Genomic DNA, 72,089 nt, shown 5'->3' on the forward strand with positions numbered 1-72,089 from the left:
GGTAGAACCACAGTTACCAGGTCCAGGCGCGGCCAAGCTAAAGGCCATGCAGTGAAAACATGTCCCGATGATGCCCAGGTAGGGAAGAGAGTCACCAGGTCCAAATGAGGCCCAGATGGAGCATATTCAATAGGTCCATGTGATGCCCACTTGAGGACCAGAGTCACCAGATCCAGGTGAAGCCAAAGTGGGGACCAGAGTCACTAGGTCCAGATGAGGCCCAAGTGAGGACCAGTGTTATCAGGTACACGTGATGCCCCGGTGGGAATCAGAGGCAACAGGTCCATATGAGGCCGGCTTCGGTACCATGGTCAACAGGTCTACTTGAGGCCCAGGTGTGGAACACAGTAACCAGATCCAGGTGAGTCCCCGGTGGTGACAAGTGTCACCATGTCCAGGTGTGGCCCAGGTGAAGACCAGAGTTAATAGGTCCGGCTGGGTCACTGTTAGTGAACAGTGTAACAATATCCTGATGCTACCCAGGTGGGTACCAGAGACACCAGGTCCTGGTGAGGCCCAGGTGGGACCAGAGACATGAGGTCCAGGTGAGGTCCCGATGGGAACCAGAGTCACCAGGTCAGGAGAGGCTATGCTTTGGATCAGAGTCACCAGTTACAGGTGAGGCCCAGGTGGAAGCAGAGTCACCTGGTACAGAAGAGGCCAAAGTCAGGACCAGAGTTACCAGAATCAGGTCAGTCCCAGTGGGGAACAGAGTAATCATGTCCCGATGATGCCCAGGTAGACCCAGCGTCACCAGGTCCAGATGAGGCGCAGGTGGGGAGCATATTCACTAGGTCTCGGTGACACCCAGTTGAGGACCAGTGTCACCAGGTCTATTTGAGCCCTAGAGGGGTAACAGATTCACCTGGTCTAGGCGACATCCAGATGGGGACCAGAGTCACCATGTCAGGGTGAGTCCCAGGGAGGTTCCAGAGTCATCATGTCCAGGTGAGCCTAAGCTGTGGAACAGAGTCACCAGGTACCAATAATGCCCAGGTGAGGACCAGAGTCACCAGGTCTGGGAGACGCGCAGATAGGATCAGATTCACCAGTTCCAGGTGAGGCCAAGAAAGAGTCCACAGCAATTAGATCCAGGTGGGGAACAAAGTCACCATGCCTGGGTGAGGCCCAGATGGGGACCTGATTCACCAGGTCCAGGTGAGGCCCAGGTGGTGACCGGAGTCCCCGGGTCTGGGAGAGGACCAGGTAAGGACCAGATTCACCAGGTCCAAGAGGCCCACGTGGGGACCTGAGTCACCAGGTATGGGTGAGGCCCAGGTGGCAACCCCACTCACAAGGTCCAGGTGAGGCCAACCTGCAGGCCAGAGTCACCAGATCCGGGTGAGGCCCTAGTGGGGACCGGAGTCAATGGGTAAAGGTGAGTCTACAGGAACACCATTGTCACCAGGTCCAGGTGTGGTTCATGTGGGAACGAGAGTCACCAGGTCCAGGTGAGACCCATGTGGGGACCACAGACACTAGGTCCAGATTGAGGCCTAGGTGGGGGGACCAGATTCATCAGGACCAGTTGAGGCCAAAGTGTGGAGAAAAGCTATCATGTCCAGTTGAGACCTTGGTGGGGAACAGAGTAACCATGTCCCATTGATGCCAGGTGGGAAAAGAGTCACAAGGTCCCCACGAGGCCTAAGTGAGGAGTAGATTCACCAGGTCCTGTTGAGGCCCAGTTGAGGACCAGTGTCCCCAGCTCCGGGTGAGTCCCAGAGGGGGACCAGAGTCACCCGGTTCTGGTGACGTCCAGGTGGGGACCAGAGTCACCACGTCAGGGTGAGGCCCAGAGGGAGACGAGAATCACTAGGTCCAGGTGAGTCCCCGATGTGGAACTGAGAAACCAGGTCCCATGATCCCCATATGAGGACCTGAGTCACCAGGTATGGGTGAGCCCCAGGTGGCCACCCCACTCACTAGGGCCAGGTGAGGCCAACATGCAGGCCATGCAGAGGAACAGTGTCCCGATGATGTCCAGGTAGGGACCAGATTTACCAGGTCCAGGTGAGGCCAGCATGCAGGCCAGAGTCACCAGATCCAGGTGAGGCCCTAGTGGGGACGGGAGTCACAAGATAAATGTGAGTCTACAAGCACACCACAGTCACCAGGTCCAAGTGAGGCCGAACTGAGGACCAGAGTCACCAGATCCAGGTGAGGTCCAGGTGGGGACCAGAGTCACCAGATCCAGGTGAAGTCCAGGTGGGGACCAGAGTCACTAGGCCCAGATAAGGCCCAGGTGAGGACCAGAGTTACCAGGTACACGTGAGGCCCCGGTGGGGATCAGAGGAAACAGGTCCATGTGAGACCGGCTTGGGGACTATGGTCAAGAGGTGTACTTGGGGCCCAGGTGTAGAACACAGTAAGCAGGTCCAGGTGAGTCCCCGGTGGTGACAAGAGTAACCACGTCCAGGTGAGGCCCAGATGCGGACCAGGATCACCAGATACAAGGGAGGCCCTTGAAAGAACCAGAGTCAACTGTTCGAAGTCAGACTTAGGTGGCATCCAGGGTCAGCAGGTCCAAGTCAGGCCAAAGTGGGGTTCACAGTCACTAGGGCACGGTGAGGCCAAGGGGGGGACCAGAGTCACCTGGTCCAGGTGAGGTCCAGTTGTGGAACACAGTCACCGGGTCCCAATTTTGCCCAGTTGAGGACCATGATCAACAGGGCCAGGTGAGGCCCAGATGGGGACCGGAATCCCCAAATACAGGTGAAGCTGAGGTGGGGACCACAGTCACCAGATCCAGGGTAGTCTCAGGTGCAGACCAGAATCACCAGGTCCAGGTGAGGTGCCGGTGGCAACCAAACTCACCGGGTCCCAGTGAGGCCCTGGTGTGGACCACAGTCACGAGGTACATGAGAAGCTAGAAACACATGGGATCCCTGGTTGGCGCAGCGGTTTGGCGCCTGCCTTTGGCCCAGGGCGCGACCCTGGAGACCCGGGATCGAATCCCACGTCGAACTCCCTGTGCATGGAGCCTGCTCCTCCCTCTGCCTGTGTCTCGGCCAATCTCTCTCTGTGACTATCATAAATAAATAAAAATTAAAAAAAAAAGAAGCTAGAAACACTGCGGCCATCAGGTCCACATGATCTCCATGTGGGAACGAGAATCACCAGTTACAGGCGAGGACCAGGTGGGGATACGACTCACCATGGCCAGGTGAGACCCAGGTGGGAACAAGTGTCACCATATCCAGGTGTGGCCGAGGTAAAGACCAGAGTTAATAGGTCCGGCTGTGTCACTGTTAGTGAACAGTGTAACCATATCCTAATGCTACCCAGGTGGATAGCAGAGACACCAGGTCCTTGTGAGGCCCAAATGGGACCAGAGACATGAGATCCAGGTGAGGTCCCATTGGGAACCACAGTCACCAGGTCAGGTGAGGCCATGCTTAGGATCAGAGTCACAAGTTACAGGTGAGGCCCAGGTGGAGCCAGAGTCACCTGGTACAGAAGAGGCCAAAGTCAGGACCAGAGTTACCAGGATCAGGTCACTCCAAGTGGGAATAGAGTAACCATGTCCCGATGATGCGCAGGTAGAACCAGAGTCACCAGGTCCAGATGTGGCGCAAGTGGGGAACATGTTCACTAGGTCCCGTTGAGGCCCAGTTGAGGTCAGAGTTACCAGGTCTAGTTGAGGCCTAGAGGGGTACCAGATTCACCTGGTCTGGTGACATCCAGACCAGAGTCCCCATGTCAGGTTGAGGCCCAGATGGGATCCAGAGTCATCATATCCAGGTGAGGCTCAGGTGTGGAACAGAGTATCCAGGTCATAATGTTCCACAGGTGAGGACCAGAGTCACGAGATCTTGGTGAGGCCCAGTTAGGATCAGAGTCACCAGTTCCAGGTGAGGCCAAAAAGGAGTCCACAGCAATCAGGTCCAGGTGGGGAAGAAAGTCAACAGGACTGGGTGAGGCACAGATGGGGACCAGATTCACCAGGACCAGGTGATTCCCAGGTGGTGACCAGAGTTACCAGTTCCAGGTGACCAACAGGTAAGGACCAGATTCACCAGGTCCAAGTGAGGCCCACGTGGGGACCTGTGTCACTAGGCATGGGTGAGGCCCAGGTGACAAACCCACTCACCAGGTCCAGGTGATGCCAACCTCCAGGCCATGCAGAGGAACCAGGTCCCAATGATGCCCAGGTAGGGACGATAGTTACCAGGTCCAGGTGAGGCCAACCTACAGGCCATGCAGTGGAACCATGTCCCGATGATGCCCAGGTAGGGACCAGAGTTACCAGGTCCAGGTGAGGCCAACCTGCAATCATGCAGTGGAACCATATCCCGATGATGCCCCGGTAGGTACCAGAGTCACCAGGTCCAAATGAGGCCCAGATGCAGCATATTCACTAGGTCCAGGTGAGGCCCAGTTGAGGACCAGAGTCACCAGACCTGGTTGAGGCCCAGAGGGGTACCAAACTCCCCTGGTCCAGGTGACTTCCATATGGTGACCAGAGTCACCAGGTCAGGTTGATGCCCAGAGAGGTTCCAGAGTCATGATGTCCAGGTGAGGCTCAGGTGTGGAAGAGAGTCACAAGGTACCAATGATGCCCAGGTGAGGACCAGAGTCACCAGGTCTAGGTGACGCGCAGATAGAATCAGAGTCACCCGTTTCAGGTGAGGCCAAGAATGAGTCCACAGCAATCTGGTCCAGGTGGGGAACAAAGTCACCAGGACTGGGTATGGCCCAGAAGGGGACCAGATTCACCAGGTCCCGGTGAGGCCCTGGTGGGGACCAGAGTCAAGAGGTACATGAGAAGCTCAAAACACTGTAGCCAACAGTTCCACATGAGTCCATGTGGGAACGAGAATCACCAGTTACACGTGAGGACCAGGTGGGGATCCGACTCACCATGTCCAGGTGAGACCCAGGTGTGAACCAGTGTCACCATGTCCAGGTGTGGCCCAGGTGAAGACCAGAGCTAATAGGTCCGGCTGTGTCACTGTTAGTGAACAGTGTAACCATATCCTGATGCTACCCAGGTGGGTACCAGAGACACCAGGTCCTGGTAAGGCCCAGGTGGGACCGGAGACATGAGGTCCAGGTGAGGTCCCGATGGGAAGCACAGTCACCAGGTCAGATGAGGCCATGCGTAGGATCAGAGTCACCAGTTACAGGTGAGACCCAGGTGGAGCCAGAGTTACCTGGTACAGAAGAGTCCAAAGAGAGGACCAGAGTTACCAGGATCAGGTCATTCCCAGTGTGGAATAGAGTAACCACATCCCGATGATGCCCAGGTAGGGACCAGAGTCACCAGGGCCAGATGAGGCCCAGATGGAGCATATTCACTAGGTCCAGGTGAGGCCCAGTTGAGGACCAGAGTCACCAGATCTGGTTGAGTCCTAGAGGGGTACAAGAATCACCAGGTCCAGGTGACATCCAGATGGGGACCAGGGTCACCAGGTCAGGGTGAGGCCCAGAGAGGTTCCAGTGTCATCATGTTCAGGTGAGGCTCAGGTGTGGATCAGAGTCTCCAGGTACCAATGATGGGTAGTTGAGGACCAGAGTCACCAGGTTTGGGTGACACTCAGATACGATCAGATTCACCCGTTTCAGGTGAGGCCAAGAAAGAGTCCACAGCAATCAGGGCCAGGTGGGGAAAAAAGTCACCAGGACTGGGTGAGGCACAGATGGGGACCAGATTCACCAGGTCCAGGTGAGAACCAGGTGGTGACCAGAGACCCCGGGCCTGGGAAAGGACCAGGTAAGAACAAGATTCACCAGGTCCAAGAGGCCCACGTGGAGACCTGAGTCACCAGGTATGGATGAGGCCCAGGTGTCAACCCCACTCACCAGGTCCAGGCGAGCCCAACCTGCAGGCCAGAGTCACCAGATCCAGGTGAGGCCCTAGTGGGTACCGGAGTCACCACGAAAATGTGAGTCTACAAGTACACCACAGTCACCAGCTCCAGGTTTAGTTTCTGTGGGAACGAGAGTCACCAGGTCCAGGTGAGACCCAGGTGGGGACCACAGTCACCAGGTCCAGATTGAGGCCTAGGTGGGGGAACCAGAGTCATCAGGACCAGTTGAGGCCAAAGTGTGGAGCAAAGTTATCATGTCCAGGTGAGCCCCAGGTGGGGAACAGAGAAATCATGTCCCATTGATGCCAGGTGGGAAAAGAGTCACAAGGTACAGATGAGGCCTAATTGAGGAGTAGATTCACCAGGTCCTCTTGAGGCCCAGTTTAGGACCAGTGTCCCCAGCTCCGGGTGAGTCCCAGAGGGGGACCAGAGTCACCCGGTTCTGGTGATATCCAGGTGGGGACCAGAGTCACCACGTCAGAGAGAAGCCCAGAGGGGGACGAGAATCACTAGGTCCAGGTGAGGCCCCGATGAGGAACTGAGAAACCAGGTTCCATGATGCCCATATGAGGACCTGAGTCACCAGGTCCAGTGAGGCCAAACTGAGGACCAGAGTCACCAGATCCAGGTGAGGTGCATGTTGGAAAGAGAGTCGCCAGGTCCAGGAGAGGTCCAGGTGGGGACCAGAGTCACCAGATCCAGGTCAAGTCCCGGTGGGGACCAGTCACCAGATCGAGGTGAAGCCCAGGTGGGGAGTAGAGTCACAAGTTGCCGATGAGGCCCAGTTGAGGACCAGAGTTACCAGGTACACGTGAGGCCCCGGTGGGGATCAGAGGCAACAGGTCCATGTGAGGCCAGCTTGGGGACCATGGTCAACAGGTCTACTTGAGGCCCAGGTGTGGAACACTGTAACCAGGTCCAGGTGAGCCCCCAGTGGTGACAAGGGTCACCACGTCCAGGTGAGGCCCAGGTGGGGACCTGGATCACCAGGTCCAGGGGAGGCCCTTGAAAGAAACAGAGTCAACAGTTCGAGGTCAGGCGAAGGTGGCAACCAGGGTCAGCAGGTCCAAGTCAGGCCAAAGTGGGGTTCACAGTCACTAGGGCACGGTGAGACCCAGAGGGGGACCAGAGACATCTGTCCAGGTGAGGTCCAGTTGTGGAACACAGTCACCGGGTCCCAAATTTTGCCCAGTTGAGGACCATGGTCGAAAGGGCCAGGTGAGGCCCAGATGGGGACCGGAGTCCCCAATTCCACGTGAAGCCCAGGTGGGGACCACAGTCACCAGATCCAGGGTAGCCTCAGGTGCAGACCAGAATCACCAGGTCCAGGTGAGGTGCAGGTGGCAACTACACTCACCAGGTCCCGGTGAGGCCCTGGTGGGGACCAGAGTCACGAGTTACATGAGAACCTAGAAACACTGCAGCCACCAGGTCCACATGATGTCCATGTGGGAACGAGAATCTCCAGTTACAGGTGAGGACCAGGTCGGGATCCGACTTACAATGTCCAGGTGAGGCCCATGTGAGAACCAGTGTCACCATGTCCAGGTGTGGCCCAGGTGAAGACTAGAGTTAATAGGTCCGGCTGTGTCACTGTTAGTGAACAGTGTAACCATATCCTGATGCTACCCATGTGGGTACCAGAGACACCAGGTCCTGGTAAGGCCCAGGTGGGACCGGAGACATGAGGTCCAGGTGAGGTCCCGATGGGAACCACAGTCACCAGGTCAGGTGAGGCCATGCTTAGGATCAGAGTCACCAGTTACAGGTGAGGCCCAGGTGGAGCCACAGTCACCTGGTACAGAAGAGGCCAAAGTCAAGACCAGAGTTACCAGGATTAGGTCAGTCCCTGTGGGGAATAGTGTAACCATGTCTCGATGATGCCCAGGTAGAACCAGAGTCACCAGGTACAGATGAGGCACAGGTGGGGAGCATGTTCACTAGGTCCCCGTGAGGCCCAGTTGAGGACCAGAGTCACCAGGTCAAGTTGACGCCTAGAGGGATACCAGATTCACCTAGTGTAGGTGACATCCGGATGGGGACCAGAGTCATCATGTCAGGGTGAGGCTCAGGTGTGGAACAGAGTATCCAGGTCATAATGGTCCATAGTTGAGGACCAGAGTCACCAGATATGGGTGACACGCAGGTAGGATCAGAGTCACCAGTTCCAGGTGAGGCCAAGAAGGAGTCCACAGCAATCAAGTCCAGGTGGGTTGATAAAGTCACCAGGACTGGATGAGGACCAGATGGGGACCAGATTAACCAGGTTCATGTGATTCCCAAGTGGTGACCCGAGTTAGGAGTTCCGGGTGAGGACCAGAAAAGACCAGATTCACAAGATCCAAGTGAGACCCACGTGGGGACCTGTGTCACCAGGCTTGGGTGAGGCCAAGGTGACAACGCCACTCACCAGGTCCAGGTGAGGCCGACCTGCAGGCCATGCAGAGGAACCATGTCCCGATGATGCCCAGGTAGGGACCAGAGTCACCAGGTCCAAAGGAGGCCCAGATGGAGCATATTCACTAGCTCCACGTGAGGCCCAGTTGAGGACCAGAGTCAACAGTAGTGGTTGAGGCAGAGAGGGGTAACAGAATGACCTGGTCCAGGTGACATTCAGATGGAGACCACAGTCAGCAGGCAGGGTTAGGCCCAGAGTGGTTCGAGAGTCCAGAGCCTCATGTCCAGGTGAGGCTCAGGTGTGGAACAGAGTCACCAGGTACCAATGATGCCCTGGTGAGGACCAGAGTCACCAGGTCTGGGTGACGCGCAGATAGGATCAGAGTCACCAGTTCCAGGTGAGGCCAAGAAAGAGATCACAGCAATCAGGTCCAGGTGGGGAACAAAGTCACCAGGACTGGGTGAGGCTCAGATGGGGACCAGATTCACCAGGTCTAGGTGAAGCCCAGGTGGTGACCAGTGTCCCCGGGTCTAGGAAAGGACCAAGTAAGGACCAGATTCACCAGGTAGAAGAGGCCCACGTGGGGACCTGAGTCACCAGGTATGGGTGAGGCCCAGGTGGCGACCCCACTCACCAGGTCCAGGTGAGGCAAACCTGCAGGCCAGAGTCACCAGATACAGGTGAGGCCCTAGCGGGGACCAGAGTCACCATGTAAATGTGAGTCTAACAGAACACCACAGTCACCAGGTCCAGGTGTGGTTCATGTGGGAACGAGAGTCACCAGATCCAGGTGAGACCCAGGTGGGGACCACAGTCACCAGTTCCAGATTGAGGCCTAGGTGGGGGGACCAGAGTCATCAGGACCAGTTGAGGCCAAAGTGTGGAGCAAAGTTATCATGTCCAATTGAGGCCCAGGTGGGGAACAGAATAACCATTTCCCATTGATGCCAGGTGGGAAGAGTCACAAGGTCCAGAAGAGGCCTAAGTGAGGAGTAGATTCACCAGGTCCTGTTGAGGCCCAGTTGAGGAACAGTGTCCCCAGGTCCGGTTGAGTCCCAGATGGGGACCAGAGTCATCCGGTTCTGGTGATATCCAGGTGGGGACCAGAGTCACCACGTCAGGGTGAGGCCCAGAGGGGCCGAGAATCACTAGGTCGAAGTGAGGCCCCGATGTGGAACTGAGAACCCAGGTCCCATGATGCCCATATGAGGACCTGAGTCACCAGGTCCAGGAGAGGTCCCTGTGGGAACCAGTCACCTCAACCAGGTGAGGCCCAGGTGGGACCACAGTCACCAGATCCAGGTGAGGCCCAGGTATATAAGAGAGTATCCAGGTCCTAATGATGCCCAGGGATGGACCAGAGTCAACAGGTCCAGGAGAGGCCCAAATATGGATCAGAGTCATTGTGTTCCAGGGGAGGCCAGATGGAGATCACAGGAAACAGGTAAAGGAGAGCCCCATATGGGAACCAGAGCCACAAGATCCAGGTGAGGTCCAGGTGGGACCACAGTCACAGGTCCAGTTGAGGCACAGGTGGCAACAGGATTCACCAAGTCCAGGTAGGCCCAGGTGGCGACCAATCACCAGATCCAGGTGAGGACCAGCTAAAGACCAGACTCACCAGGCCCAAGTGAACCCCAAGGGGTGACCAGAGTCACCAAGTAAGGGTGAGGACCAGAGGGGGAACCAGGGTAACCATTTAGTTTGAGGCCCAGAATGGGACCAGAAATCCCTGGTCAAAGTGAGACCCAGATGTGGAATAGAGTATCCAGGTCCCAATGATGCCTGGGTGAGGACCAGAGTCACTAGCGACATGCAGGCCCAGATTTGGAACAGAATAACTAGGTACTGGTGAGGCATAGAATAAGACCACAGTCAGCAGTAACAGGTGAGCCCCTTGTGGGAGCCAGAGCCACTCTATCCAGCTGAGTCCCAGGTCCATGTGAGGCCCACGTGAGGACTAGATTCATCAGGTCGAATTGAGGCATAGTTGGGGCAAGAGTCACCAGGTGTGGGTGCGGCCTAGGTGGGGCAAGATTCAGCAGTTCTGAGTTTGGTGTAAGTGGGACGAGAGACACCAGGTCCAGGTGAGGCCAAAGTGAGGACCAGAGTCACCAGATCCAGGTGAGGTCCAGGTGGGGACCAGAGTCACCAGATCCAGGTGAAGTCGAGGTGGGGACCAGAGTCACTAGGTCCAGATTAGGCCCAGGTGAGGACCAGAGTTACCAGGTAAACGTGAGGACCCAGTGGGAATCAGAGGCAACAGGTCCATGTGAGGCGTGCTTGGGGACCATGGTCAAGAGGTGTACTTGAGGCCCAGGTGTGGAACACAGTAAGCAGGTCCAGGTGAGTCCCCGGTGGTGACAAGGGTCACCACGTCCAGGTGAGACCCAGGTGGGGACCAGGATCACCAGGTAGAGGGGAGGCCCTTGAAAGTACCAGAATCAAAAGTTTGAGGTCAGGGGCAGGTGGCAACCAGGGTCAGCAGCTCGAAGTCAGGCCAAAGTGGGGTTCACAGTCACTAGGGCACGGTGAGACCCAGAGGGGGACCAGAGTCACCTGGTCCAGGTGATGTCCAGTTGTGGAACACAGTCACTGAGTCCCAATTTTGCCCAGTTGAGGACCATGGTCAACAGGGCCAGGTGAGCCAGATATGGGGACCGGAGACTCAAATCCAAGTGAAGACCAGATCGGGACCACAGTCACCAGATCCAGGGTATTTCAGGTGCAGGCCAGAATCACCAGGTCCAGGTGAGGTGCAGGTGGCAACCACACTCACCAGGTCCCGGTGAGGCCCTGGTGGGGACCAGAGTCACGAGGTACATGAGAAGCTAGAAACACTGCAGCCACCAGGTCCACATCATGTCCATGTGGGAACGAGAATTCCCAGTTACAGGTGAGGACCAGGTGGGGATCCGACTCACCATGTCCAGGTGAGACCCAGGTGGGAACCAGTGTCACCATCTCTAGGTGTGGCCCAGGTGAACCCAGAGTTAATAGGTCCGGCTGGGTCACTGTTAGTGAACAGTGTAACCATATCCTGATGCTACCCAGGTGGGTACCAGAACACCAGGTCCTGTTTAGGCCCAGGTGGGACCAGAGTCACCAGGTCAAGTTGAGGCCTAGAGGGGTACCAGATTCACCTGGTCTAGGTGACATCCAGATGGGGATCAGAGTCACCATCTCAGGCTGAGGCTCAGAGGGTATCCAGAGTCATCATGTCCAGGTGAGGCTCAGGTGTGTAACAAAGTATCCAGGTCATAATGGTCCACAGGTGAGGACCAGAGTCACCAGATCTGGGTGAGACCCAGTTAGGATCCGAGTCACCAGTTCAAGGTGAGGCCAAGAAGAAGTCCACAGCAATCAGGCCCAGGTGGGGAACAAAGTCACCAGGACTGGATGAGGCCCAGATGGGGACCAGATTCACCAGGTCCAGGTTATTCCCAGGTGGTGACCAGAGTTACCAGTTCCGGGTGAGGTCCAGGTAATGACCAGATTCACCAGGTCCAAGTGAGACCCACGTGGGGACCTGTGTCACAAGGCATGGGTGAGGCCCAGGTGTCAACCCCACTCACCAGGTCCAGGTGAGGGCAACCTGCAGGCCATGCAGAGGAACCATGTCCCGATGATGCCCAGGTAGGGACTAGAGTTACCAGGTCCAGGTGAGTCCAACCTGCAGGCCATGCAGTGGAACCATGTCCCGATGATGCCCTGGTAGGGAACAGAGTTACCAGGTCCAGGTGAGGACAACCTGCAGTCATGCAGTGGAGCCTAGTCCCGATGATCCCCAGGAAGAGACAAGAGTCACCAGGTCCAATTGAGCCCCAGATGGAGCATATTCACTAAGTCCAGGTGAATCCCAGTTGAGGACGAGTGCACCAGATCTGGTTGAGGCCTAGAGGGGTAGCAGAATCACCTGGTCCAGGTGAAATCCAGATGGGGACCAGAGTCACCATGTCAGGGTGAGGCCTAGAGAGGCATCAGAGTCATCATGTCAGGTGAGGCTCAGGTGTGGAACACAGTGTCCAGGTCATAATGGTCCACAAGTGAGGACCAGAGTGACCAGATCTGGGTGACGCGCAGATAGGATCAGAGTCACCAGTTCCAGGTGAGGCCAAGAAAGTGTCCACAGCAATCAGGTCCAGGTGTGGAACACAGTAAGCAGGTCCAGGTGAGTCCCCGGTGGTGACCAGAGTCACCACGTCCAGGTGAGACCCAGGTGGACACCAGGATCATCAGGTACAGGGGAGGCCCTTGAAAGAACCAGAGTCAACAGTTCGAGGTCAGGGGCAGGAGGCAACCAGGTTCAGCAGGTCGAAGTCAGGCCAAAGTGGGGTTCACAGTCACTAGGGCACGGTGAGACCCAGAGGGGGACCAGAGTCACCTGGTCCATGTGAGGTCCAGTTGTGGAACACAGTCAATGGGTCACAATTTTGCACAGTTGAGGACCATGGTCAACAGGGCCAGGTGAGGCCCAGATGGGGACCGGAGTCCCGAAATCCAGGTGAAGCCCAGGTGGGGACCACAGTCACCAGATCCAGGGTAGTCTCAGGTGCAGACCAGAATCACCAGGTCCAGGTGTAGTGCAGGTGGCAACCAAACTCACCAAGTCCCGGTGAGGCCCTGGTGGGGACCAGAGTCACAGGTACATGAGAAGCTAGAAACACATGGGATCCCTGGGTGGCGCAGCGGTTTGGCGCCTGCCTTTGGCCCAGGGCACGATCCTGGAGACCCGGGATCGAATCCCACGTCGGGCTCCCGGTGCATGGAGGCTGCTTCTCCCTCTGCCTGTGTCTCTGCCTCTCTCTCTCTCTCTGTGACTATCATAAATAAATAAAAATTAAAAAAAAAGATGCTAGGAATACTGTGGCCAACATGTCCACATGATCTCCATGGGAGAACGAGAATCACCAGTTACAGGTGAGACCAGGTGGGGATCCGACTCACCATGTCCAGGTGAGACCCAGGTGGGAAACAGTGTCACCATGTCCAGGTGTGGCCCAGGTGAAGACCAGAGTTAATAGGTCCGGCTGGGTCACTGTTAGTGAACAGTGTAACCATATCCTGATGCTACCCAGGTGGGTACCAGAGACACCAGGTCCTGGTGAGGCCCAAGTGGGACCAGAGACATGAGGTCCAGGTGAGGTCCCAATGGGAACCACAGTCACCAGGTCAGGTGAGGCCATGCTTAGGATCATAGTCACCATTTACAAGTGAGGCCCAGGTGGAGCCAGAGTCACCTGGTACAGAAGAGGCCAAAGTCAGGACCAGAGTTACCAGGATCAGGTCACTCCAAGTGGGTATAGAGTAACCATGTCCCGATTAGCCCAGGTAGAACAAGAGTCACCAGGTCCAAATGAGGCCCAGTTGGAGCATATTCACTAAGTCCAGGTGAGGCCCAGTTGTGGACCAGAGTCACCAGATCTGGTTGAGGACTAGAGGGGTACCAGAATCACCTGGTCCAAGTGACATCCAGATGGGGACCAGAGTCACCAGGTCAGGGTGAGGCCCAGAGAGGTTTCAGAGTCATCAAGTGCAGGTGAGGTTCAGTTGTGGAACAGACTCACCAGGTACCAATGATGCCCACGTGAGAACCAGAGTACCCAGGTCTGGGTGACGCGCATATAGGATCAGAGTCACCAGTTCTAGGTGAGGAGAAGAAAGAGTCACAGCAATCAGGTCCAGGTGGGGAACAAACTCACCAGGACTGCGTGAGGCCCAGATGGGGACCAGATTCCCCAGGTCCAGGTGAGGCCCAGGTGGGGACAAGAGTCCCCGGGTCTGGGAGAGGACCAGGTAAGGACCAGATTCACCAGGTCCAAGAGGCACACGTTGGGACCTGAGTCACAAGGTATGGGTGAGGCCCAGGTGGCAACCCCACTCACCAGGTCCAGGTGAGGTCAACCTGCAGGCCAGAGTCACCAGATCAAGGTGAGTCCGTAGTGGGGACTGGAGTCACCAGGTAAATGTGAGTCTACAAGAACACCACAGTCACCAGGTCCAGGTGTGGTTCATGTGGGAACGAGAGTCACCAGGTCCAGGTGAGACCCAGGTGGAGACCAGAGTCACCAGTTCCAGATTGAGGCATAGGTGGGGGGACCAGAGTCATCAGGACCAGTTGAGGCCAAAGTGTCGAGCAAAGTTATCATGTCCAGGTGAGGCCCAGGTGGGGAACAGAGTAACCATGTCCCATTGATGCCAGGTGGGAAAAGAGTCACAAGGTCCAGACGAGGCCTAAGTGAGGAGTAGATTCACCAGATCCTAATGAGGCCCAGCTGAGTACCAGTGTCCCCAGCTCCGGGTGAGTCCCAAGGGGGACCAGAGTCACCCGGTTCTGGTGATATCCAGGTGGGGACCAGAGTCAGCACGTCGGACTGAGATCCAGAGGGGGACGAAAATCACTAGGTCCAGGTGAGGCCCCGATGTGGAACTGAGAAACCAGGCCGCATGATGCCCATATGAGGACCTGAGTCACCAGGTCCAGGTGAGGGCCCTGTGGGAACCTGTGACCTCGTCCAGGTGAGGCCCAGGTGCGACCACAGTCACCAGGTCCAGGTGAGGCCCAGGTATATAAGAGCAGTATTCAGGTCCCAATGATGCCCAGGTGAGTACCAGAGTCAACAGGTCCAGGAGAGGCCCAAATATGGATCGGAGTCATTGTGTTCCAGGTGAGGCCAGATGGAGACCACAGGAACCAGGTCCAGGAGAGCCCCATATAAAAACCAGAGCCACCAGATCCAGGTGAGGTCCAGGTGGGCCACAGACACAAGGTCCAGGTGAGGCGCAGGTGGCAATATGATTCACCAAGACCAGGTGAGGCTGAGATGGCAACCAGTCAGCACATCCAGTGCAGACCAGCTAAGGACCAGATTCACCAGGACCATGTGAAGCCCAAGGGGTGACCAGAGTCACCAGGTAAGGGTGAGGCACAGAGGGGGAAATAGAGTAACCAGTTTAGTTTGAGGCCCAGAATGGGACCAGAGGTCCCTGGTCAAAGTGAGGCCCAGTGTGGAATAGAGTATGCAGGTCCCAATGATGCCTGGGTGAGTACCAGAGTCACTATGGCCATGGAGTCCCAGTTGGGGAACAGAATCACTAGGTCTTGGTGAGGCTTAGAATAAGACCACAGTCAGCAGTATCAGGTGAGCCCCTTGTGGGAACCAGAGCCACTTTTTCCAGCTGAGTCCCAGGTCCATGTGAGGCCCCCGTGAGGACCAGATTCATCAGGTCGAATTGAGGCATAGCTGGGGACAAGAGACATCAGATCTGGGTGCGGCCTAGATCGGGCAAGATTCAGTAGTTCTGAGTTAGGTCAAAGTGGGGATGAGAGACACCAGGTCCTGGTGAAGCCATACTGAGGACCAGAGTCACCAGATCCAGGTGAGTTCCATGTGGGGACCAGGGTCACCAGATCCAGGTGAATTCCAGGTGGGGACCAGAGTCACCAGATCCAGGTGAAGCCCAGGTGGGGACCAGAGTCACTAGGTCCAGATGAGGCCCAGGTGAGGACCAAAGTTACCAGGTACACATGAGGCCCTGGTGGAGATCAGAGGCAAAAGGTCCATGTGAGTCCGGCTTCGGGACCATGGTGAACAGGTCTACTTGAGTCCCAGGAGTGGAACACAGTAAGCAGGTCCAGGTGAGTCCCCGGTGGTGACAAGAGTCACTACGTCCAGGTGAGGCCCAGGTGGGGACCAGGATCACCAGGTACAGGGGAGGCACTTAAAAGAACCAGAGACAACAGTTCGAGGTCAGGCGTAGGTGGCAACCAGGTCAGCAGGTCCCAGTAAAGCCAAAGTGGGGTTCACAGTCACTAGTGCATGGTGAGACCCAGAGGGGAACCAGAGTCACATGGTCCAGGTGAGGTCCAGTTGTGGAACACACTCACCTGGTCCCCATTTTGCCCAGTTGAGGACCGTGGTCAACAGGGCCAGGTGAGGCCCAGATGGGGACCGGAGTTCCCCAAATCCAGGTGAAGCCCAGGTGGGGACCACAGTCACCAGATCCAGGGTAGTCTCAGGTGCAGAGCAGAATCACGAAGTCCAGGTGAGGTGCAGGTGGCAACCACACTCACCAGGTCCCGGTGAGGCCCTGGAGGAGACAGAGTCACGAGGTACATGAGAAACTAGAAACTCTGCAGCAACCAGGTCCACATGATCTCCATGTGGGAACGCGAATCACCAGTTACAGGTGAGGGCCAGGTGGGGATCCGACTCACCATGTCCAGGTGAGACCCAGGTGGGAACCAGTGTCACCATGTCAAGGTGTGGCCCTTGTGTAGATCAGAGTTAATAGGTCAGGCTGGGTCACTGTTAGTGAACAGTGTAACCATATCCTGATGCTACCCAGGTGGGTACCAGAGACACCAGGTCCTGGTGAGGCCCAGGTGGATCCAGAGACCTGAGGTCCAGGTGAGGTCCCGATGGGAAACACAGTCACCAGGTCAGGTGAGGCCATGCTTAGGATCAGAGTCACCAGTTACAGGTGAGGTCCAGGTGGAGCCAGAGTCACCTGGTAGAGAAGAGGCCAAAGTCAGGATCAGAGTTACCAGAATCAGGTCAGTCCCAGGGGGGTATACAGTAACCATTTCCCGAGGATGCTCAGGTAAAACCAGAGTCACCATGCCCAGAAGCGGCGCAGATGGGGAGCATATTCACTAGGTTCCGGTGAGGCCCAGTTGAGGACCAGTGTCACGAGGTCAAGTTGAGGCCTAGAGGGGTACCAGATTCACCTGGTCTAGGTGAAATCCAGATGGGGACCAGAGTCACCATGTCAGGCTGAGGCCCAGAGGGGATCCAGATTCAAAATGTCCAGGTGAGGCTCCCGTGTGGAACAGTGTATCCAGTTCATAATGGTCCACAGGTGAGGACCAGAGTCACCAGATCTGGGTGAGGCCCAGTTAGTATCAGAGTCTCCAGTTCCAGGTGAGCCCCAGAAGGTGTCCACAGCAATCAGGTCCAGGTGGGGAACAAAGTCACAAGGACTGGGTGAGGCCCAGATGGGGACCAGATTCACCAGGTCCAGGTGAGAACCAGGTGGTGACCAGAGTCCCCGGGTCTGGGTTAGGACCAGATAAGGACCAGATTCACCAGGTCCAAGAGGCCCACGTGGGGACCTGAGTCATCAGGTACGGGTTAGGCCCAGGTGGCAACCGCACTCACCAGGTCCAGGTGAGGCCAACCTGCAGACCAGAGTCACCAGATCCAGGTGAGGCTCTAGTGGGGACCGGAGTCACCAGGTAAATGTGAGTCTACAAGAAAACCAGTAACCAGGTCCAGGTGTATTACAGGTGGGAACGAGATCAACAGTTCCAGGTGAGACCCAGGTGGGGACCACAGTCACCAGGTCCAGATTGAGGCCTAATGGGGGGACCAGAGTCATCAGGACCAGTTGAGAACAAAGTGCGGAGCAAAGTTATCATGTCCAGGTGAGGCCCAGATGGGGAACAGAGTAACCATTTCCCATTGATGCCAGGTGGGAAAAGAGTCACAAGGTCCAGACGAGGCCTAACTGAGGAGTAGATTCACCAGGTCCTGATGAGGCCCAGATTAGGACCACTGTCCCCAGCTCCGGGTGAGTCCCAGAGGGGGACCACAGTCACTGGTTCTGGTGATATCGAGGTAGTGACCAGAGTCACCACGTCAGGGTGAGGCCCAGAGGGGGACGAGAATCACTAGGTCCAGGTGAGGCCCCAATGTGGAACTGAGAAACCAGGTCCCATGATGCCCATATGAGGACCTGAGTCACCAGGTCCAGGTGAGGTCCCTGTGGGAACCAGTCACTTCGTCCAGGTGAGGCCCAGGTGGGACCACAGTCAACAGGTCCAGGTGAGGCCCATGTATATAATGAGTATCCAGGTCCCAATGATGCCCAAGTAAGGACCAGAGTCAACAGGTCCAGCAGAGGCCCAAATATGGATCAGAGTCATTTTGTTCCAGTTGATGCCTGATGGAGACCACAGGAACCAGGTCCAGGAGAGCCCCATATGGGAACCAGAGCCACCAGATCCAGGTGACGTCCAGGTGGGACCAGAGACACAAGGTCCTGGTGAGGCGCAGGTGGCAACAGGATTCACCAAGTCCAGGTGAGGACGAGGTGGCGACCAGTCACCAGATCCACGTGAGCACAAGCTAAGGACCAGATTCACCAGACCCAAATGAAGCCAAAGGGGTGACCAGAGTCACCAGTTAAGGGTGATTAACAGAGGGAGAACCACAGTAACCAGTTTAGTTTGAGGCCCAGAATGTGACCAGAGGTCCCTAGTCATAGTGAGGCCTAGGTGTGGAATAGTGTATCCAGGTCCCAATGATGCCTGTGAGGACCAGAGTCACTAGGGCCATGCAGGCCCAGATGGGGAACAGAATCACTAGGTCCTGGTGAGGCATAGAATAAGACCACAGTCAGCAGTATCATTTGAGTCCCTTGCGGGAACCAGAGCCACTCTATCCAGTTGAGTCCCCGGTGATGTGAGGCTCACGTAAGGACCAGATTCATTAGGTCGAAATGAGGCCTACCTGGGGACAAGAGTCACCAGGTATGGGTGCGGCCTAGGTGGGGCAAGATTCAGCAGTTCTGAGTTAGGTCAAAGTAGGGACTAGTGACGCCAGGTCCAGGTGAGGCCAAACTGAGGACCAGAGTCACCAGATCCATGTGAGGTCCATGTTGGAAAGAGAGTCACCAGGTCCAGGAGAGGTCCAGGTGGGGACCAGAGTCACCAGATCCAGGTGATGTCCAGGTGGGGACCAGAGTCACCAGATTCAGGTGAAGCCCAGGTGGCGACAAGAGTCACTAGGTCCAGAAGAGGCCCAGGTGAGGACCAGAGTTACCAGGTACACATGAGGCCCCGGTGGGGATCAGAGGCAACAGGTCCATGTGAGGCCGGCTTGGGGACCATGGTCAACAGGTCTACTTGAGGCCCTGGTGTGGAATACAGTAAGCAGGTCCAGGTGAGTCCCTGGTGGTGACAAGAGTCACCACGTACAGGTGAGTCCCAGGTGGGGACCAGGATCACCAGGTACAGGGGAGGCCCTTGAAAGAACCAGAGTCAACAGGTCGAAGTCAAGCGCAGGTGGCAACCAGGGTCAACAGGTCCAAGTCAGGCCAAAGTGGGGTTCACAGTCATTAGGGCACGGTGAGACCCAGAGGGGGACCAGAGTCACCTGGTCCAGGTGAGGTCCATTTGTGGAACACAGTCACCGGGCCCCAATTTTGCCGAGTGAGGACCATGATCAACAGGGCTAGGTGAGGCCCAGATGGGGACCGGAGGCCCCAAATCCTGGTGAAGACAGGGGGGGACCACAGTCACCAGATCCAGGGTAGTCTCAGGTACAGACCAGAATCATCAGGTCCAGGTGTTGTGCAGGTGGCAACCACACTCACCAGGTACCGTTGAGTCTCTGGTGGGGACCAGACTCACGAGGAACATGAGAAGGTAGAAACACTGCAGCCACCAGGTCCACATGATGTCCATGTGGGAACGAGAATCCCCAGTTACAGGTGAGGACCTGGTGGGGATCCGACTCAGCATGTCCAGGTGAGACCCAAGTGGGAACCAGTGTCACCATGTCCAGGTGTGGCCCAGGTGAAGACCAGAGTTAATAGGTCCGGCAAGGTCACTGTTAGTGAACAGTGCAACCATATCCTGATGCTACCCATGTGGGTACCAGAGACACCAGGTCCTGGTGAGGCCTAGGTGGGACCAGAGACATGAGGTCCAAGTGAGGTCCCGATGGGAACCAAAGTCACCAGGTCTGGTGAGGCCACGCTTTGGATCAGAGTCACCAGTTACTGGTGAGGCCCAGGTGGAGCCAGAGTCACCTGGTCAGAAGAGGCCAAAGTCAGGACCAGAGTTACCAGGATCAGTTCAGTCCCAGTGGTGAATAGAGTAAGCATGTACCGATGATGCCCAGGTAGAACCAGAGTCACCAGGTCCAGATGAGGAGCAGGTGGGGAGCATGTTCACTAGGTCTCAGTGAGGCCCAGATGAGGACCAGAATACCCAGGTCTAGTTGAGGCCTAGAGGGGTACCAGATTCACCTGGTCTAGGTGACATCCAGATGGGGACCAGAGTCACCAGGTCAGGGTGAGGCCCGGAGGGATCCAGAGTCATCATGTCCAGGTGAGGCTCCGGTGAGGAACTGAGTCACCAGGTACCAATGATGCCCAGGGTAGGACCAGAGTCACCAGATCTCGGTGACGCGCAGATAGTATCAGAGTCACCAGTTCCAGGTGAGGCCAAGAAAGAGTCCACAGCAATCAGGCCCAGGTGGGGAACAAAGTCACCAGGACTGCGTGAGGCCCAGAAGGGGACCAGATTCACCAGGTTAGGTGAGACCCAGGTGGTTCCCAGAGTCCCCGAGACTGGGAGAGGACCAGGTAAGGACCAGATTCACCAGGGCCAAGAGGCCCACGTGGGGACCTGAGTCACCAGGTATGGGTGAGGCCCAGGTGGCATCCCCACTCACCGGTCCAGGTGAGACCAAACTGCAGGCCAGAGTCACCAGATCCAGGTGAGGCCTTAGTGGGTACCTGTTTCACTAGGTAAATGTGAGTCTACAAGAACAACACAGTCACTAGGTCCAAGTGTTGTTCATGTGGGAACGAGAATCACCAGGTCTAGGTGAGAACCTGGTGGGGACCACAGTCATCAGGTCCAGATTGAGGCCTAGTTGGGGGTCCAGAGTCATCAGGACCAGTTGAGGCCAAAGTGTGGAGCAAACTTATCATGTCCAGGTGACGCCCAGGTGGGGAACAGATTAACCATGTCCCATTGATGCCAGGTGGGAAAAGAGTCACAAGGTCCAGAAGAGGCCTAAGTGAGGAGTAGATTCAACAAGTCCTGTGAGGCTCAGGTGAGGACCACTTTCCCCAGGTCCAGTTGAGTCCCATAGGGGGCCCAGAGTCACCACGTTCTGGTAATACCAGGTGGGGACCAGAGTCACCACGTCAGGGTGAGGCACAGAGGGGGACGAGAATCACTAGGTCCAGGTGAGGCCCCGATGTGGAACTGAGAATCCTGGTCCCATGAAGCCCATATGAGGGGCTGAGTCACCAGGTCCAGGTGAGGTCCCTGTGGGAACTTGTCACCTCCTCCAGGTGAGGCCCAGGTGCGTCCACACTCACCAGATCCAGGTGAGGCCCAGGTATATAAGAGAGTATCCAGGTCCCAATGATACCCAGGTAAGGACCTGAGTCTACAGGTCCAGAAGAGGCCCAAATATGGAACAGAGTCATTGTGTTCCAGGTGAGGCCAGATGGAGACCACAGGAACTCGGTCCAGGAGAGCCCCATATGGGAACCAGACCCACCAGATCCAGGTGAGGTCCAGGTGGGACCACAGTCACAAGGTTCAGTTGAGTCGCAGGTGTCAACAGGATTCACCAAGTCCAGGTGAGGCCCAGGTGGCGACCAGTCACCAGATCCAGGTGCGGACCAGCTAAGGACCAGATGCACCGGGCCCAAGTGAAGCCCAAGGGGTGACAAGAGTCACCAGGTAAGGGTGAGGCCCAGAGGGGGAACAAGAGTAACCAGTTTAGTTTCAGGCCTAGAATGGGACCTGAGGTCCCTGGTCAAAGTGAGGCCTAGGTGTAGAATAGAGTACCTAGGTCCCAATGATGCCTGGGTGAGGACCAGAGTCACTAAGGCCATGCCGGCCCACATGGGGAACAGAAGAAATAGGTCCTGGTGAGGTATAGAATAAGACACTGGTGAATAAGTCACCAGTATCAGGTGAGCCCCTTCTGGGAACCAGAGCCACTCTATCCAGGTGAGTCCCAGGTCCATGTGAGGCCCACGTGAGGACCAGATTCATCAGGTCGAATTGAGGTATAGCTGGGGACAAGAGTCATCAGGTCTGGGTGCGGCCTAGATGGGGGAAGATTCAGCAGTTCTGAATTAGGTCAAAGTGGGGATGAGAGACCCTAGGTCCAGGTGAGGCCATACTGAGGACCAGAGTCACCAGATCCAGGTGAGGTTCAGGTGGGGACCAGAGTCACCAGATCCAGGTGAAGCCCAGGTGGGGACCAGAGTCACTAGGTCCAGATGAGGCCCAGGTGAGGACCAGAGTTACCAGGTACACGTGAGGTGCCGGTAGGTATCAGAGGCAACAGGTCCATGTGAGGCAGGCTTGGGGACCATGGTCAAGAATTCTACTTGTGGCCCAGTGTGGAACACTGTAACCAGGTCCAAGTGAGTCCCCGGTGGTGACAAGAGTCACCAGGTCCAGGTAAGGCCCAGGTGGGGACCAGGATCACCAGGTACAGGGGAGGCCCTTGAAAGAACCAGACTCAACAGTTCGAGGTCAGGCGCAGGTGGCAACCAGGGTCAGCAGGTCCAAGTCAGGCCAAAGTGGGGTTCACAGTCACGAAGGCACGGTGAGACCCAGAGGGGGACCAGAGTCATGTGGTCCAGGTGAGGTCCAGTTGTGGAACACAGTCACCGGGTCCCAATTTTGCCCATTTGAGGACCATGGTCAACAGGTACAGTTGAGTCCCGGATGGGGTCCGGAGTCCCCAAATCCGGGTGAAGCCCAGGTGGGGACCACAGTCACCAGATCCAGGGTAGTCTCAGGTGCAGACCAGAATCATCAGTTCCAGGTGTGGTGCAGGTGGCAACCACACTCACCAGGTCCCTGTGAGGCCCTGGTGGGGACCAGAATCACGAGGTACATGAGAAACTTGAAACACTGCAGCCACCAGGTCCACATGATGTCCATGTGGGAACGAGAATCACCAGTTCCAGGTGAGGCCAAGAAAGTGTCCAAAGCAATCAGGTCCAGGTGGGGAACAAAGTCACCAGGACTGGGTTAGGCCCAGATGGTGAAGAGATTCACCAGGTCCAGGTGAGGCCCAGGCGGTGACCAGAATCCCCGGGTCTGGGAGAGGATCATGTAAGGACCAGATTCACCAGGTCCAAGAGGACCAGATGGATTACTTAGTCACCAGGTATGGGTGAAGCTCAGGTGGCAAACCCACTCATCAGGTCCAGGTGAGGCCAACCTGAAGGCCACAGTCAGCAGATCCAGGTGAGGCTCTAGTGGGGACCGGTGTCACCAGGTAAAAGTGAGTCTACAAGAACACCACAGTCACCAGATCCAGGTGTGGTTCATGTGGGAACGAGAGTCACCAGGTCCAGGTGAGACCCAGGTGGGGTCCACAATCACCAGGTCAGATTGAGGCCTAGGTGGGGGGACGAGAGTCATCAGGAGCAGTGGAGGCCAAAGTGTGGATCAAAGTTATCATGTTCAGGTGAGGCCCAGGTGAGGAACAGAGTAACCATGTCCCATTGATGCCAGGTGGGTAAAGAGTCACAAGGTCCAGACGCGGCCTAAGTGAGGAGTAGATTCACCACGTCCTGTTGAGGCCCAGTTGAGGACCAGTGTCCCCAGCTCCGTGTGAGTCCCGGAGGGGGACCAGAGTCACCCGGTTCTGGTGACTCCAGGTGGGGACCAGAGTCACCAGGTCAGGGTGAGGCCCAGAGGGGGAAAAGAATCACTAGGTCCAGGTGAGGCCCCGATGTGGAACTGAGAAACCAAGTCCCATGATGCCCATATGAGGACCTGAGTCACCAGGTCGAAGTGAGGTCCCTGTGGGAACCAGTCACCTCGTCCAGGTGAGGTCCAGGGTGGACCATAGTCACAAGCTCCAGGTGAGGCGCAGTTGGCAACAGGATTCACCAAGTCCAGGTGAGATCCAGGTGGCGACCAGTCACCAGATCCAGGTGCGGAACAGCTAAGGATCAGATTCTCCAGGCCCAAGTGAAACCCAACGGGTGACCAGAGTCACCAGGTCAGGGTGAGGCCCAAAGGGGGAACCAGAGTAACCAGTTTAGTTTGAGGCCCAAAATGGGACCAGAGTTCCCTGGTCGGAGTGACGCCCTGGTGTGGAATAGATTATCCAGATCCCAATGATGCCTGGGTGAGGACCAGAGTCACTAGGGTCATGGAGGCGCAGATGGGGAACAGAATCACTAGGTCCTGGTGAGGCATGGAATAAGACCAGTGTCACCAGAATCAGGTGAGCCCCTTGTGGGAACCAGAGCCACTCAATCCAGCTGAGTCCAAGGTCCATGTGAAGCCCACGTGAGGACAAGATTCAAAAGGTCGAATTGAGGCATAGCTGGTGACAAGAGTCACCAGGTCTGGGTTCGGTCTAGGTGGGGCATGATTCAGCAGTTCTGAGTTAGGTCAAAGTGGCGACGAGAGACACCAGGTGCAGGAGAGGCGAAACTGAGGACCAGAGTCACCAGATCCAGGTGAGGTCCATGTTGGAAAGAGAGTCACCAGGTCCAGGAGAGGTCCAGGTGGGGACCAGAGTCACCAGATCCAGGTGAAGTCCAGGTGGGGACCAGAGTCACCAGAATCAGGTGAAGCCCAGGTGGGGACCAGAGTCACTAGGTCCAGATGACGCCCTGGTTAGGACCAGAGATACCAGGTACACGTGAGGCCCCGGTGGGGATCAGAGGTAACAGGTCCATGTGAGGCCGGCTTGGAGACCATGGTCAACAAGTCTACTTGTGGCCCAGATGTGGAACACAGTAAGTAGGTCCAGGTGAGTCACCGGTGGCGACAAGAGTCACCACGTCCAGGTGAGTACAGGTGGGGACCAGCATCACCAGGTACAGGGTAGGCCCTTGAACGAAACAGAGTCAACAGTTCGAGGTCACGCGCAGGTGGCAACCAGCGTCAGCAGGTCCAAGTCAGGCCAAAGTTGGATTCACAGTCACCATGGCACGGTGAGACCCAGAGGGGGACCAGAGTCACATGGTCCTGGTGAGGTTCAGTTGTGGAACACAGTCACCAGGTCCCAATTGTGCCCAGTTGAGGACCTTGGTCATCAGGGCCAGGTGAGGCCCAGATGGGGAACGGAGTCCCGAAATCCAGGTGAAGCCCAGGTGGGGACCACAGTCACCAGATCCAGGGTAGTCTCAGGTGCAGACCAGCATCTCCAGGTCTAGGTGAGGTGCAGGTGGCGAACACACTCACCCGGTCCCGGTGAGGCCCTGGTAGGGACCAGAGTCACGAGATACATGAGAAGCTAGAAACACTGCAGCCACCAGGTCCACATGATATCCATGTGGGAACGAGAATCACCAGTTACAGGTAGGACCAGGTGGGGATCCGACTCACCATGTCCAGGTGAGACCCAGGTTGGAACCAGTGTCAGATGTCCAGGTGTGGCCTAGGTGAAGGCCAGAGATAATATGTCCGGGTGGGTCACTGATAGTGAACAGTGTAACCATATCCTGAAGCTACCCAGTGTACACCAGAGACACCAGGTCCTGGTGAGGCCCAGGAGGGACCAGAGACTTGAGGTCCAGATGAGGTCCCGATGGGAACCACAGTCACCAGGTCAGGTGAGGCCATGCTTAGAATCAGAGTCACCAGTTACAGGTGAGGCCCAGATAGAGCCAGAGTCACCTGGTACAGAAGAGGCCAAAGTCAGGACCAGAGTTACCAGCATCAGGTCAGTTCCAGTGGGGAATAGAGTAACCATGTCCCGATGATGCCCAGGTAGAACCAGAGTCACCCGTTCCAGATGAGGCGCAGGTGGGGAGCATGTTCACTAGGTCCCGGTGAGGCCCAGTTGAGGACCAGAGTCACCAGGTCAATTTGAGGCCAAGAGGGGTACCAGATTCACCTGGTCGAAGTGACTTCGAGATGGGGACCAGAGTCACCATGTCTGGCTGAGGCCCAGAGAGGTTCCAGAGTCATCATGTCCAGGTGAGGCTCAAGTGTGGAACAGAGTAACCAGGTACCAATGATGCTAAGGTGAGGACCAGAGTCACCAGATCTGGGTGACGCGCAGATAGGATTAGAGTCACCAGTTCCAAGTGAGGCCAAGAAAGAGTCCACAGCAATCAGGTCCAGGTGGTGAACAAAGTAACCAGAACTGGGTGAGGCCCAGATGGGGACCAGATTCACCAGGTCTAGTTGAGGCCCAGTTGGGGACCAGATTCCCCGGATCTGGGAGAGGACCATGTAAGGACCAGATTCACCAGGTCCAAGTGAGGCCCACGTGGGGACCTGTGTCACCACGTATTGGTGAGGCCCAGTTGGCAGCCCCACTCACCAGGTCCAGGTGAGGCCAACCTGCAGGCAATGCAGAGGAACCGTGTTCCGATGATGCCCAGGTAGGGAACAGAGTTACCATGTCCAGGTGAGGTCAACCTGAAGGCCAGTCAGGGGAACCTTGTCCCGATAATGCCAAGTAGGGACCAGAGTCACCAGGTCCAAATGAGGCCCAGATGGAGCATTTTCACTAGGTCCAGGTGAGGCCCAGTTGAGGACCGGAGTCACCAGATCTGGTTGAGGCCTAGAGGGATACAAGAATCACCTGGTCCAGGTGACATCCAGGTGGGGACCAGCGTTACCAAGTCAGGGTGAGGCCCAGAGTGGTTCCAGAGTCATCATGTCCAGGTGAGGCTCAGGTGTGAAACAGAGTCACTACGTAACAATGATGCCCAGGAGATAACCAGAGTCACCAGGTCTGGGTGACGCGCAGATAGCATCAGAGTCACCAGTTCCAGGTGAGGCCAAGAAAGAGTCCACAGCAATCAGGTCCAGGTGGGGAACAAAGTCACCAGGACTGGGTGAGGCCCAGATGGGGACCAGATTCACCAGGTCCAGGTGAGGCCCATGTGGTGACCAGAGTCCCCGGGTCTGGGAGAGGTCCAGATAAGGACCAGATTCACCAGGGCAAGAGGCCTACGTGGGGACCTGAGTCACCAGGTATGGGTGAGGCCCAGGTGACAACCCAACTCACCAGGTCCAGGTGAGGCCAACCTGCAGGCCAGAGTCACCAGATCCAGGTGAGGCCCCAGAGGGGAACGGAGTCACCAGGTAAATGTGAGTCTACAAGGACACCACAGTCACCAGGTCCAGGTGTGGTTCATGTGGGAACGAGAGGCACCAGGTCCAGGTCAGACCCAGGTGGGGACCACAGTCACCAGGTCCAGATTGAGGCCTAGGTGGGGAGACCAGAGTCATCAGGACCAGTTGAGGCCAAAGTGCGGAGAAAAGTTATCATGTCCAGGTGAGGCCCACGTGGGGAACAGAGTAACCATGTCCCATTGATGCCAGGTTGGTTAAGAGTCACAAGAACCAGACGAGGCCTAAGTGAGGAGTAGATTCACCAGATCCTGTTGAGCCCAGTTGAGGACCAGTGTCCCCAGCTCCGGGTGAGTCCCAGAGGGGGACCAGAGTCACCCGGTTTTGGTGATATCCAGGTGGGGACAAGACTCACCACGTCAGCGTGAGGCCCAGGTATATAAGAGTGTATCCAGGTCCCAATGATGCCCAGGTAAGGACCAGAGTCAACAGGTCCAGGAGAGGCCCAAATATGGATCAGAGTCATTGTGTTCCAGGTGAGGCCAGATGGAGACCACAGGAACCAGGTCCAGGAGAGCCCCATATGGGAACCAGAGCCACCAGATCCAGGTGAGGTCCAGGGGGGACCACAGTCACAAGGTCCAGGTGAGGCGCAGGTGGCAACAGGATTCACCAAGTCCAGGTGAGGACAGGTGGCGACCAGTCACCAGAACCAGGTGCGGTCCAGCTTAGGACCAGATTCACCAGGCCGAAGTGATGCTCAAAGGGTGACCAGAGTCACCCTGTAAGGGTGAGTCACAGAGGGGGAACCAGAGTAACCAGTTTAGTTTGAGGCCCAGAATGGGTCCAGAGGTGACTGGTCAAAGTGAGGCCCAGGTGTGGAATATAGTTCCAGGTCCCAATGATGCCTGGGTGAAGACCAGAGTCACTAGGGCCATGCAGGCCCAGATGGGGAAGAGAATCACTAGGTCCTGGTGAGGCATAGATAAGACCACAGTCAGCAGTATCAGGTGAGCCCCTTGTGGGAACCAGAGCCACTCTATCCAGCTGAGTCCCAGGTCCATGTGAGGCCCACGTGAGGACCAGATTCATTAGGTCGAATTGAGGCATAGCTAGGGACAAGGGTCACCAGGTCTGGGTACGGCCTAGTTGGGGCAAGTTTCAGCAGTTCTGAGTTAGGTCAAAGTGGGGACGAGAGTCACCAAGTCCAAGTGAGGCGAAACTGAGGGCCAGAGTCAACAGATCCAGGTGAGGTAAATGTTGGAAAGAGAGTCACCAGGTCCAGGAGAGGTCCAGGTGGGGACCAGAGTCACCAGATCCAGGTGAAGCTCAGGTGGGGACCAGTCCCCAGATCGAGGTGAAGCCCAGGTGGGGACCAGAGTCACCAGGTCAAGTTGAGGCCTAGAGGGATACCACATTCACCTAGTCTAGGTGACATCCGGATGGAGACCAGAGTAATCATGTCAGGGTGAGGCCCAGAGGGGAACCAGAGTCATCATTTCCAGGTGAGGCTCAGGTGTGGAACAGAGTATCCAGGTCCTAATGGTCCATAGGTGAGGACCAGAGTCACCGGATCTGGGTGAGGCCCAGTTAGGATCAGAGTCACCAGTTCCAGGTGAGGCCAAGAAGGAGTCCACAGCAATCAGTTCCAGGTGGGGTGACAAAGTCACCAGGACTGGATGAGGACCAGATGGGGACCAGATTTACCAGGTTCATGTGATTCCCAGGTGGTGACCCGAGTTAGGAGTTCCGGGTGAGGACCAGGTAAGGACCAGATTCACCAGGCCCAAGGGAGGCCCACGTGCGGACCTGTGTCACCAGGCATGTGTGAGGCCAAGGTCACAACGCCACTCACCAGGTCCAGGTGAGGCCCACCTGCAGGCCATGCAGAGGAACCATGTCCCGATGACGCCCAGGTAGGGACTAGAATTACCAGGTCCATGTGAGGCCAACCTGCAGGCCATGTGTGGAACCATGTCCCGATGATGCCCAGGTAGGGACCAGAGTTACCAGGTCCAGGTGAGGCCAACCAGCAGGCCATGCAGTGGAACCATTTCCCGATGATGCCCAGGTAGGGACCAGAGTCACCAGGTCCAAATGAGGCCCAGATGGAGCATATTCACTAGGTCCAGGTGAGGCCCAGTTGAGGACCAGAATCATCAGATCTGGTTGAGCCCTAGAGGGATACCAGAATCACCTGGTCCATGTGACATCCAGATGGGGACCAGAGTCACCATGTCAGAGTGAGGCCCGGAGAGCTTCCAGATTCATCATGTCCAGGTGAGGCTCAGGTGTGGAATAGAGTCACCAGGTACCAATGATGCCCAGGTGAGGACCAGAGTCACCAGGTCCGGGTGACGCGCAGATAGGATCAGAGTCAACAGTTCCAGTTGAGGCCAAGAAAGTGTCCACAGCAATCAGGTCCAAGTGGGGAACAAAGTCACCAGTACTGGGTGAGGCCCAGATGGGGAACAGATTCACCAGGTCCAGGAGAGGCCCAGTTGGGGACCAGAGTCCCCGAGTCTGGTAGAGGACCAGGTAAGGACCAGATGAACAGGTCCAAGAGGCTCACGTGGGGACCTGAGTCACCAGGTTTGGGTGAGGCCCAAGTAGCAACCCCACTCACCAGGTCCAGGTGAGGCCAAACTGAGGACCAGAGTCACCAGGTCCAGGTGACTTCCATGTTGGAAAGAGAGTCACCAGGTCCAGGATAGGTCCAGGTGGGGACCAGAGTCACTAGATCCAGGTGAAGTCCAGGTGGGTACCAGAGTCACCAGATCCAGGTGAAGCCCAGGTGGGGACCATAGTCACTGGGTCCAGATGAGGCCCAGGTGAGGATCAGAGTTACCAGATACACGTGAGGCCCCGGCGGGTATCAGAGCCAAAAGGTCCACGTGAGGCCGGCTTGGGGACCATGGTCAACAGGTCTACCTGAGGCCCAGGTGTGGAACACAGTAATCATGTCCAGGTGAGTCCCCGGTGGTGACAAGAGTCACCACCAGGTCCCTACCTGGGTCCAATTGGGGACCATGATCACCAGGTACAGGGGAGGCCCTTGAGAGAACCAGAGTCAACAGTTCGAGGTCAGGCGAAGGTGGCAACCAGGGTCAGCAGACAAGTCAGGCCAAAGTGGGGCTCACAGTCACTAGGGCACAGGGAGACCCAGAGGGGGACCAGAGTCACCTTGTCCAGGTGAGGTCCAGTTGTGGAACACAGTTACCGGGTCCCAATTTTGCCCATTTGAAGACCATGGTCAACAGGGCCAGGTGAGGCCCAGATGGGGACCGGAGTCCCCAAAATCAGGTGAAGCCCAGGTGGGGACCACAGTCACTAGATACAGGGTAGTCTCAGGAGGAGACCAGAATCACCAGGTCCTGGTGAGGTGCAGGTGGCAACCACACTCACCAAGTCTCGGTGAGGCCCTGGTGGGGACCAGATTCACGAGGTACATGAGAAGCTAGAAACACTGCAGCCACCAGGTCCATATGATGTCCATGTGGGTACGAGAATTACAAGTTACAGGTGAGGACCAGGTGGGATCTGAGTCACCATGTCCAGGTGAGACTCTAGTGGGAACTAGTGTCACCATGTCCAAGTGTGGACCAGGTGAAGACGAGAGTTAATAGCTCCGACCGGGTCTCTGTTAGTGAACAGAGTAACCATATCCTGATGCTACTAAGGTGGTTACCAGATACAAGGTCCTGGTGAGTCCCAGTTGGGACCAGAGACATGAGGACCAGGTGAGGTACCAATGGGAACCACAGTCACCAGGTCAGGTGAGGCCATGCTTAGGATCAGAGTCACCACTTACAGGTGAGGTCCGGGGGAGCCAGAGTCACATGGCACAGAAGAGGCCAAAGTCAGGACCAGAGTTACCACGATCAGGTCAGTCCCACTGGGAATAGAGTAACCACGTCCCGATGATGCCCAGGTAGAACCACATTTACCAGGTCCAGGTGTGGCCAACCTAAAGGCCATGCAGTGGAACCATGTCCCGATGATGCCCAGGTAGGGAAGAGAGACACCAGGTCCAAATGAGGCCCAGATGGTGCATATTCACTAGGTCCAGGTGAGGCCAAGTTGAGGACCAGAGTCACCAAATCAGGTTGAGGCCTATAAGGGTACCAGAATCACCTGGTCCAGGTGACATCCAGATGGGTCCAGAGTCACCAGGTCAGGGTGAGGCCCAGAGCGTTTCCAGAGTCATCATGTCCAGGTGAGGCTCAGGTGTGGAACAGAGTCACCAAGTACCAAAGATGCCCAGGTGAGGACCAGAGTCACCAGATCTGGGTGACCCGCAGATAGGATCAGAGTCACCAGTTCCAGGTAAGGCCAAGAAAGAGTCCACAGCAATCAGGTCCAGGTGGGGATCAAAGTCACCAAGACTGGGTGAGGCCCAGATGGGGACCAGATTCATTCACCAGGTCCAGGTGATGCCCAGGTGGTGACCAGAGTCCCCGGATCTAGGAGAGGACCAGGTAAGTACCAGATTCACCAGGTCCAAGAGGCCCACGTGGGGACGTGGTCACCAGGTATGTGTGAGGCCCAGGTGGGAACCCCACTCACCAGGTCCAGGTGAGGCCAACTTGCAGGCCAGAGTCACCAGATCCAGGTGAGGCCCTAGTGGGGACCGGAGTCACCAGGTAAATGTGAGTCTACAAGAACACCACAGTCACCAGGTCCAGGTGTGGTTCATGTGGGAACGAGAGTCACCAGGTCCAGCTGAGACCCAGGTGGGGACCACAGTCACCAGTTCCAGATTGAGGCCTAGGTGGGGGGACCAGATTCATCAGGAGCAGTTGAGGCCAAAGTGTTGAGCAAAGTTATCATGTCCACTTGAGACCTAGGTGGGGAACAGAGTAACCATGTCCCATTGATGCCAGTTGGGAAAAGAGTCACAAGGTCTGGACGAAGCCTAAGTGAGGAGTAGATTCACCAGGTCCTGTTGAGGATCAGCTGAGGACCAGTGTCCCAGCTCCGGGTGTGTCTCAGAGGGGGACCAGAGTCACCCCGTTCTGGTGATATCCAGGTGGGGACCAGAATCACCACGTCCAGGTGAATCCCAGGTGGGGACCAGGATCACCAGGTACAGGGTAAGCCCTTGAAAGAACCAGAGTCAACAGTTCGAGGTCAGGCGCAGGTGGGGAGCATGTTCACTAGGTCCCGTTGAGGCCCAGTTGAGGACCAGAGTCACCATGTCTAGTTGAGGCATAGAGGGGTACCAGATTCACCTGATATTGGTGATATCCAGATGGGGACCAGAGTCACCATGTCAGGCTGAGGCCCAGAGGGGATCCAGAGTCATCATGACCAGGTGAGGCTCAGGTGTGGAACAGAGTATCCAGGTCATAATGGTCCACAGGTGAGGACCAGAGTCACCAGATCTGGGTGAGGCCAGTTAGGATCAGAGGCACCAGTTCCAGGTGAGGCCAATAAGGATTTCACAGCAATCAGGTCCAGGTGGGGAACAATGTACCAGGACTGGATGACGCCCAGATGGGGACCAGAAACACCAGGGCCAGGTGATTCCCAGGTGGTGACCAGAGTTACCAGTTCCGGGTGAGAACAAGGTAAGGACCAGATTCACCCGGTCCAAGTGAGGCCCACGTGGGGACCTGTGTCACCAGGCATGGGTGAGGCACAGGTGACAACCCCACTCACCAGGTCCAGGTGATGCCAACCTGCAGGCCATGCAGAGGAACCATGTCCCGATGATGCCCAGGTAGGGACTAGAGTTACCAGGTCCAGGTGATGCCAACCTGCAGGCATGTGTGGAACCATGTCCCGATGATGACCAGGTAGGGACCAGAGTTACAAGGTCCAGGTGAGGCAAACCTGCAGGCCATGCAGTGGAACCATATCCCTATGATGCCCAGGTAGGGACAGAGTCACCAGGTCCAAATGAGGCCAAGATGGATCATATTCACTAGGTCCAGGTGAGGCCCAGTTGAGGACCAGAGTAACCATATCTGGTTGAGGCCTAGAGGGGTACCAGAATCCCCTGGTCAAGGTGACATCCAGATGGGTACCAGAGTCACCAGGTCAGGGTGAGGCCCAGAGAGGTTCCAGAGTCATCATGTCCAGGTGAGGCTCAGGTGTAGAACAGAGCCACCATGTACCAATGATGCCCAGGTGAGGACCAGAGTGACCAGATCTGGTGACGCGCAGATAGGATCAGAGTCACCAGTTCCAGGTGAGGCCAAGAAAGTGTCCACAGCAATCAGGTCCAGGTGGGGAACACAGTCACCAGGTATGGGTGAGGCACAGGTGGCAACCCCACTCACCAGGTCCAGGGGAGGCCAACCTGCAGGCCATGCAGTGGAACAATGTCCAGATGATGCCCAGGTAGGGACCAGAGTTAACAGGTCCAGGTGAGGCCAACCTGAAGTCCATGCAGTGGAACCATGTCCCGATGATGCCCAGGTAGGGATCAGAATCATCAGGTCCAATGAGATCCAGATGGAGCATATTCACTAGGTCCAGGTGAGGCCCAGTTGAGAACCAGAGTCACCAGATCTGGTTGAGGCCTAGAGGGGTACCAGAATCACCTGGTCCAGGTGACATCCAGATGTGGACCAGAATCACCAGGTCAGGGTGAGGCACAGAGGGGTTGCAGAGTCATCATATCCAGGTGAGGCTCTGGTGTGGAACAGAGTCACCAGGTACCAATGATGCCCAGGTCAGGACCAGAGTCACCAGGTCTGGGTGACGCGCAGATAGGATCAGAGTCACCAGTTCCCGGTGAGGCCAAGAAAGAGTCCACAGCAATCAGATCCAGGTGGGGAACAAAGTCACCAGGACTCGGTGAGGCCCAGTTGGGGATCAGAATCACAGGTTCAGATGAGGCCCATTTGGGGACCAGAGTCCCCGGGTCTGGGAGAGGACCAGGTAACGACCAGATAAACAGGTCCACGAGGCCCACGTGTGGAACTGAGACACCAGGTATGGGGTGGCAACCCCACTCACCAGGTCCAGGTGAGGACAACCTTCAGGCCAGAGTCACCAGATCCAGGTGAGGCCCTAGTGGGGACCAGAGTCACCAGGTAAATGTGCGTCTACAAAAACACCACAGTCACCAGGTCCAGGTGTGGTTCATGTGGGAACGAGAGACACCAGGTCCAGGTGAGAACCAGGTGGGGACCACAGTCACCAGGTCCAGATTGAGGCCTAGGTGGGGGGACCAGCGTCATCAGGACCAGTTGAGGCCAAAGTGTGGTGCAAAGTTATCATGTCCAGGTGAGGCCCAGGTGGGGAACAGAGTAACCATGTCGCATTGATGCCAGGTGGGAAAAGAGTCACAAGGTCCCGGTGAGGCGCAGGTGGCAACAGGATTCACCAAGTCCATGTGAGGCCCAGGTGGCGAACAGTCACCAGATCCATGTGCGGACCAGCTAAGGACCAGATTCACCAGGCCCAAGTGAAGCCCAAGGGGTGACCAGATTTACCAGGTAAGGGTGAGGCCCAGAGGGGGAACCAGAGTAACCAGTTTAGTTTGAGGCCCAGAATGGGACCAGAGGTCCGTGGTCAAAGTGAGGCCCCGTTGTCGAATAGAGTATCCAGGTCCCAATGATGCCTGGGTCAGGACCAGAGTCACTAGGGCCATACAGGCCCAGATGGGGAACAGAATCACTAGGTCCTGGTGAGGCATAGAAAAAGACCACAGTCACCAGTATGAGGTGAGCCCCTTTTGGGAAGCAGAGCCACTCTATCCAGCTGAGTCCCAGGTCCATGTGAAGCCCACGTGAGGACCAGATTCACCAGGTCGAATTGAGGCATAGCTGGGACAAGAGTCACCAGGTCTGGGTGCGGCCTAGGTGGGGCTAGATTCAGCACTTCTGAGTTAGGTCAAAGTGGGGACGAGAGACACGATGTCCAGATGAGGCCAAACTGAGTACCAGAGTCACCAGATCCAGGTGAGGTCCATGTTGGAAAGAGAGTCACCAGGTCCAGGAGAGGTCCAGATGGGGACCAGAGTCACTAGATCCGGGTGAAGTCCAGGTGGGGACCAGAGTCACCAGATCGAGGTGAAGCCCAGGTGGGGACCAGAGTCACTAGGTGCAGATGAGGCCCAGGTGAGGACCAGAGTTACCAGGTACACGTGAGGATCCGGTGGGGATCAGAGGTAACAGGTCCATGTGAGGCCGGCTTGGGCACCATGGTCAACAGGTCCACTTGAGACCCAGTTGTGGAACACAGTAAGCAGGTCCAGGTGAGTCCCTCGTGGTGACAAGAGTCACCACGTCCAGGTGAGGCCCAGGTGGACACCAGGATCACCAGGTACAGGGGAGGCCCTTGAAAGGACCAGAGTAAAGAGTTCGAGGTCAGGCGCAGGTGGCAACCAGGGTCAGCATGTCCAAGTCAAGCCAAAGTGGACTTCACAGTCACTAGGACATGCTGAGACCCAGAGGGGGACCAGAGTCACCTGGTCCAGGTGAGGTCCAGTTGTGGAACACAGTCACCAGGTCCCAATTTTGCCCAGTTTAGGACCATGGTCAAAAGGGCCAGGTGAGGCCCAGATGGGGACCGGAGTCCCGAAATCCAGGTGAAGCCCAGGTGGGGACCACAGTCACCAGATCCAGAGTAGTCTCAGGTGCAGACTATAATCACCAGGTCCAGGTGTGGTGCAGGTGGCAACCAAACTTACCAGGTCCCGGTGAGGCGCTGGTGGGGACCAGAGTCACGAGGTACATGAGAAGCTAGAAACACTGCAGTCACCAGGTCCACATGATGTCCATGTGGGAACGAGAATCAACAGTTACAGGTGAGGACCAGGTGGGGATACGACTCACCATGTCCAGGTGAGACCCAGGTGGGAACCAGTGTCACCATGTCCAGGTGTGGCCCAGGTAAAGACCAGAGTTAATAGGTCCGGCTGGGTCACTGTTAGTGAACAGTGTAACCATATCCTGAGGCTACTCAGGTGGGTACCAGAGACACCAGGTCCTGGGGAGGCCCAGGTGGGACAAGAGACATGAGTTCCAGATGAGGTCCGATGGGAACCACAGTCACCAGGTCAGGTGAGGCCATTCTTAGGATCAGAGTCACCAGTTAGAGGTGAGGCCCAGGTGGAGCCAGTGTCACCTGGTACAGAAGAGGCCAAAGTCAGGACCAGAGTCACCACGATCAGGTCAGTCCCAGTGGGGAATAGAGTAAAAATGTCCCGATGATGCCCAGGTAGAATCAGAGTCACCAGGTCCAGATGAGGCGTAGGTGGGGAGCATATTCACTAGGTCGCGGTGAGGCCCAGTTGAGAACCAGAGTCACCAGATCTAGTTGAGGCCTAAAGGGGTACCAGATTCACCTGGTCTAGGTGACATCCAGATGGGGACCAGAGTCAACAGGTCAGGGTGAGGCCCAGAGTGCTTCCAGAGTCATCATGTCCAGGGGAGGCTCAGGTGTGGAACAGATTCACCAGGTACCAATGATGCCCAAGTGAGGACCAGAGACACCTGGTCTGGGTGACGCGCAGATAGGATCAGAGTCACCAGTTACAGGTGAGACCAGAAAGAGTCCACAGAAATCAGGTCCGGGTGGGGAACAAACTCACCAGGACTGGGTGAGGCCCAGATGGGTACCAGAATCACGAGGTCCAGGTGAGGCCCAGGAGGTGACCAGAGTCCCCGGGTCTGGGAGAGGAACAGGTAAGGACCAGATTCACCAGGGCCAGGTGATTCCATGTGATGACCAGAGTTACAAGTTCCGGATGAGGACCAGGTAAGGACCAGATTCACCAGATCCAAATGACGCCCAGATGGAGCATATTCACTAGGTCCAGGTGAGGCCCAGTTCATGACCAGAGTTACAGATCAGTTTGAGGCCTAGAGGGGTACCAGAATCACCTGGTCCAGGTGACATCCAGATGGGGACCAGAGTCACCAGGTCAGGGTGAGGCCCAGAGAAGATCCAGAGTCATCATGTCCAGGTGAGGTTCAGGTGCGGAACAGAGACACCAGGTACCAATGATGCCCAGGTGAGGACCAGAGACAACAGGTCTGGGTGACGCGCAGATAGGATCAGAGTCACCAGTTCCAGATGAGGCCAAGAAAGAGTCCACAGCAATCAGGTCCAGGTGTGGAATAAATTCACCAAAAATTGGTGAGGCCCAGATGGGGACCAGATACATCTGATCCAGGTGAAGCCCAGGTGGTGACCATAGTCCCCGGGTCTGGGAGAGGACCAGGTAAGGACCAGACTCACCAGGTCCAAGAGGCCACGTGGGGTCCTGACTCACCAGGTATGGGTGAGGCCCAGGTGGCAACCCCACTCACCAGACCAGGTGAGGCCAACCTGCAGGCCAGAGTCACCAGATCCACGTGAGGCCCTAGTGGTGCCTTATCTGTTCCTCACCCGGAACTGGTAACTCTGGTCAACACCTGGGAATCACCTGGACCTGGTGAATCTGGTCCCCATCTGGGCCTCACCTAGTCCTGGTGACTTTGTTCCCCACCTGGACCTGATTGCTGTGGACTCCTTTTTGGCCTCACCTGGAACTGGGGACTCTGATCCTAACTGGACCTCACCCAGATCTGGTGACTCTGGTCCTCACCTGTGGACCATTATGACCTGGATACTCTGTTCCACACCTGAGCCTCAACTGGACATGATAACTTTGTTCCACAGTTGGGCCTCAACTGGTCCTGATGGCACTGTTACCCTCTTAGGCCTCAATCCGGACCTGGTGACTGTCGTCCCAACTTGGGTCTCACCTGGAACTGGTGGCTCTCGTTCCCACATGAACCACACCTGGAGCTGGTGACTGTAGTGTTCTTGTAGACTCACTTTTACCTGCTGTCTCCGGTGCGACTAGGGCCTCACGTGGATCTGGTGACTTTGGCATGCAGGTTGGCCTCACCTGGACCTTGTGAGTGGGGTTGCCCCTGGGCCTCACCCATACCTGGTGAGTCAGGTCCCCGCGTGGGCCTCTTGGACCTGGTAAATTTGGTCCTTACCTGGTCGTCTCCCAGTCCCGGGGTCTCTGGTCACCACCTGGGCCTACGTGGACCTGGTGAATCTGATCCCCATCTGGGCCTCACCCAGGCCTGTTGACTTTGTTCCACTCCTGTATCTGATTGCTGTGGACTCTTTTTTGGCCTCACCTGGAACAGGTGACTCTGATCCTATCTGCCTGTCACCCAGACCTGGTGACTCTGGTCCTCACCTGGGCATCTTTGGTACCTGGTGACTCTGTTCCACACCTGAGCCTCACCTGGACATAATGACTCTGGAACCACTCTGGGCCTCATCCTGACCTGGTGACTCTGGTCCCCATCTGGATGTCACCTGGGCCAGGTGATTCTGGTACCCCTCTAGGCCTCAACAGGGTCTGGTGACTCTGATCCTCCACTGGACCACACCTGGACCTAGTGAATATGCTCCATCTTGGCCTCATTGGACCTGGTGATTCTGGTCCCTACCTGGGCATCATCGGGACACGGTTCCACTGCATCGCCTGCAGGTTGGCCTCACCTGGACCTGGTAACCCTGGTCCCTACCTGGACATCATCAGGGCATGGTTCCACTGCATGGCCTGCAGGTCGCGCTCACCTGGACCTGGTAACTCTGGTTCCTACATGGGCATCATCGGGACAGGGTTCCTCTGCATGGCTCGAAGGATGGCCTCTCCTGGACCTGGTGAGTGTGGTTGCCACCTGTGCCTCGCCCGTACCTGGGGACACAGGTCCCCTCGTGGGCCTCTTGGACCTGGTGAATCTGGTCCTTACCTGGTCATCTCCCAGACCCGTGGTCTCTGGTCACCACCTGGGCCTCACCTGGACCTGGTCAATCTGGTCCCCATCTGGGCCTCACCCAGTCCTGGTGACTTTGTTCCCCACCTGGATCTCATTGCTATGGACTCTTTCTTGGCCTCACCTGGAACTGGTGACTCTGATCCTATCTGCGCATTACCCAGACCTGGTGACTCTGGTCCTCACCTGGGCGTCATTGGGACCTGGATACTCTATTCCACACCTGGGCCTCTTTTTGACCAGGGACCTCTGGTCCCATTCTGGGCCTCAAACTAAACTGGTTACTCTGGTTCCCCTTCTGGGCCTCACCCTTACCTGGTATATCTGGTCACCCCTTGGGCTTCACTTGGGCCTAGTGAATCTGGTCCTTAGCTGGTCCGCACATGGATCTGGTGACTGGTCGCCACCTGGGCCTCACCTGGACTTGGTGAATCCTGTTGCCACATGCGCCTCACCGGGACCTTGTGACTCTTTTCCCACCTGGCATCAATGGGACATGGTTACTCTGTTCCCCACCTGGGCCTCACCTGGACATGATAACTTTGCTCCACACTTTGAGCTCAACTGGTCCTGATGACTCTGGTCCCCCCACCTAGGCCTCTATCTGGACCTGGTGACTCTGGTCCCCACCTGGTTCTCACCTGGACCTGGTGACTCTCGTTCCCACATGAACCACACCTGGACCTGGACTGTGGTGTTCTTGTAGACGGACATTTACCTGGTGACTCCGGTCCCCACTAGGGCCTCACGTGGATCTGGTGACTCTGGCCTGAAGGTTGGCCTCACCTGGACCTGGTGAGTGGGGTTGCCACCCCATACCTGGTGATTCAGTTCCCCACGTGGGCCTCTTGGACCTGGTGAATCTGGACCTTACCTGGTCCACTCCCAGACCCGGGGACTTTGGACACCACCTGGGCCTCACCTGGACCTGTTGAATCTGGTCCCCATCTGGGCCTCACTCAGTCCTGGTGACTGTGTTCCCCACCTGGACCTGATTGCTGTGGACACTTTCTTGGCCTCACCTGGAACTGGTGACTCTGATCCTATCTGCGCGTCACCAGATCTGGTCACTCTGGTCCTCACATAAGGACCATTATGACCTGGACACTGTGTTCCAGACCTGAGCCTCACCTGGACATGATGACTATGGAGCCTCTCTGGGCCTCACCCTGACCTGGTGATTCTGGTCCCCTTCTGGATCTCACCTGTACCAGGTGATTCTGGTACCCCTCTAGGCCTCATCCAGATCTGGTGACTCTGGTCCTCAACTGGGCCTCACCTGGACCTAGTGAATACATTCCATCTGGGGCTCATTTGGACCTGGTTACTCTTGTCCCTTCCTGGGCATCATCGGGACATGTCTTCACTGCATGACCTGCAGGTTGGCCTCACCTGGACCTGGTAACTCTGGTCCCTACCTGGGCATCATCGGGACATGGTTCCACTGCATGGCCTGTAGGTTGGCCTCACCTGGACCTGGTACTCTAGTCCCAACCTGTGCATCATCGGGACTAGGTTCCTCTGCATGGCCTGCAGGTTGCCCTCACCTGGACCTGATGAGTGGGGTTGCCACCTCGCCTCACCCATACCTGGTGACACAGGTCCCACGTGGGCCTCACTTGGACCTGGTGAATCTGGTCCTGACCTTGTCCTCACCCGGAACTTGTAACTCTGGTCACCACCTGGGAATCACCTGGGCCTGGTGAATCTGGTCCCCCTCTGGGCCTCACCCTGTCCTGGTGACTTAGTTCCCCACCTGGGCCTGATTGCTGTGGACTCCTTCTTGGCCTCACCTTGAACTGGTGACTCTGATCCTAACTGGTTCTCACCCAGATCTGATGACTCTGGTCCTCACCTGTGGAACATTATGACCTGGATACTTTGTTACACACCTGAGCGTCACCTGGATATGATGACTCTGGATCCCCTCTGGGCCTCAGCCTGACATGGTGACTCTGTTCTCCATCTGGATGTCACCTAGACCAGGTGAATCTGGTATCCCTCTAGGCCTCAACTTGACCTGGTGACTCTGGTCCTCAACTGGGCCTACCGGGACCTAGTGAACATGCTCCCCACCTGTGCCTCATCTGGACCTGGTGACTCTGGTTCTACCTGGGCATCATCGGGACATGGTTACTCTATTCAGCAGGAGCTGGTGAGTGTGGTTTCCACCTGCACCTCACCTGGACCTGATGATCCTGGTCTGCACGTGAGACTACTGTGGATCTTGTGACTGTGGTCCCCACCTGGGATTCACCTGGATTTGGGGACTCCGGTCCCCATCTGGGCCTCACCTGGCCCTGTTGACCATAGTCCTCAACTGGGCAAAATTGGGACCCGGTGACTGTGTTCCACAACTGGACCTCAACTGGACCTCCTGACTCTGGTCCCACCTGGGCGTCACCAGGACCTGGTGTCTCTGGTACCCACCTGGGTAGCATCAGGATATGGTTACACTGTTCACTAACAGTGACTCAGCTGGACCTATTGACTCTGGTCTTCACCTGGGCCACACCTGGACATGGTGACACTGGTTCCCACATGGGTCTCACCTGGACATGGTGAGTCAAAGCCCAACCTGGTAGTAACCTGTAACTGGTGATACTCATTCCCACATGGACATATCATGGGGACCTTGTGGCTACAGAGTTTCTAGCTTCTCATGTACCTCGTGACTCTGGTCCCCATCAGGGCCTCACCGGGACCTGGTGAGTGTGGTTGCCACCTGCACCTCACCTGGACCTTGTGATTCTGGTCTGCACCTGAGACTATCCTGGATCTGGTGACTGTGGTCCCAACCTGGGCTTACCTGGATTTGGGGACTCCGGTCCCTATCTGGGCCTCTCCTGGCCGTGTTGACCATGGTACTCAACTGGGCAAAATTGGGACCCGGTAACTGTGCCCTAGGGACTGTGAACCCCACTTTGCCCCGACTTGGACCTGCTGACCCTGGTTGCAACCTGCGCCTTACCTCGAACTGTTGACTCTGGTTCTTTCAAGGGCCTCCCCTCTACCTGGTGATCCTGGTCCCCACCTGGGACTCACCTGGACGTGGTGACTCTTGTCACCACCAGGGACTCACTTGGACCTGCTTACTGTGTTCCACACCTGGGCCTCAAGTAGACCTGTGGACCATGGACCCCAAGCCGGCCTCACATGGACCTGTTGCCTCTGATCCCCCCCGGGGCCTCACGTGTACCTGGTAACTCTGGTCCTCACCTGGGCCTCATCTGCAACTAGAGACTCTGGTCCCCACCTGGGCTTCACCTGGATCTGGTGACTCTGGTCACCACCTGGACTTCACATGGATCTGGTGACTCTGGCCCCCACCTGCACCTCTCCTGGACCTCGTGACTCTCTTTCCAACATGGACCTCACCTGGATCTGGTGACTCTGGTCCTCACTTTGGCCTCACCTGGAACTGGTGTCTCTCGTCCCCACTTTGACCTAACTCAGAACTGCTGAATCTTTCCCCACCTAGGCCGCACCCAGACCTGGTGACACTTGTCCCCAGCTATGCCTCAATTCTACCTGATGAATCTGGTCCTCACTTGAGCCTCACATGGACCTGGACTCAGCTGTGTAGAGTGGCTCTTGTTCCCACAAGGGGCTCACCTGATACTGGTGAATCTGGTCTTTATTTTTTAAATTTTTTAAATTTTTATTTATTTATGATAGTCACAGAGAGAGAGAGAGGCAGAGACACAGGCAGAGGGAGAAGCAGTCTCCATGCAGCGGGAGCCCGATGTGGGATTCGATCCCGGGTCTCCAGGATCGCGCCCTGGGCCAAAGGCAGGCGCCATACAGCTGCGCTACCCAGGGATCCCTGAATCTGGTCTTATTCTATGACTCAACAGGACCTAGTGATTCTGTTCCCCATCTGGGCCTGCATGGCCCTAGTGACTCTGGTCCTCACCCAGGCATCATTGGGACCTGGATACTCTATTCCACACCTGGGCCTCACTTTGACCAGGGACCTCTGGTCCCATTCTGGGCCTCAAACTAAACTGGTTACTCTGATTCCCCCTCTGGGACTCACCCTTACCTGGTAAATCTGGTCACCACTTGAGCTTCACATGGGCCTGTTGAATCTGGTCCTTAGCTGGTCCGCACATGGATCTGGTGACTGGTCGCCACCTGGGCCTCACCTGGACTTGGTGAATCTTGTTGCCACCTGCGCCTCACCTGGACCTTGTGACTGTGGTCCCACCTGGACCTCACCTGGATCTGGTGGCTCTGGTTCCCATATGCGGCTCTCCTGGACCTGGTTCCTGTGGTCTCCATCTGGCGTCACCTGGAACACAATGACTCTGATCCATTTTTGGGACTCTCCTGGACCTGTTGACTCTGGTCCTTATCTGGGCATCATTGGGACCTGGATAATCTCTTATATACCTGGGCCTCACCTGGACCTGGTGACTGTGGTCCCACAAGGGCCTCACCTGGAGGAGTTCACTGGTTCCCACAGGGACCTCACTTGGACTTGGTGACTCAGGTCCTTATATGGGCATCATGGCACCTGGTTTCTACTTCCACATCTGGGCCTCACCTGGACCTAGTGATTCTCGTCCCCCACTGGGCCTCACCCTGACGTGGTGACTCTGGTCCCCACCTGGATATCACCAGAACCGGGTGACTCTGGTCCCCCTCTGGGACTCACCCTGAGCTAGGGACACTGGTCCTAAACCTGGCCTGAAGAGGACCTGGTGAATCTACTCCTCACTTAGGCCTCATCTGGACCTTGTGACTCTTTTCCCATCTGGCATCAATGGGACATGGTTACTCTGTTCCCCACTTGGGCGTCACCTGGACATGAAAACTTTGCTCCACACTTTGGTCTCAACTGGTCCCGATGACTCTGGTCCCCCCACCTAGGCCTCAATCTGGACCTGGTGACTGTGGTCCCCACCAGGTTCTCACCTGGACCTCGTGACTCTCGTTCCCACATGAACCACACCTGGACCTGGTGACTGTAGTGTTCTTGTAGACTCACATTTACTTGGTGACTCCGGTCCCCACTAGGGCCTCACCTGGATCTGGTGACTCTGGCCTGCAGGCTGGCCTCACGTGGACCTGGTGAGTGGGGTTGCCACCTGGGCCTCACCCATACCTGGTGACTCAGGTCCCCACGTGGGTCTCTTGGTCCTGGTGAATCTGGACCTTAGCTGGTCCTCTCCTAGACCCGGGGAGTCTGGTCACCACCTGGGCCTCACCTGGACCTGGTGAATCTGGTCCCCATCTGGGGCTCACCCAGTCCTTGTGTCTTTGTTCCCCACCTGGACCTGATTGCTGTGGAGTCTTTCTTGGCCTCACCTGGACCTGGTGACTCTGATCCTATCTGCGCGTCACCCATACCTGGTGACTCTGGTCCTCACCTGGGCATCATTGGTACCTGGTGACTCTCTTCCACACCTGAGCCTCCCCTATACATGATGACTCTGGGCCTCTCTGGGCCTCACCCTGACCTGGTGACTCTGGTCCCCTTCTGGATGTCACCTGGACCAGGTGTTTCTGGTACCGCTCTAGGACTCAACCAGATCTGGTGACTCTGGTCCTCAACTGGGCCTCACCGGGACCTAGTTAACATGCTCCCCACCTGCGCCTCTTCTGGAACTACTGACTCTGGTTCTACCTGGGCATCATGGGGACATAGTTACTCTATTCCCCACTGGGACTGACCTGACCTGGTAACTCTGATCCTGACTTTGGCCTCTTCTGTACCAGGTGACTGTCGCTCCACATGGGCCTCACCTGTAACTGGTGACTCTGATCCTAAGCATGGCCTCACCTGACCTGGTGACTGTGTTTCCCATCGGGACCTCACCTGGACCTCATGTCTCTGGTACCACCTGGGCCTAACCAGGAACTGGCCCAGAGTCATCATGTCCAGGGGAGGCTGACACGGTGACTCTGGTCCCCATCAGGATGTCACCTAGACCAGGTGAATCTGGTACCCCTCTAGGCCTCAAGTAGACCTGGTGACTCTGGTCCGCATCTGGGCCTCACAGGGTCCTAGTGAATATGCTCCCACCTGCGCCGATTCTGGACCTGGTGACTCTGGTCCCTACCTGGGCATCATCGGGACATGTTTCCACTGCATGTCCTGCAGGTTGGCCTCACCTGGACCTGGTAACTCTAGTCCTTACCTGGGCATCATCGGGACATATTTCCTCTGTATGGCCTGCAGGTTCGCCTCACCTGGACCTGGTGAGTGGGGTTGCCACCTGGGCCTCACTCATACCTGTTGACAAAGGACCCACGTGGGCCTCACTTGGACCTGGTGAATCTGGTCCTTACCTGGTGGTCACCCGGAACTGGTAACTCTGGTCACCACATGGGAATCACCTGGGCCTGGTGAATCTGGTCCCCATCTGGGCCTCACCCAGTCCTGTTGACTTTCTTCCCCACCTGGACCTGATTGCTGTGGACTCCTTCATGGCTAACCTGGAACTGCTGACTCTGATGCTAACTGGGCCTCACCCTTACCTGGTGACTCTGGTCACCCCTTGGTTTTCACTTGGGCCTGGTGAATCTGGTCCTTAGCTGGTCCACACCTGGATCTGGTGACAGGTCGCCACCTGGGCCTCACCTGGACTTGGTGAATCCTGTTGCCACCTGCGCCTCACCTGGACCTTGTGACTGTGGTCCCACCTGGACCTCACCTAGATCTGGTGGCTCTGGTTCCCATATGGCGCTCTCCTGGTCCTGGTTCCTGTGGTCTCCTTCTGGTCTCACTTAGAACACAATGACTCTGATCCATATTTGGGCCTCTCCTGGACCTGTTGACTCCGGTCCTTACCTGGGGATCATTGGGACCTGGATACTCTCTTATATACCTTGGCCTCACCTGGACCTTGTGACTGTGGTCCCACCTGGGTCTCACCTGGACCTGGTGACTCAGGTCCTCATATGGGCATCATGGGGCCTGGTTTCTCAGGTCCACATTGGGGTCTCACCTGGACCTAGTGATTCTCGTCCCCCTCTGGGCCTCACCCTGACGTGGTGACTCTGGTCCCCACCTCGATATCTCCAGAACCGCGTGACTCTGGTCTCCCTCTGGGACTCACCCAGAGCTGGGCACACTGGTCCTCAAATGGGCCTCAACAGGACCTGGTGAATCTACTCCTCACTTAGGCCTCATCCGGACCTTGTGACTCTTTCCCACCTGGCATCAATGGGATATGGTTACTCTGTTCCCCACCTGGGCCTCACTTGGACATGATAACTATTCTACGCACTTTGGCCTCAACTGGTCCTGATGACTCTGGTCCCCCCACCTAGGCCTCAATCTGGACCTGGTGACTGTGGTCCCCACCTGGGTCTCACCTTGATCTGTGGCGTCTCGTTCCCACATGAACCACACCTGGACCTGGTGACTGTGGTGTCCTTTTAGACTCACATTTACCTGGTGACTCCGGTCCCGTCTAGGGCCTCACCTGGATCTGGTTACTCTGGCCTGCAGGTTGGCCTCACCTGGAATTGGTGAGTGGGGTTTGCCACCAGGGCCTCACCCATACCTGGTGACTCAGGTCCCCAAGTGGGCCTCTTGGACCTGGTGAATCTAGTGTTTACCTGGTCCTCTCCCAGACCCGGGGACTCTGGTCACCACCTGGGCCTCACCTAGACCTGGTGAATCTGTTCCTCATCTTGGCCTCACCGAGTCCTGGTGACTTTGTTCCCCACCTGGACCTGATTGCTGTGGACTCTTTTTGCCTCACCTGTAACTGGTGACTCTGATCCTATCTGCGCGTCACCCAGATCTGGTGACTCTGGAACTCACCTGGGCATCATTGGTACCTGATTACTCTGTTCCACACCTGAGCCTCACCTGGAAATGATGACTCTGGATCCCCTCTGGGCCTCACCCTGACATGGTTACTCTGGTCCCCATCTGGATGTCACCTGGACCAGGTGAATCTGGTACCCCTCTGGGCCTCAACCAGATCTGGTGACTCTGGTCCTCAACTGGGCCTCACCTGGACCTACTGAATATACTCGATCTGGGCCTCATTTGGACCTGGTGACTCTGCTCCCTACCTGGGCATCATCGGGAGATGGTTCCACTGCATGGCCTGCAGGTTGGCCTCACCTGGACCTGGTAACTCTGGTCCCTACCTAAGCTTCATCGGGACACCGTTCCTCTGCATGGCCTGCAGGTTGGCCTAACCTGGACCTGGTGAGTGGGGTTTCCAAATGGGCCTCACACATACCTGGTGACATAGGTCCCCAAGTGGGCCTCACTTGGACCTGGTGAATTTGGTCCTTACCTGGTCCTCACCCGTAACTGGTAACCCTTGTCACCAAATGGGAATCACCTGGACCTGGTGAATCTGGTTCCCATCTGGGCCTCACCCATTCCTGGTGACTTTGATCCCCACCTGGACCTGATTGCTGTGGACTCCTTCTTGGCCTCACCTGGAACTTGTGACTCTGCTCCTAACTGGGCCTCACCCAGATCTGGTGACTCTGGTCCTCACCTGTGGATCATTATGACCTGGATACTCTGTTCCACACCTGAACCTCACCTGGACATGATGACTCTGGATGCCCTCTGGGCCTCACCCTGACATGGTGACTCTGGTCCCCATGTGGATGTCCCCTAGACCAGTTGAATCTGGTACCCCTCTAGGCGTCAACTAGACCTGGTGACTCTGGTCCCCACCTGGGCTTCACCTGGATCTGGTGACTCTGGTCCCCACCTGGAACTCACCTGGATCTGGTGACTCTGGTCCTCAGTTTGGCCTCACCTGGACCTGGTGTCTCTCGTGCCCACTTTGACCTAACTCAGAACTGCTGATTCTTGACCCACGTAGGCCGCACCCAGACCTGGTGACTCTTGTCCCCAGCTATGCCTCAATTCGACCTGATGAATCTGCTCCTCACGTGGGCCTCACATGGACCTGGGACTCAGCTGGATAGAGTGGCTCTGGTTCCCAAGAGGGGCTCACATGATACTGGTGACTGTGGTCCCACCTGGGCCTCACCTGGACGAGGTGACTGGATCCCACAAGGACCTCACCTGGACCTGGTGACTCAGGTCCTCATATGGGCATCATGGGACCTGGTTTCTCAGTTCCACATCGGGACCTCACCTGGACCTAGTGATTCTCGTCCCATTATGGTCCTCACCCTGACGTGGTGACTCTGGTCCCCACCTGGATATCACCAGAACCGGGTGACTCTGGTCCCCCTCTGGGACTCACCCGGAGCTGGGGACACTGGTCCTCAGCTGGGCCTCAAGAGGACCTGGTGAATCTGGTCCTCACTTTGGCCTCGTCTGGACCTTGTGGCTCTTTTCCGACCTGGCATCAATGGGACATGGTTACTCTGTTCCCGACCTGGGCCTCACCTGGATATGATAACTTTGCTCCACATTTTGGCCTCAACTAGTCCTGATGACTCTGGTTCCCCGACCTAGGCGTCAATCTGGACATGATTACTGTTGACTCCTTCTTAGCCTCAACTGGAACTGGTGAATCTGATCCAGATTGAGGATCACCAATCTGGGCCTCACCTGGCCCTGTCAAAAATGGTCCTCAACTGCCAAAATTGGGACCCGGTGACTGTGTTCCACCCCGGGACCTCACCTGGACCAGGTCACTCTGGTCCCCCTCTTGGTCTCACCGTGCCCTAGTGACTGTGATCCACAATTTGGCCTGACTTGGACCTGCTGACCCTGGTTGACACCTGCGCCTGACCTCGAACTGTTGACTCTGGTTCATTCAAGTGCTTCCCCTGTACCTGGTGATCCTGGTCCCCCCTGGGACTCACCTGGACGTGGTGACCCTTGTCACCACCGGGGACTCACCTGGACCTGGTTACTGTGTTCCACACATGGGCCTCAAGTAGTCCTGTTGACCATGGTACCGAAGCCGGCCTCATATGGACCTGTTTCCTCTGATTCCCACCGGGGCATCACGTGTACCTGGTAACACTGGTCCTCACTTGGGCCTCATCTGGACCTAGTGACTCTGGTCCCCACCTTGGCTTCACCTGGATCTGGTGACACTGGTCCTCAACTGGGCCTCACGTGGACCTATTGAATATGCTCCATCTGGGCCTCATTTGGACCTGGTGACTCTCTTCCCTACCTGGGCATCATTGGGACATGGTTCCACTGCATGGCCTTTAGGTTGGCCGCCCCTGGACCTGGTAACTGTGGTTCTACCTGGGCATCATCGGGACGTGGTTACTCTATTCCCAGTGTGACTGACCTGATCGTGGTAACTCTGGTCCTGACTTTCGCCTCTTCTGTGCCATGTGACTCTGGCTCCCCCTGGACCTCACCTGTAAGTGGTGACTCTGATCCTAAGCATGCCTCACCTGACCTGGTGACTGTGGTTTCCATCGGTACCTCACCTGGTCCTCATGTCTCTGGTCCCAACTGGGACTCACCAGGGCCTGGTGTCTCTGGTACCCACCTGGGTAGCATTAGGATATGGTTACACTGTTCACTAACAGTGACCCAGCCGGACCTATTAACTCTGGTCTTCACCTGGGCCACACCTGGACATGGTGACACTGGTTCCCACCTGGGTCTCACCTGGACATGGTGACTCGGATCCCCACCTGGTCCTCACCTGTAACTGGTGATTCTCATTCCAGCATGGACATCATGTTCACCTGGTGGCTGCAGTGTTTCTAGCTTCTCATGTACCTCGTGACTCTGGTCCCTTCCAGGACCTCACCGGGACATGGTGTGTGTGGTTGTCTCACGTGGACCTGTTGATTCTGGTCTGCACCTGAGACTACCCTGGATCTGGTGACTGTGGTCCCCACCTTGTCTTCACCTGGATTTGGGGACTCCGATCCCCATCTGGGTCTCACCTGGCCCTGTTGACCATGGTCCTCAACTGGGTAAAATTGGGACCCGGTGACTGTGTTCCACAACTGGACCTCACCTGGACCAGGTGACTCTGGTCCCCCTCTGGGTCTCACCGGGCCCTAGTGGCTGTGAAACCCCTTTGGCCTGACTTGGAACTGCTGACCCTGGTTGAAACCTGCGCCTGACCTCGAACTGTTCACTCTGGTTCTTTCAAGGGCCTCCCCTGGACCTGGTGAACCTGGTCCCCAACTGGGCCTCATCTGGACTGGTGACACTTGTCACAACCAGGGACTCACCTGGACCTGTTTACGGTGTTCCACACCTGGGCCTCAAGTAGACCTGTTGACCATAGTCCCCACGCTGGCCTCACATGGACCTGTTGCCTCTGATCCCCATTGGGGCCTCACTTGTACCTGGTAACTCTGGTCCTCACCTGGGCCTCATCTGAAACTAGTGAGTCTGGTCCCCACCTGGGCTTCACCTGGACCTGGTGATTCAGGTCCTCATTTGGGCATTATGGGAACTTTTTTCTCAGTTCCACATCGAGGCCTCACCTGAAACTAGTGATTATCGTCCCCCTCTGTGCCTCACGCTGACGTGGTGAGTCTTGTCCCCACCTGGATATCAGCAGAACCGGGTGACTCTGGTCCCCCTCTGGGACTCACCCGGAGCTGGGGACGCTGGTGCTCAACTGGGCCTCAACAGGACCTGGTGAATCTAGTCCTCACTTAGGCCTCATCTGTACCTTCTGACTCTTTTCCCACCTGACATCAATGGGACATGGTTACTCTGTTCCCCACCTAGACATCACCTGGATATGATAACTTTGCTCCACACTTTGGCCTCAACTTCTCCTGATGAATCTGTTCCCCCCACCTAGGCCCCAATCTGGACCTGGTGACTATGGTCCTCACCTGGGCATCATTGGGACCTGGTTCCTCTGCATGGCCTGCAGGTTGGCTTCACCTGGACCTGGTGAGTGGGCTTGTCACCTGGGCCTCACCCTTGCCTCGTGACACAGGTCCCCACGTGGGTCTCACTTGGACCTGGTGAATCTGGTCCTTACCTGGTGGTCACCCAAACTGGTAACTCTGGTCACCACATGGGAATCACCTGGGCCTGGTGAGTCAGGTCCCCATCTGACCTCACCCACTCCTGTTGACTTTCTTACCCACCTAGACCTGATTGCTGTGGACTCCTTCTTGGCTAACCTGGAACTGCTGACTCTGATGCTAACTGGGCCTCACCCAGATCTGGTGACTCTGGTCCTCACCTGTGAACCATTATGACCTGGATACTCTGTTCCACACCTGAGCCTCACCTGAATATTTTGACTCTGGATCCCCTCTGGGCCTCAGCCTGACATGGTGACTCTGGTCCCCATCTGGATGTCACCAGACCAGGTGAATCTGTACCCCTCTAGGCCTCAACTAGACCTGGTGACTCTGGTCCTCAACTGGGCCTCAACGGGACCTAGTGAACATGCTCCCCACCTGCGCCACATCTGGGCCTGGTGACTCTGGTTCTACCTTGGCATCATCGGGACATGGTTACTCTATTCCCACTTGGAGTGACCTGATCCTGGTAACTCTGGTCCTGACTTTGGCCTCTTCTGTACCAGGTGACTCTGGCTCCACCTAGGCCTCACCTGTAACTGGTGACTCTGATCCTAAGCATGGCCTCACCTGACGTGGTGACTGTGGTTCCCATCGGGACCTCACCTGGACCTCATGTCTCTGGTCCCACTTGGGCCTCACCAGGACCTGGTGTCTCTGCTACCCACCTGGGTAGCATCAGGATATGGTTACACTGTTCACTAACAGTGACCCAGCCGGACCTATTAACTCTGGTCTTCACCTGGGCCACACCTGGACATGGTGACACTGATTCCCACCTGGGTCTCACCTGGACATGGTGAGTAGGATCCCCACCTGGTCCTCACCTGTAACTGCTGATTCTCGTTCCCAAATGGAGATCATGTGGACCTGTTGGCCGCAGTGTTTCTAGCATCTTTTTTTTTAATTTTTATTTATTTATGATCATCACAGAGAGAAAGAGAGGCAGAGACACAGGCATAGGGAGAAGCAGGCTCCGTGCACCGGGAGTCCGACGTGGGATTTGATCCCAGGTCTCCAGGATCGCGCCCTGAACCAAAGACAGGCGCCAAACCGCTGCGCCACCCAGGGATACCATGTGTTTCTAGCTTCTCATGTACCTCGTGACTCTGGTCCCCACCAGGGCCTCACAGGGACCTGGTGATGTGGTTGCCACCTGCACATCAAGTGGACATGGTCATTCTGGTCTGCACCCCGACTACCCTGGATCTGGTGACTGTGGTCCCCACCTGGGCTTCACCCGTTTTGGGGACTCCGGTCTCCATCTGGGCCTCACCTGGCCCTGTTGACCATGGTCCTCAACTGCGCAAAATTGGGACCCAGTGACTGTGTTCCCCAAATGGACCTCACCTGGACCAGGTGATTCTGATCTACCTCTGGGTCTCACCGTACCCTAGTGACTGTGAACCCCACTTTGGTCTGACTTGGACATGCTGACCCTGGTTGCCACCTGCGCTGACCTCGAACTGTTGACTCTGGTAATTTCAAGGGCCTACCCTGTATCTTGTGATCCTGGTCCACATTGGGCCTTACCTGGACGTGGTGACTTATGTCATAACCGCGTACTCACCTGTACCTGCTTACTGTGTTCCACATCTGGGCTTCAAGTAGACTTGTTGACCATGGTCCCCAAGCCGGCCTCACATGGACCTGTTGCCTCTGATCCCCACCTGGGCTTCACCTGATTCTGGTGACTCTGGTCCCCACCTGGACTTCACCTGGATCTGGTGACTCTGGTCCCCACCTGGACCTCTCCTGGACGTGGTGACTCTCTTTCCAACATGGACCTCACCTGGATCTGGTGACTCTGGTCCTCAGTTTCGCCTCTCCTGGACCTGGTGTCTCTCATCCCCACTTTGACCTAACTCAGAACTGCTGAATCATGCCCCACATAAACCGCACCCAGACCTGGTGAATCTTGTCACCATCTATGCCTCAATTCGACCTGATGAATCTTGTCCTCACGTGGGCTTCACATGGACCTTGGACTCAGCTGGATTGAGTGGCTCTGGTTCCCACAAGGGGCTCACCTGATTCTGGTGACTCTGGTCTTATTCCATGCCTCACCAGGACCTAGTGATTCTGTTCCCCATCTGCGCCTCCATGACCCTAGTGACTCTGGTCCTCACCCAGGCATCATTGGGATTTGGATAATCTATTCGACACCAGGGCGTCACTCTGACCAGGGACCTCTGGTCCCATACTGGGCCTCAAACTAAACTGGTTACTCTGGTTATCACTCTGGGCCTCACCCTTACCTGGTGACTCTGGTCACCCCTTGGGCTTTACTTGGGCCTGGTGAATCTGGTCCTTAGCTGGTCCAAACCTGGATCTGGTGACAGGTCGCGACCTGGGCCTCACCTGGACTTGGTGAATCCTGTTGCCACCTGCGCCTCACATGGACCTTGTGACTGTGGTCCCACCTGGACTTCACCTGGATCTGGTGGCTCTGGTTCCCATATGGCGCTCTCCTGCTCCTGGTTCCTGTGGTCTCCTTCTGGCCTCACCTAGAACACAATGACTCTGATCCATATTTGGGCCTCTCCTGGACCTGTTGACTCTGGTCCTTACCTGGGCATCATTGGCCCTGGATACTCTCTTATATAACTTGGCCTCACCTGGACCTGTTGAATCTGGTCCCCATCTGGGACTCACCCAGTCCTGGTGACTTTGTTCCCCACCTGGACCTGATTGCTGTGGACTCTTTCTTGGCCTCACCTGGAACTGGTGACTCTGATGCTATATGCGCGTCACCCAGACCTGGTGACTCTGGTTGTCTCCTGGGCATCATTGTTACGTAGTGACTCTGTTTCACACCTGAGCCTCACCTGGACATGATGACTCTGGAACCTCTCTGGGCCTCACCCTGACTTGGTGACTCTGGTCCCCACCTGGATGTCACCTGGACCAGGTGATTCTTGTACCCCTCTAGGCCTCAACCAGATCTGGTGACTCTGGTCCTCAACTGGGCCTCACCTGGACCTAGTGAATATGCTCCAGGTGGGCCTCATTTGCACCTGGTGACTCTGGTTCCTACTTGGCATCATCGGGACATGGTTCCACTGAATGGCCTGCAGGTTGACCTCACCTGGACCTGGTAACTCTGTTCCATACCTGGGCATCATCAGAACACGGTTCCTCTGCATTGCCTGCAGGTTGGCCTCACCTGGACCTGGTGAGTGGGGCTGCCACCTGGGCCTCACCAATACCTATTGACACAGGTCCCCACGTGGGCCTCACTTGGACCTTGTGAATCTGGTCCTTATCTGGTCGTCTCCCAGATCCGGGGAATCTGGTCACCACCTGGGCCTCAAATAGACCTGGTGAATCTGGTCCCCATCTGGGCCTCACCCAGTTCTGGTGTCTTTGTTCCCCACCTGGACCTGATTGCTGTGGACTCTTTCTTGGCCTCACGTGGAACTGGTGACTCTGATCCTATCTGCGCGTCACCCAGATCTGGTGACTCTGGTCCTCACCTTGGCATCATTGGTACCTGGTTACTCTGTTCCACACTTGAGCCTCACCTGGACATGATGACTCTGGAACCTCTCTGGGCCTCAGCCTGACATGGTGACTCTGGTCCCCATCTGGAAGTCACCTAGACCAGGTGAATCTGGTACCCCTATTAGCCTCAACTTGACCTGCTGACTCTGGTACTCAACTGGGCCTCACCGGGATCTAGTGAACATGCTCCCCACCTGCGCCTCATCTGGACCTGGTGACTCTGGTTCTACCTGGGCATCATCGGGACATGGTTACTCTATTCCCCACTGGGACTGACCTGATCCTTGTAACTCTGGTCCTGACTTTGCCTCTTCTGTACCAGGTGACTCTGGCTCCACCTGGGCCTCACCTGTAACTGGTGACTCTGATCCTAAGCATGGCCTCACCTGACCTGGTGACTGTGGTTCCCATCGGGACCTCATCTGGAACTCATGTCTCTGGTCCCTCCTGGGCCTCACCAGGACCTGGTGTCTCTGGTGTCCACAGGGTAGCTTCAGGATATGGTTACACTGTTCACTATCATTGACCCACCTGGACCTATTATCTCTGGTATTCACCTGGGCCACACCTGGACATGCTGACACTGGTTCCCACCTGGGTCTCACCTGGACATGGTGAGTCGGATCCCCACTTGGGTCTCACCTGGACCTGGTGATTCTCGTTCCCACATGGACATCATGTGGACCTGGTGGCTGCAGTGTTTCTAGCTTCTCATGTACCTCGTGACTCTGGTCCCCACCAGGGCCTCACCGGGACCTCGTGTGTGTGTTCGCCACCTGCACCTCACCTGGACCTGGAGATTCTGGTCTGCACCTGAGACTACCCTGGATCTGGTGACTGTGGTTCCCACCTGGGCTTCACCTGGATTTGGGGACTCCTGTCCCAATCTGGGCCTCCCCTCTCCCTGTTGACCATGGTCCTCAACTGGGCAAAATTGGGACCCGGTGAGTGTGTTCCACAACTGGACCTCACCTGGACCACATGACTCTGGTCCCCCTCTGGGTCTCACCGTTCCCTAGTGACTCTGAACCCCACTTTGCCCTGACTTGGACCTGCTGACCCTTCTTGCCACCTGCGCCTGACCTCGAACTGTAGACTCTGGTTCTTTCAATGGCCTCCCCTTATCTGGTGATCCTGGTCCCCACCTGGGCCTCACCTGGACGTGGTGACTCTTGTCACAACCGGGGACTCACCTGGACCTGCTAACTGTGTTCCACACCTGGGCTTGGAGTAGACCTGTTGACCATGGTCCCCAAGCCGGGCTCACATGGACCTATTGCCTCTGATCCCCACCGAGGCCTCACATATACCTGGTGAATCTGGTCCTCACCTGGGCATCATTGGTACCTGGTGAATCTGCTCCACAGCTGAGCCTCAGCTGGACATGATGACTCTCGAACCTCTCTGTGCCTCACCCTGACCTGATGACTCTGGTCCCCATCTGTATGTCACCTGGACCAGGGGGTTCTGGTACCCCTCTGGGCCTCAACCAGATCTGGTGACTCTGGTCCTCAACTGGGCCTCACCTATACCTAGTGAATATGCTCCATCTGGGCCTCATTTGGAGCTTGTACCTCTGGTAACTACGTGGGCACCATCGGGACATGGTTCCACATAATGGTCTGCAGGTTGGCCTCTTCTTGACCTGGTAACTCTGGTCCCTACCTGGGCATCTTCGGGACACGGTTCCTCTGCATGGCCTGCAGGTTGGCCTCACCTGGACCTGGTGAGTGGGCTTGCCACCTGGGCCTCACCCATACCTGGTGACACAGGTCCCACGTGGGCCTCACTTGGACCTGGTGAATCTGGTCCTTATCTGGTCCTCACCCGGAACTGGTACCCCTTGTCACCACCTGGGAATCACCTGGACCTGGTGAATCTGGTCCCCATCTGGGCCTCACCCAATCCTGGTGACTTTGTTCCCCACCTGGACCTGATTGCTGTGGACTTCTTCTTGGCCTCAACTGGAACTTGTGACTCTGCTCCTACCTGGGCCTCACCCAGATTTGGTGACTCTGGTCCTCACCTGTGGACCATTATGACCTGGATACTCTGTTCCACACCTGAACCTCACCTGGACATGATGACTCTGGACCCCCTCTGGGCCTCAGTCTTACCTGCTGACTCTGGTCCCCATCTGGATGTCCCCTAGACCAGGTAATCTGGTACCCCTCTAGGCCTCAACTAGACCTGGTGACTCTGGTCCTCATCTGGGCCTCACCCGGACCCAGTGAATATTCTCCCCACCTGCGCCTCGCTGGACCTGGTGACTCTGGTTCTACCTGGGCATCATTGGGACATGGTTACTCTATTCCCCACTGGGACTGCCCTGATCCTGGTAACTCTGGTCCTGACTTTGGCCTCTTCTCTACCAGGTGACTCTGGCTCCACCTGGGCCTCACCTGTACCTGGTGACTCTGATCCTAAGCATGGCCTCACCTGACCTGGTGACTGTGGTTCCCATCGGGACCTCACCGGGACATCATGTCTCCGGTTACACCTGGGCCTCACCAGGACCTGGTGTTTCTGGTACCCACGTGGGTAGCATCAGGATATGGTTACACTGTTCCCTAACACTCATCCAGCCGGACCTAATAACTCTGGTCTTCACCTGGGGCACACCAAGACATGGTGACACTGGTTCCCACCTGGGTCTCACCTGGACATGGTGAGTCGGATCCCCACCTGGTCCTCATGTGTAACTGGTGATTTTCTTTCCCACATGGACATCATGTGGACTTGGTGGCTGCAGTGTTTCTAGCTTCTCATGTACCTCATGTCTCTGGTCCCCACCGGGGCCTCACCGGGACCTGGTGGGTGTGGTTGCCAGCTGCACCACACATGGACCTGGTGATTCTGGTCTGCACCTGAGACTACCTTGGATCTGGTGACAGTGGTCGCCACCTGCGCTTTACCTGGATTTGGAGACTCCGGTCCCCATCTGGGCCTCACCGGGCCCTGTTGACCATGGTCCACAACTGTGCAAAATTGGGACCCGGTGACTGTGTTCCACAACTGGACCTCACCTGGACCAGGTGACTCTGGTCCCACTCTGGGTCTCACCGTGCCCTAGTGACAATGAACCCCACTTTGGTCTGACTTGGACCTGCTGACCCTGGTTGCCACCTGCGCCTGACCTCGAACTGATGACTCTGGTTCTTTCAAGGGCCTTTCCTGGCCCTGGTGATCCTGGTCGGACCTGGGCCACACCTGGACGTGGTGACTCCTGTCACCAATGGGGACTCACCTGGACCTGCTTACTGTGTTCAACACCTGGGCCTCAATTAGACATGTTGATCATGGTCCCCAAGCCGGCCTCACATGGACCTGTTGCCTCTGATCCACACCGGGGCCTCACGTGTACCTGGTAACTCTGGTCCTCACCTGGGTCTCATCTGGACCTAGTGACTCTGGTCCCCACCTGGGCTTCACATGGATCTGGTGACTCTGGTCCCCACCTGGACTTCACCTGGATCTCGTGACTCTGTTCCCCACCTGGACCTCTCCTGGACCTCGTGATTCTCTTTCCAACATGGACCTCACCTGGATCTGGTGACTCTGGTCCTCAGTTTGGCCTCACCTGGACCTGGTGTCTCTTGTCCGCACTTTGACCTAACTCAGAACTGCTGAATCTTGACCCACCTAGGCCGCACCCAGACCTGGTGACTCTTGTCCCCAGCTATGCCTCAATTCGACATGATGAATCTGATCCTCACGTGGGCCTCACCTGGTCCTGGGACTCAGCTGGATAGAGTGGCTCTGGTTCCAACAAGGGGCTCACCTGATACTGCTCACTGGGTTCTTAAACTATGCCTCACCAGGACCTAGTGATTCTGTTCGCCATCTGGGCCTGCATGGCCCTAATGACTCTGGTCCTCACCCAGGCGTCATTGGGACCTGGATACTCTATTCCACTAATGGGCCTCACTTTGACCAGGGACCTTAGGTCCCATTCTGGGCCTCAAACTAAACTGGTTACTCTGGTTCCCGCTCTGGGCCTCACCCTGACCTGGTGACTCTAGTCACCCGTTGGGTTTCACTTGGGCCTGGAGAATCTGATCCTTAGCTGTTCCGCACCTGGATCTGGTGACTGGTCGCCACCTGGGTCTGACCTGGAGTTGGTGAATCCTGTTGCCACCTGCGCCTCACCTGGACCTTGTGACTATGGTCCCACCTGGACCTCACCTGGACGAGGTGACTGGTTCCCACAGGGACCTCACCTGGACCTGGTGACTCAGATCCTCCTATGGGCATCATGGGACCTGGTTTCTCAGTTCCACATCGGGGCCTAACCTTGACCTAGTGATTCTTGTCCCCCTCTGGGCCTCACCCTGACCTGGTGACTCTGGTCCCCACCTGGAGTCACCAGAACCGGGTGACTCTCGTCCCCCTCTGGGACTCACCCGGAGCTGGGGTCACTGGTTCTCAGCTGGTCCTCAACAGGACCTGGTGAATCTACTCCTCACTTAGGCCTCGTCTGGACCTTGTGACTCTTTTCCCACCTGGCATCAATGGGACATGGTTACTCTGTTCCTCACCTGGGCCTCACCTGAACATGATAACTTTGATCCACACTTTGGCCTCAACTGCTCCTGATGACTCTCGTCCCCCCACCTAGGCCTCAATCTGGACCTGGTGACTGTGGACCCCACCTGGGTCTCACCTGGACCTGGTGACTCTCGTTCCCACATGAACCGCACCTGGATCTGGTGACTGTGGTGTTCTTGTAGACTCACTTTTACCTGGTGACACCGGTCCCCACTAGGGCCTCACCTGGATCTGCTGTCTGTGGCCTTCAGGTTGGCCTCACCTGGACCTGGTGAATGGGTTTGCCACCTGAGCTTCACCCATACCTGGTGACTAAGGAATCCATGTGGTCCTCTTGAACCTGGTGAATCTGGTCCTTACATGATCCTCTCCCAGACCCGGGGATTCTGGTCACCACCTGGGCCTCACCTGGACCTGGTGAATCTCTTCCCCATCTGGGCCTCACCCAGTCCTGGTGACTTTGTTCCCCACCTGGACCTGATTGCTTTGGACACTTTCTTGGCCTCACCTGGAGCTGGTGATTCTCGTTCCCACATGGACATCATGTGGACTTGGTGGCTGCAGTGTTTCTAGCTTCTCATGTACCTCGTGATTCTGGTCCCCACCAGGGCCTCACAGGGACCTGGTGAGTGTGGTTGCCACCTGCACCACACATGGAACTAATGATTCTGGTCTGCACCTGAGACTACCCTGGATCTGGTGACTGTGGTCCCCACATGGGCTTCACCCGGATTTGGGGACTCCGGTCCCCATCCGGGCCTCAACTGTACCTGTTGACCATGGTCCTCAACTGGGCAAAATTTGGACCCGGTGACTGTGTTCCACAACTGGACCTCACCTGGACCACATGACTCTGGTCCCCCTCTGGGTCTCACCGTGCCTTCGTGACTGTGAACCCCACTTTGGCCTGACTTGGACCTGCTGACCCTGGTTGCCACCTGCGCCTGACCTCGAACTGTTGACTCCGGTTCTTTCAAGGGCCTCCCCTGGACCTGGTGATCCTGGTCCCCACCTGGGCCTCACGTGGACGTGGTGACTCTAGTCACCAACGCGGACTCACCTGGACCTACTTACTGTGTTCCACACCTCGGCCTCAAGTAGACCTGTTGACCATGGTCCCCAAGCCGGCCTCACATGGACAAGTTGACTCTAATCCCACAGGGGCCTCACGTGTACCTGGTAACTCTGGTCCTCACCTGGGCCTCATCTGGACCTAGTGACTCTGGTAACAACCTGGGCTTCACCTGGAACTCGTGGCTCTGGTCCCCACTTGGATTTCACCTGGAACTGGTGACGCTCTTTCCAACATGGACTTCACTTCTTGAATCTGGTCCTTAGCTGGTCCATTTTTGGATCTGGTGACTGGTCGCCACCTGGGCCTCACCTGGACTTGGTGAATCCTGTTGCCACCTGCGCCCCCCCTGGAACTTGTGACTGTGGTCCCACCAGAACCTCACCTGGATCTGGTGGCTCTGGTTCCCATAAGGGGCTCTCCTGGACCTGGTTCCTGTGGTCTCCATCTAGCCTCACCTGGAACACAATGACTCTGATCCATATTTGTGCCTCTCTTGGACCTGTGGACTCTGGTCCTTACCTGGGCATCATTGGGACATGGATACTCTCTTATATACCTGGTCGTCACCTGGACCTGGTGACTGTGGTCCCACCTGGGCCTCACCTGGATGAGGTCACTGGTTCCCACAGGGACCTCACCTGGACCTGGTGACTCAGGTCCTCAAATGGGCATCATGGGACCTGTTATCTCAGTTCCAAATCGGGGCCTCACCTGGACCTAGTGATTCTCGTCCCCCTCTGGGCCTCACCCTGACCTGTTGACTCTGGTCCTCACCTGGATATCACAAGAATCGGGTGACTCTGGTCCCCATTTGGGACTCACCCAGAGCTAGGGAGACTGGTAGTCAACTGGGCCTCAACACGATCTGGTTAATCTACTCCTCACTTAGGCCTCGTCTGCACCCTGTGACTCTTATCCCACCTGTCATCAATGGGATATGGTTACTCTGTTCCCCACCTGGGCCTCACTTGGACATGATAACTGTTCTCCGCACTTTGGGCTCAACTGGTCCTGATGACTCTGGTCCCCCCACCTAGGCCTCAATCTGGACCTGGTGACTGTGGTCCCCACCTGGGTCTCACCTTGACCTGTTGCCTCTCGTTCCCACATGAACCACACCTGGACCTGGTGACTGTGGTGTCCTTGTAGACTCACATTTACCTGGTGACTCCGTTCCCGTCTAGGGCCTCACCTGGATCTGGTGACTCTGGCCTGCAGGTTGGCTTCACCTGGAATTGGTGAGTGGGGTTGTCACCTGGGCCTCACCCATACCTGGTGACTCAGGTCCCCACGTGGGCCTCTTGGACCTGGTGAATCTAGTACTTATCTGGTCTTAACCCAGACCCGGGGACTCTGGTCACGACCTGGGCCTCACCTGGACCTGGTGAATCTGTTCCTCATCTTGGCCTCACCGAGTCCTTGTGACTTTGTTCCCCACTTGGACCTGATTGCTGTGGACTCGTTTTGCCTCCCCTGGAACTGGTGACTCTGATCCTATCTGCGCGTCACCCAGATCTGGTGACTCTGGAACTCACCTCGACATCATTGGTACCTGATTACTCTGTTCCACACCTGAGCCTCCCCTGGACATGATGACTCTGGTACCTCTCTGGGCCTCACCCTGACTGGTGACTCTGGTCCCCATCTGGATGTCACCTGGACCAGGTGATTCTGGTACCCCTCTAGGCCTCAACCAGTTCTGGTGACTCTGGTCTTCAACTGGGCCTCACCTGGACCTAGTGAATATACTCGATGTGGGCCTCATTTGGACCTGGTGACTCTGGTCCATACCTTGGCATCATCGGGACATGGTTCCACTGCATGGCCTGTAGGTTGGTCTCACCTGGACCTGGTAACTCTGGTCCCTACCTGGGCTTCATCGGGACACCGTTCCTCTGCATGGCCTGCAGGTTGGCCTCACCTGGACCTGGTGAGTGGGGTTTCCACATGGGCCTCACACATACCTGGTGACATAGGTCCCCAAGTGGGCCTCACTTGGACCTGGTGAATCTGATCCTTAACTGGTCCTCACCCAGAACTGGTAACTCTGGTCACCACCTGGGAAACACCTGGACAGGGTGAATCTGGTCCCCATCTGGGCCTCCCCCAGTCCTGATGACTTTGTTCCCCACCTGGTACTGATTGCTGTGGACTCCTTCTTGGCCTCACCTGGAACTGGTGACTCTCATCCTAACTGGGCCTAACTCAATCTGCTGACTCTTGTCCTCCCCTGTGGACCATTATGAACTGGATACTCTGTTCCACACCTGAGCCTCACCTGGACATGATGACTCTGGATCCACTCTGGGCCTCACCCTGACGTGGTGACTCTGGTCCTCATGTGGATGTCACCTAGACCAGGTGAATCTGGTACCCCTCTAGGGCTCCACTAGACCTGGTGACTCTGGTCCTCAACTGGGCCTCACCGGGACCTAGTGAATATGCTCCCCAACTGTGCCTCATCTGGACCTGGTAACTCTGGTTCTACCTGGGCATCATCGGGACATGTTTACTGTATTCCCCACTGGGACTGACCTGATCCTGGTAACTCTGGTCCTGATTTGGCCTCTTCTGTACCAGGTGACTCTGGATCCACCTTGGGTTCACCGGTAACTGGTGACTCTGATCCTAAGCATGGCCTCACCTGACCTGGTGACTGTGGTTCCCATTGGGACCGCACCTGGACCTCATGTCTCTGGACCCAACTGGACTTCACCAGGACCTGGTGTCTCTGGTACCCACCTTGGTAGCATCAGTATACGGTTACACTGTTCACTAACAGTGACCCAGCCGGACCTATTAACTCTGGTCTTCACCTGGGCCACACCTGGACATGTTGACACTGGTTCCCACCTGGGTCTCACCTGGACATGGTGAGTCGGATCCACAACTGGTCCTCCCCTGTAACTGGTGATTCTCGTTCCCACATGGACATCATGTGGACCTGGTGGCTGAAGTGTTTCTAGCTTCTCATGTACCTCGTGACTCTGGTCCCCACCAGGGCCTCACAGGGACCTGGTGAGTGTGGTTGTCACCTGCACCTCAAGTGGACCTGGTCATTCTGGTCTGCACCTGAGACTACCCTGGATCTGGTGACTATGGTCCCCACCTGGGCTTCACCTGCTTTGGGGACTCCGGTCTCCATCTGAGCCTCACCTTGGCCTGTTGGCCATGGTCCTCAACTGGGCAAAATTGGGACATGGTGACTGTGTTCAACACTGGACCTCACCTGGACAAGGTGATTCTGGTCTCCCTCTGGGTCTCACCGCGCCCTAGTGACCGTGAACCCAACTTTGCCCTGACTTGGACCTGCTGACCCTGGTTACCACCTGCGCTTGACCTCGAACTGTTGACTCTGGTACTTTCAAGGGTCTACACTGTACCTTGTGATCCTGGTCCCCACCTGGGGGGGGTCTCACCTGGACGTGGTGACTCATGTCACAACCGCGTACTCACCTGGAGCTGCTTACTGTGTTCCACATCTGAGTCTCAAGTAGACTTGTTGACCATGGTCCCCAAGCCGGACTCACATGGACCTGTTGTCTCTGATCCCCACCGGGGCCTCACGTGTACCTGGTAACTCTGGTCCTCACCTGGGCCTCATCTGGACCTATTGACTCTGGTCCCCACCTGGGCTTCACCTGGATCTGGTGACTCTGGTCCCCTCCTGTACTACACCTGGATCTGGTGACTCTGGTCCCCACCTGGAACTCTCCTGGACCTGGTGACTCTCTTTCCAACATGGACCTCACCTGGATCTGGTGACTCTGGTACTCAGTTTGGCCTCACCTGGACCTGGTTTCTCTCGTCCCCACTTTGACCAAACTCAGAACTGCTGAATCTTGCCCCACCTAGGCCGCACCCAGACCTGGTGACTCTTGTCCCCAGCTATGCCTCAATTTGCCCTAATGAATCTGGTCCTCACGTGGGCCTCACATGGACCTGGGACTCAGCTGCATAGAGTGGCTCTGGTTCCCACAAGGGGCTCACCTGATACTGGTGACTGTGGTCTTATTCTATGCCTCAACAGGACCTAGTGATTCTGTTCTCCATCTGGGCCTGCATGGCCCTAGTGACTCTGGTCCGCACCCAGGAATCATTGGGAACTGGATACTCTATTCCACACCTGGGCCTCACTTTGACCAGAGACCTCTGGTCCCATTCTGGGCCTCAAACTAAACTCGTTACTCTGGTATCCCCTCTGGGACTCACCCTTACCTGGTGACTCTGGTCACCCCTTGGGCTTCACTTGGACCTGGTGAATCTGGTCCTTAGCTGGTCCGCACCTGGATCTGGTGACTGGTCGCCACCTGGGTCTCACCTGGACTTGGTGAATCCTGTTGCCACCTGCCGCTCACCTGGACCTTGTGACTGTGGTCCCACCTGGACCTCACCTGGATCTGGTGGCTCTGGTTCTCATATGGGGCTCTCCTGGATCTGGTTCCTGTGGTCTCCATCTGGCCTCACCTGGAGCACAGTGACTCTGATCCATATTTGGTCCTCTCCTGGACCTGTTGACTCTTGTCCTTACCTGGGCATCATTGGGACCTGGATACTCTCTTAAATACCTGGGCCTCACCTGGACCTGGTGACTGTGTTCCCACCTGGGCCTCACCTGGACGAGGTGACTGGTTCCCACAGGAACCTCACCTGGATCTGGTGACTCAGGTCCTCATATGGATATCATGGGACCTGGTTTCTGAGTTCCACATAGGGGCCTCACCTGGACCTAATGATTCTCGTCCCCCTCTGGGCCTCACCCTGACGTGCTGACTCTGGTCCCCACCTGGATATCACCAGAACTGTGTGACTCTGGTCCCCCTCTGGGACTCACCCGGAGCTGGGGTCACTGGTCCTCAACTCGGCCTCAACAGGACCTTGTGAATCTACTCCTCACTTAGGCCTCGTCTGGACCTTGTGACTCTTTTCCCACCTGGCAACAATGGGACATGGTTACTCTCTTCCGCACCTTAGCCTCACATGGACATGATAACTTTGCTCCGCACTTTGGCCTCAACTGGTCCTGATGACCCTGGTCCCCCAACCAAGGCCTCAATCTGGACCTGGAGACTGTCGTCCCCACGTGGGTCTCACCCGGACCTGGTGACTCTCGTTCCCACATGAACCACACCTGGACCTGGTGACTGTGGTGTACTTGTAGACTCACATTTACCTGGTGACTCCGGTCCCCACTAGTGCCTCACCTGGATCTGGTGACTCTGGCCTGTTGGTTGACCTCACTTGGACCTGGTTAGTGGGGTTGCCACCTGGGCCTCACCCAAACCTGGTGACTCAGGTCCCCACGTGGGCCTCTTGGACCTGTTAATCTGGTCCTTACCTGGTCCTCTCCCAGACCCGGGGACTCTGGTTACCACCTGGGCCTCACCTGGACCTAGTGAATCTAGTCCCCAACTGGGCCTCACCCATTCCTGGTGACTTTGTTCCCCACCTGGACCTGATTGATGTGGTATCCTTCTTGGCCTCACCTGGAACTGGTGACTCATCCTATCTGCACGTCACCCAGATCTGGTGACTCTGGTCCTCACCTGGGCATATTTGGTACCTGGTGACTCTGTTCCTCACCTGAGCCTCACCTGGACATGATGTCTCTGGAAACTCTCTGGGCCTCACCCTGACCTGGTGACTCTGGTCCCCATCTGGATGTCACCTGGTCCAGGGGATTCTGGTAGCCCTCTAGGACTCAACCAGATCTGGTGACTGTGATCCTCAACTGGGCCTCACCTGCACCTAGTGAATATGCTCCATCTGGGCCTCATTTGGACCTGGTGACTCTGATCTCTACCTGGGCATCATCGGGACATGGTTCCATTGCATGGACTGCAGGTTGGCCTCACCTGGACCTGGTAAATCTAGTTCCTACCTGGGCATCATCGGGACATGTTCCACTGCATGGCCTCCAGGTTGGCCTCACCTGGACCTGAGAACTCTAGTCCCTACCTCGGCATCATCGGGACATGGTTCCTCTGCATGGCCTGCAGGTTGGCCTCACCTGGGCCTGGTGAGAGGGGTTGTCACTTGGGCCTCACACATGCCTGGTGACACAGGTCCCCACGTGGGCCTCACTTTGACCTGGTGAATCTGGTCCTTACCTGGTCCTCACCCGGAACTCGTAACTCTGTTCACCACCTGGGAATCATCTGGACCTGGTGAATCTGGTCCCAATCTGGGCCTCACCCAGTCCTCGGGACTTTGTTCCCCACCTGGACCTGATTGCTGTGGACTCTTTCTTGGCCTCACCGAGAACTGGTGACTCTGATCCTATCTGCGCATCACCCAGACCTGGTGACTCTGGTCCTCACCTGGGCATGTTTGGTACCTGGTGACTCTGTTCCACACCTGAGCCTCACCTGGACATGATGACTCTGGATCCTCTCTGGGCCTCACCCTGACCTGGTGACTCTGGTCCACATCTGGATGTCACTTTGACCAGGTGAATCTGGTATCCCTCTAGGCCTCAACCAGATCTGGTGACTCTGGTCCTCAACTGGGCCTCACCTGGACCTAGTGAATATGCTCCATCTGGGCCTCATTTGGACCTGGTGACTCTGGTCCCTACCTGGGCATCATCGGACCTGTTTCCACTGCATGGCCTGCAGGTTGGCCTCACCTGGACCTGGTGAGTGTGGTTGCCACCTACACCTCACGTGGACCTGGTGATTCTTGTCTGCACCTGAGATTACCCTGGATCTGGTGACTGTGGTCCCCACCTGGGCTTCCCCTGGATTTGGAGACTCCGGTCCCCATCTGGGCCTCACCTGGCCCTGTTGACCATGGTTCTCAACTGGGAAAAATTGGGACGCGGTGACTGTGTTCCACAACTGCACCTCACCTGGACCAAGTGTCTCTGGTCCCCCTCTGGGTCTCACCGTGCCCTCGTGACTGTGAAGCTCACTTTGGCATGACTTCAACCTGCTGACCCTGGTCGCCACCTGCGCCTGACCTCAAACTGTTGACTCTACTTTATTCAAGGACCTCCCATGTACCTGGTGATCCTGGTCACCACCTGGACTTCACCTTGACTCGGTGACTCTTGTCACCACCTGGTTCTCACCTGGACCTGGTGACTCTCGTTCCCACATGAACCACACCTGGACCTGGTGACTGTGGTGTACTTGTAGACTCACATTTACCTGCTGACTCCGGTCCCCACTAGGGCCTAACCTGGATCTGGTGACTCTGGCCTGCAGGTTGGCCTCACCTGGACTTGGTTAGTGGGATGCCACCTGGGCCTCACACATACCTGGTGACTCAGGTCCCCACGTGGGCCTCTTGGACCTGGTGAATCTGGCCCTTACCTGATCTTCTCCCAGACCCGGGGAATCTGGTCACAACCTGGGCCTCACGTGGACCTGGTGCATCTGGTCCCCATCTGGGCCTAACCCAGTCCTGGTGACTATGTTTCCCACCTGGAACTGATTGCTCTGGACTCTTGGCCTCACTTGGAACTGGTGACTCTGATCCTATCTGTGCGTCACCGAGACCTGGTGACTCTGGTCCTCACCTGGGCATCATTGGTACCTAGTTACTGTGTTCCACACCAGAGCCTCACCTGGACATGATGTCTCTGGGACCTCTCTGGGCCTCACCCTGACCTGGTGATCTGGTCCCCATCTGGATGTCACCTGGACCAGGGGATTCTGGAACCCCTCTAGGCCTCAACCAGATCTGGTGACACTTGTCCTCAACTGGGCCTCACCTGGACCTAGTGAATATGCTCCATCTGGGCCTCATTTGGACCTGGTGACTCTGGTCACTCACTGGGAATCATCTGGAAATGGTTCCACTGCATGGCCTGCTGGTTTGCCTCACCTGGACCTGGTAACTCTGGTCCCTACCTGGGCATCATCGGGACATGATTCCTCTGCATGGCCTGCAGGTAGGCCTCATCTTGACCTGGTGAGTGGAGTTCCCACCTGGGTCTTACCCATGCCTGGTGACACAGGTCCCCACGTGGGCCTCACTTGGACCTGGTGATTTTGGTCCTTACCTAGTCCTCACCCGGAACTGGTAAATCTGTTCACCACCTGGGAATCACCTAGACCTGGTGACTTTGTTCCCCACCTGGACCTGATTGCTGTGGACACCTTCTTGGCCTCACCTGGAAGTGGTAACTCTGATCCTAACTGGGCCTTTCCCAGATCTGGTGACTCTGGTCCTCACCTGTGGACAATTATGACCTGGATACTCTGTTCCACACCTGAGCCTCACCTGGACATGATGACTCTGGATCCCCTCTGGGCCTCACCCTGACATGGTTACTCTGGTCCCCGTCTGGATGTCACCTAGACCAGGCGAATCAGGTACCCCTCTGGGTCTCAACCAGATCTGGGGCCTCTGGTCCTCAACTGGGCCTCACCTGGACCTAGTGAATATGATCCATCTGGGCCTCATTTGGACCTGGTGACTCTGGTCCCTACGTGGGCAACATCGGGACATGGTTCCACATAATGGTCTGCAGGTTGGCCTCTTCTTGACCTGGTAACTCTGGTCCCTACCTGGGCATCATCAGGACACGGTTCCTCTGCATGGCCTGCAGGTTGGCGTCAACTAGACCTCGTACCTCTGGTCCCTACCTGGGCATCATCGGGACACGGTTCCTCTGCATGGCCTGCAGATAGGCCTCACCTGGACCTGGAGAGTGGGCTTGCCATCTGGGCCTCACCCATACCTGGTGACACAGGTCTCACGTGGGCCTCACTTGGACCTGGTGAATCTGGTCCTTACCTGGTCCTCACCCGGAACAGTTAACCCTTGTCACCACCTGGGAATCACCTGGACCTGGTGAATCTGGTCCCCATCTGGGCCTCACCCAGTCCTGGTGACTTTGTTCCCCACCTGGAGCTGATTGCTTTGGACTCTTTCTTGGCCTCACCTGGAACTGGTGACTCTTATCCTCTCTGCGCGTGAATCAGGCCTGGTGAATCTGGTCCTCACCTGGGAATCATTGGTACCTGGTGACTCTGTTCCACACCTGAGCCTCACCTGGACATGATGACTCTGAAACCTCTCTGGGCCTCACCCTGACCTGGTGACTCTGGTCCCCATCTGGATGTCACCTGGACCAGGTGATTCTGGTACCCCTCTAGGCCTCAACCAGATCTGGTGTCTCTGGTCCTCAACTGGGACTCGGCTGGACTTAGTGAATATGCTCCATCTTGGCCTCATTTGGACCTGGTTACTCTGGTCCCTACCTGGGCATCATGGGGACCTGGTTCCACTGCATGGCCTGCAGGTTGGCCTCACCTGGACCTGGTAACTCTGGTCCCTACCTTGGCATTATCGGGACCCGGTTACTTTGCATGGCCTGCAGGTAGGCCTCACCTGTACCTGATGAGTGGGGTTGCCACTTGGGCCTCACGCATACCTGGTGACACAGGCCCCTACGTGGGCCTGACTTGGACCTGGTGTATCTGGTAATTCTGGTCACCACCTGGGAATCACCTGGACCTGGTGAATCTAGTAACTCTGGTCACCACCTGGGAATCACTTGGACCTGGTGAATCTGTGTCCCCACCTGGACTTCACCTGGATCTAGTGACTCTGGTTCCCACCTGGACCTCTCCTGGACCTGGTGACTCTCTTTCCAACATGGATCTCACCTGGATCTGGTGACTCTGGTACTCAGTTTGGCCTCATCTGGACATCGTGTCTCTCGTCCCCACTTTGACCTAACTCAGAAGTGCTGAAACTAGCCCCACCTAGGCCGCACCCAGACCTGGTGACTCTTGTCCCAGCTATGCCTCAATTCGACCTGGTGAATCTGGTCTTCACGTGGGCTTAACATGGACCTGGGACTCAGCTGGATAGAGTGGCTCTGGTTCCCTCAAGGGGCTCACCTGATACTGCTGACTGTGGTCTTATTCTATGCCTCACCAGGACCTAGTGATTCTGTTCCCCATCTGGGCCTGTATGGCCCTAGTGACTCTGGTCCTGACCCAGGCATCATTGGGACCTGGATACTCTATTCGACAATGGGGCCTCACTTTGACCACGGACCTCTGGTCCCATTCTGGGCCTCAAACTAAACTGGTTACTCTGGTTCCCCCTCTGGGCCTCACCCTTACCTGGTAAATCTGGTCACCCCTTGGGCTTCACTTGGGCCTGGTGAATCTGGTCCTTAGCTGGTCCGCACATGGATCTGGTGACTGTTCGCCACCTGGGCCTCACATGGACTTGGTGAATCCTGTTGCCACCTGCGCCTCACCGGGACCTTGTGACTCTTTTCCCACCTGGCATCAATGCGACAAGGTTACTCTGTTCCCCACCTGGGCCTCACCTGGACATGATAACTTTGCTCCACACTTTGGCCTCAACTGGTCCTGATGACGCTGGTCCCCCCACCTAGGCCTCAATCTGGACCTGGTGACTGTGGTCCCCACCTGGTTCTCACCTGGACCAGGTGTCTCTCGTTCCCACATGAACCACACCTGGACCTGGTGACTGTGGTGTTCTTGTAGACGCACATTTACCTGGTGACTCTGGTCCCCACTAGGGCCTCACCTGGATCTGGTGACTCTGGCCTGAAGGTTGTCCTCACCTGGACCTGGTGAGTGGGGTTGCCACCCCATACCTGGTGTCTCAATTCCACACGTGGGCCTCGTGGACCTGTTTATCTGGTCGTTACCTGGTCCTCTCCCAGACCCGGGGACTCTGGTCCCCAAATGGGCCTCATCTGAACCTGTGATTGTGATCCCCAACTGGGCCTCACCCAGTCCTGGTGACTTTGTTCCCCACCTGGATCTGATTGCTGTGGACTCTTTCTTGGCCTCACCGGGAACTGGTGACTCTGATCCTATCTGCGCGTCACCCAGACCTGGTGACTCTGGTCCTGACCTGGGCATCATTGGGACCTGGTGACTCTGTTCCACACCAGAGCCTCACCTGGATATGATGACTCTGCAACCCCTCTGTGCCTCACCCTGACCTGGTGATTCTGGTCCACATCTGGATGTCACCTGGACCAGGTGATTCTGGTACCCCTCTAGGCCTCAACCAGATCTGGTGACTCTGGTTCTCAACTGGGCCTCACCTGGACCTAGTGAATATGCTCCATCTGGATATCATTGGACCTGATGATTCTGATCCCTACCTGGGCATCATCAGGACATGGTTCCACTGCATGGACTTCAGGTTGGCCTCACCTGGACCTGTTAACTCTGGTCCCTACCTGGGCATCATCGGGACATTGTTCCACTGCATGGCCTGCAGGTTGGCCTCCCCTGGACCTGGTGAGTGGGGTTGCCACCTGGGCCTCACTCATACCTGGTGACAAAGGCCCCACGTGGGCCTCACTTGGACCTGGTGAATCTGGTCCTCTCCTGGTCGTCACCCGGAACTGGTAACTCTTTTTACAACCTGGGAATCACCTGGACCTCGTGAATCTGGTCCCCATCTGGGCCTCACCCAGTCCTGGTGACGTTGCTCCCCGCCTGGACCTGTTTGCTGTGGACTCCTACTTGGCCTCACCTGGAACTGCTGACTCTGATCCTTACTGGGCCTCACCCAGATCTGGTGACTCTGGTCCTCACCTGTGGACCATTATGACCTGGATACTCTGTTCCACACGTGAGCCTCACCTGGACATGATGACTCTGGATCCCCTCTGGTCCTCAGCCTGACATGGTGACATGGGCCCCATCTGGATGTCACCAAGACCAGATGAATCTGGTACCCCTCTAGGCCTCAACTTGACCTGGTGACTCTAGTCCTCAACTGGGCCTCACCGGGACCTAGTGAATATGCTCCCCACCTCCGCCTCATCTGGAACTGGCGACTCTGGTTCTACCTGGGAATCATTGGGACATGGTTACTCTATTCCCCACTGGGACTGCCCTGATCCTGGTAACTCTGGTCCTGACTTTGGCCTCTTCTGTACCAGGTGACTCTGGCTCCACCTGGTCCTCAACTGTAATTGGTGATTGTCGTTCCCACATGGACATCATTTGGATCTGGTGGCTGCAGTGTTTCTAGCTTCTCATGTACCTCGTGATTCTGGTCCCCACCAGGGCCTCACCGGGACCTGTTGAGTGTGATTGCCACCTGCACCTCTCCTGGACCTGGTGATTCTGGTATCCCCCTGAGACTACCCTGGATCTGGTGTCTGTTGTCCCCACCTGGGCTTCACCTGGATTTTGGGCTCTCGTTCCCATCTGAGGCTCACCTGGCCCTGTTGACCATGGTCGTCAACTGGGCAAAATTGGGACCCGGGGACTGTGATCCACAA

Source organism: Canis aureus, chromosome 26 (genome assembly GCF_053574225.1).
Source record: "Canis aureus isolate CA01 chromosome 26, VMU_Caureus_v.1.0, whole genome shotgun sequence".
Classification (NCBI taxonomy): domain Eukaryota; kingdom Metazoa; phylum Chordata; class Mammalia; order Carnivora; family Canidae; genus Canis; species Canis aureus.